General features: G+C 44.4%; 2 protein-coding genes across 8 annotated transcripts; both read right to left on the bottom strand.

Moving 5' to 3' along the window:
* Positions 1-8,579: 8,579 nt before the first annotated feature.
* LOC115188693 (immunoglobulin-like domain-containing receptor 2) lies at positions 8,580-47,648 on the bottom strand. Of its 7 annotated transcripts, XM_029747415.1 has the most exons (11): positions 47,261-47,646; positions 40,196-40,528; positions 32,768-32,887; positions 23,057-23,119; positions 18,037-18,183; positions 16,567-16,740; positions 16,180-16,308; positions 14,192-14,429; positions 13,111-13,975; positions 12,599-12,636; positions 8,580-10,404 (listed from the first exon to the last, which is right to left on the bottom strand). In XM_029747415.1, the coding sequence occupies exons 1-10, from the start codon at positions 47,373-47,375 to the stop codon at positions 12,604-12,606; spliced, it is 2,217 nt and encodes a 738-aa protein (XP_029603275.1). In that variant the 5' UTR covers positions 47,376-47,646; the 3' UTR covers positions 8,580-10,404; positions 12,599-12,603. The 7 variants fall into 7 exon arrangements, with proteins under 7 accessions (XP_029603275.1, XP_029603273.1, XP_029603278.1 ...); XM_029747413.1 differs by lacking the exon at positions 12,599-12,636 and having other exon boundaries at positions 47,261-47,645; XM_029747414.1 differs by lacking the exon at positions 8,580-10,404 and having other exon boundaries at positions 12,515-12,636.
* Positions 47,649-51,701: 4,053 nt separating this feature from the next.
* LOC115188783 (cell surface A33 antigen-like) lies at positions 51,702-59,652 on the bottom strand. The gene is made up of 7 exons (XM_029747634.1): positions 59,431-59,652; positions 56,336-56,502; positions 54,703-54,916; positions 54,382-54,546; positions 54,180-54,296; positions 53,843-53,975; positions 51,702-53,739 (listed from the first exon to the last, which is right to left on the bottom strand). Exons 1-7 carry the CDS (start codon positions 59,477-59,479, stop codon positions 53,286-53,288), a joined length of 1,299 nt encoding a protein of 432 aa, XP_029603494.1. The 5' UTR covers positions 59,480-59,652; the 3' UTR covers positions 51,702-53,285.
* Between the last annotated feature and the right edge of the window lie 5,790 nt (positions 59,653-65,442).

Raw genomic sequence — 65,442 nt, 5'->3', positions numbered from 1 at the left:
GGACCGACAGGCTGCTTGTTCAACTCTGAGGAGACAACAAGTCTCAGGGCTGAGCCAGCGGCTCCCTGGTCCCCCCAGCTGGGGACCGACAGGCTGCTTGTTCAACTCTGAGGTGACAACAAGTCTCAGGGCTGAGCCAGCGGCTCCCTGGTTCCCCCCAGCTGGCGACCGACAGGCTGCTTGTTCAACTCTGAGGAGACAACAAGTCTCAGGGCTGAGCCAGCGGCCGCCTGGTCCCCCCAGCTGGGGACCGACAGGCTGCTTGTTCAACTCTGAGGAGACAACAAGTCTCAGGGCTGAGCCAGCGGCTCCCTGGTCCCCCCAGCTGGGGACCGACAGGCTGCTTGTTCAACTCTGAGGAGACAACAAGTCTCAGAGCAGAGCCAGCGGCTCCCTGGTTCCCCCCAGCTGGCGACCGACAGGCTGCTTGTTCAACTCTGAGGAGACAACAAGTCTCAGGGCTGAGCCAGCGGCTCCCTGGTCCCCCCAGCTGGGGACCGACAGGCTGCTTGTTCAACTCTGAGGAGACAACAAGTCTCAGGGCTGAGCCAGCGGCCGCCTGGTCCCCCCAGCTGGGGACCGACAGGCTGCTTGTTCAACTCTGAGGAGACAACAAGTCTCAGAGCAGAGCCAGCGGCCCCCTGGTTCCCCCCAGCTGGCGACCGACAGGCTGCTTGTTCAACTCTGAGGAGACAACAAGTCTCAGGGCTGAGCCAGCGGCTCCCTGGTCCCCCCAGCTGGGGACCGACAGGCTGCTTGTTCAACTCTGAGGAGACAACAAGTCTCAGGGCTGAGCCAGCGGCCGCCTGGTCCCCCCAGCTGGGGACCGACAGGCTGCTTGTTCAACTCTGAGGAGACAACAAGTCTCAGAGCAGAGCCAGCGGCCCCCTGGTTCCCCCCAGCTGGGGACCGACAGGCTGCTTCTTCAACTCTGAGGAGACAACAAGTCTCAGGGCTGAGCCAGGTTGGCCCAAAATGCACTACTTTTTGGTCTCTGGTCAAAAATAGTTTACTATGTAGGGAATAGGGTGCCATTTGCCCCAGTAAAAAGTAATGCACTATATATGAAATAGAGTACAGTTTGCCCTGGTCAAAAGTAGTGCACTATATATGAAATAGAGTACAGTTTGCCCTGGTCAAAAGTAGTGCACTATATATGAAATAGAGTACAGTTTGCCCTGGTCAAAAGTAGTACACTGTATATGAAATAGAGTGCAATTTGCCCCAGTAAAAAGTAGTGCACTATATAGGAAGTAGGGTGCCATTTGAGACGCACCCCCTGTCTCTCACCCAGGCCAACCAACCACTCTCACTACACCACTTGGTAGTACTCATAGACAATGTCCACAAATGGAAGTGTGTGTGTGTGTGTGTGTGTGTGTGTGTGTGTGTGTGTGTGTGTGTGTGTGTGTGTGTTTGTGCATGCTTGCAAACGTCTGTGTCTCTGTCTGTGTAGGTAAGGTATGTGGATCTAGGAATTCCTTAACAGATTGTTTCACTCCCATGAGCACACCCACACTACTCTGCACCTGCCCAGCTTTACCACGAGTGGTTTCCTGCTATTGTATTCTCATCCACAGAGGATGACAACAGCAACTCTATCTTTCCTACTCAGTCCTCAGTTGTATCCTGTCCCTGGGTTTCCAATATGGACCAGATGTTATTATTTGCATGCTGCTACTGTGTCCGGGAACCAGACCCCTTGTGTGCTCCGGGTGTAACTGACAGAGTTGTTATTATCAATCTGACATAGTTGTTATTATCTGTCTGACATAGTTGTTGTTATCTATCTGACAGAGTTGTTGTTATCTAGCTGACATAGTTGTTGTTATCTATCTGACATAGTTGTTGTTATCTATCTGACATAGTTGTTGTTATCTATCTGACATAGTTGTTATTATCTATCGGACATAGTTGTTGTTAGCTGACATAGTTGTTGTTATCTATCTGACATAGTTGTTGTTATCTATCTGACATAGTTGTTGTTATCTATCTGACATAATTGTTGTTATCTAGCTGACATAGTTGTTGTTATCTATCTGACATAGTTGTTGTTATCTAGCTGACATAGTTGTTATCTAGCTGACGTAGTTGTTGTTATCGATCTGACATAGTTGTTGTTATCTATCTGACATAGTTGTTATTATCTATCGGACATAGTTGTTGTTATCTGACATAGTTGTTGTTATCTATCTGACATAGTTGTTGTTATCTAGCTGACAGAGTTGTTGTTATCTATCTGACATAGTTGATGTTATCTATCTGACATAGTTGTTATTATCTATCTGACATAGTTGTTGTTATCTATCTGACAGAGTAGTTATCTATCTGACATAGTTGTTGTTATCTGACATAGTTGTTATTATCTATCTGACATAGTTGTTGTTATCTACCTAACATAGTTGTTGTTATCTATCTGACATAGTTGTTGTTATCTGACATAGTTGTTGTTATCTATCTGACATAGTTGTTGTTATCTACCTAACATAGTTGTTGTTATCTATCTGACATAGTTGTTGTTATCTATCTGACAGAGTTGTTGTTATCTATCTGACATAGTTGTTATTATCTATCTGATATAGTTGTTATCTATCTGACCTAGTTGTTGTTATCTATCTGACATAGTTGTTATTATCTATCTGACCTAGTTGTTGTTATCTATCTGACCTAGTTGTTGTTATCTATCTGACCTAGTTGTTGTTATCTATCTGACCTAGTTGTTGTTATCGATCTGACATAGTTGTTGTTATCGATCTGACAGAGTTGTTATTATCTATCTGACATAGTTGTTGTTATCTATCTGACATAGTTGTTATTATCTATCTGACATAGTTGTTATTATCTATCTGACCTAGTTGTTGTTATCTATCTGACCTAGTTGTTGTTATCTATCTGACATTGTTGTTATTATCTATCTGACAGAGTAGTTATCTATCTGACATAGTTGTTGTTATCTATCTGAGTATCACGTCCTGACCAGCAGAGGGTGTAGTTGTGTAGTATTTTGGTCAGGACGTGGCAGAAGATGTCTGTGTATGTTTGTTCTGGGTTGTATGTTTCTATGTTGGTCTGTGTGGCTCCCGATCAGGGACAGCTGGTTATCGTTGTTCCTGATTGGGAGTCATATACTAGGTGTGTGTTTTTCACTTGGGTTTGTGGGTTGTTGCGCTAGCACTGCTATTATTTTGTATGTATAGCCTGTTAGCCTGTCGTGAGTCGTTCTTGTTTATTGTGTTCCGTGTTTGCGTTATTCTTTATCATTAAAGATGAGTATCCACATCCCGCTTGCATTTTGGTCATCCATTCCCAACGACAGCCGTTACAGAACAACCCACCAAAACAAGACCAAGCAGCGGAAGAAGGAGAAGAGGAACGCTGAGTATATGGACTATGCTGAGAAAATTGATTTTGACATGGACAATCGCGAGAAGTGGACTTGGGAACAGATTCTGGCCGGAGAGGGCCCGTGGAGGAAGGCTGGTGAGGACCGGGGTACACGACTGGCAAGGAAGCCGGAGAGGCACCCCCAAGAATTTATTTTGGGGGGGCACACGGGTAGTTTGGCTAGGCCAAGGAAGAGCCATAAGCCAGCTACCCATGAGTATATGGAGGAGCGTATGGAGTGGAGGGTGCCGTGTTTCGCTGAGGTGCGCACTATCTCGCCCATACGCACGCACAGTCTGGTGCGCCCTATTCCAGTCCCTCGCAGATGCTGTGCTAGAGTGGGCATCCAGCCTGGTAGGAGGATGCCTGCACAGCGCGTCTGGTCGCCGGTACGCCTCCTAGGACCAGGCTACCCTACTCCCGCTCTACGCACGGCAACCATCAGGCCCCTGCACAGCCCAGTTTGCCCTGTACCAGCATCCCGCTCGTACAGGGCTGCTAGTTCCATCCAGCCAGGACGGGTTGTGCAGGCGGTGCGGTCAAGGCCACCTGTGCGCCTCCATGGCCCAGTCTTTCCGGTTCCCGCCTCTCGTGCTAACCCGGAAGTGAGTACCTCCAGTCTAGCACGACCAGTACCAGCAACCCGGACCAAGCTTCCCATTAGTCAGCCTAGTCCTATTCAGCCTGTTCCCACTCCTCGCACTAGTCCTGGGGTGCGTGTATCCAGCCTGGTACCTCCTCTACCAGCCCCACGCATCAGGCGACCAGTGTGCAGTCCAGAGTATCCGGCACCAGTGTGCAGTCCAGAGTATCCGGCACCAGTGTGCAGTCCAGAGTATCCGGCACCAGTGTGCAGTCCAGAGTATCCGGCACCAATGTGCAGTCCAGAGTATCCGACAACAGTGTGCAGTTCAGAGTATTCGGCAACAGTGTCTAGTCCAGAACCAAGGGAGACTGCCTGCGACCCGGAACCGAGGGAGTCTGCCTGTGACCCGGAACCGAGGGAGTCTGCCTGCGACCCGGAATCGAGGGAATCTGCCTATGATCCGGAACCGGGTGAGTCTGCTTACGATCCGGACCTGAATATAATTAACTATGAACTAAATGAGTCTGCCTACAGCATTGACTGGAAGGAGTATGCCTACGACCTGGAACTGAAAGTCTGCCCACGATCCACAACGGAGTAAGTCTGTTTACGATCCAGAACTGAATATAATTAACTATGAACTAAATGAGTCTGCCTACAGCGTTGACTGGAAGGAGTATGCCTACGACCTGGAACTGAAAGAGTCTGCCCACGATCCACAACGGAGTGAGTCTGTCTACGACCCGGAACCCAATGAGTCTGCCTACAGTCTGGAGGGCAGTAGGCCGGAACCAGAGCCACCTCCAGGATAGGTGGGTTGGGGAGGGGGGGTGTAGCACAGTGCCGTCGTTGACGGGAGCCACCCTCCCTTCCCTCCCTTATTGTTTAGGGGGTATTTCTTTTTGTTTTGTTGTGGTATTGGGGATTTTTGTTGTTTCTTTTTAGGTGCATTCGGGGTATGCACCTTGAGGGGGGGGGGTACTGTCACGTCCTGACCAGCAGAGGGTATAGTTGTGTAGTATTTTGGTCAGGACGTGGCAGAAGATGTCTGTGTATGTTTGTTCTGGGTTGTATGTTTCTATGTTGGTCTGTGTGGCTCCCGATCAGGGACAGCTGGTTATCGTTGTTCCTGATTGGGAGTCATATATTAGGTGTGTGTTTTTCACTTGGGTTTGTGGGTTGTTGCGCTAGCACTGCTATTATTTTGTATGTATAGCCTGTTAGCCTGTCGTGAGTCGTTCTTGTTGATTGTTTTCCGTGTTTGCGTTATTCTTTATCATTAAAGATGAGTATCCACATCCCGCTTGCATTTTGGTCATCCATTCCCAACGACAGCCGTTACACTGACATAGTTGGTGTTATCTATCTGACATAGTTGTTGTTATCTATCTGACATAGTTGTTGTTATCTATCTGACATAGTTGTTGTTATCTAGCTGACATAGTTGTTGTTATCTATCTGACAGAGTTGTTGTTATCTATCTGACATAGTTGTTATTATCTATCTGACATAGTTGTTGTTATCTAGCTGACATAGTTGTTATTATCTATCTGACATAGTTGTTGTCATCTATCTGACATAGTTGTTGTTATCTATTTGACATAGTTGTTGTTATCTATCTGACAGAGTTGTTGTTATCTGACAGAGTTGTTGTTATTTGTCTGACATAGTTGTTGTTATCTGTCTGACATAGTTGTTGTTATCTATTTGACATAGTTGTTGTTATCTATTTGACATAGTTGTTGTTATCTATCTGACATAGACAACAACAACTCTGTCAGATAGTTGTTGTCTATCTGACAGAGTTGTTATCTGACAGAGTTGTTATCTGACAGAGTTGTTATCTGACAGAGTTGTTATCTGACATAGTTGTTGTTATCTATCTGACATAGTTGTTGTTATCTATCTGACATAGTTGTTGTTATCTATCTGACATAGTTGTTGTTATCTATCTGACATAGTTGTTGTTATCTATCTGACATAGTTGTTGTTATCTAGCTGACATAGTTGTTGTTATCTATCTGACATAGTTGTTGTTATCTATCTGACATAGTTGTTATTATCTATCTGACATAGTTGTTGTTATCTAGCTGACATAGTTGTTGTTATCTATCTGACATAGTTGTTGTCATCTATCTGACATAGTTGTTGTTATCTATTTGACATAGTTGTTGTTATCTATCTGACAGAGTTGTTGTTATCTGACAGAGTTGTTGTTATTTGTCTGACATAGTTGTTGTTATCTGTCTGACATAGTTGTTGTTATCTATCTGACATAGTTGTTGTTATCTATTTGACATAGTTGTTGTTATCTATCTGACATAGACAACAACAACTCTGTCAGATAGTTGTTGTCTATCTGACAGAGTTGTTATCTGACAGAGTTGTTATCTGACAGAGTTGTTATCTGACAGAGTATGGAAGTTGTTGTTATATCTGACATAGTTGTTGTTATCTATCTGACATAGTTGTTGTTATCTATCTGACATAGTTGTTGTTATCTATCTGACATAGTTGTTGTTATCTATCTGACATAGTTGTTGTTATCTATCTGACATAGTTGTTGTTATCTATCTGACATAGTTGTTGTTATCTATCTGACATAGTTGTTGTTATCTAGCTGACATAGTTGTTGTTATCTATCTGACAGAGTTGTTGTTATCTATCTGACAGAGTTGTTGTTATCTATCTGACATAGTTGTTGTTATCTAGCTGACATAGTTGTTATTATCTATCTGACATAGTTGTTGTCATCTATCTGACATAGTTGTTGTTATCTATTTGACATAGTTGTTGTTATCTATCTGACAGAGTTGTTGTTATCTGACAGAGTTGTTGTTATTTGTCTGACATAGTTGTTGTTATCTGTCTGACATAGTTGTTGTTATCTATCTGACATAGTTGTTGTTATCTATTTGACATAGTTGTTGTTATCTATCTGACATAGACAACAACAACTCTGTCAGATAGTTGTTGTCTATCTGACAGAGTTGTTATCTGACAGAGTTGTTATCTGACATAGTTGTTGTTATCTATCTGACATAGTTGTTGTTATCTATCTGACATAGTTGTTGTTATCTATCTGACATAGTTGTTGTTATCTATTTGACATAGTTGTTATCTATTTGACATAGTTGTTGTTATCTATTTGACATAGTTGTTATTATCTATTTGACATAGTTGATGTTATCTATTTGACATAGTTGATGTTATCTATTTGACATAGTTGTTATTATCTATTTGACATAGTTGTTGTTATCTATTTGACATAGTTGTTGTTATCTATCTGACATAGTTGTTGTTATCTATTTGACATAGTTGATGTTATCTATTTGACATAGTTGTTATTATCTATCTGACAGAGTTGTTGTTATCTATCTGACATAGTTGTTGTTATCTATCTGACATAGTTGTTGTTATCTGACAGAGTTGTTGTTATCTATCTGACAGAGTTGTTGTTATCTATCTGACATAGTTGTTGTTATCTATCTGACAGAGTTGTTGTTATCTATTTGACATAGTTGTTATTATCTATCTGACAGAGTTGTTATCTATCTGACAGAGTTGTTGTTATCTATCTGACATAGTTGTTATCTATCTGACATAGTTGTTGTTATCTATCTGACAGAGTTGTTGTTATCTATCTGACAGAGTTGTTGTTATCTATCTGACATAGTTGTTGTTATCTATCTGACATAGTTGTTGTTATCTATCTGACATAGTTGTTGTTATCTATCTGACATAGTTGTTATCTATCTGACATAGTTGTTGTTATCTGTCTGACATAGTTGTTGTTATCCTCTCAGAGAAGTGATGTCATCACTCCCCTCAGGCTAGCGTGTGTGTAAGCTCTGAGGCTCTCAGGCCTAGGAAGGAGTTGCTCAACCACATTCCTCACATACAACCCTGAGCTGAGTGGTCAGCCCCTCCCCAACCTCCCAACCCCAAGCCACATCATGAGTCGCCGGGCGGAAAACAGCCAGCGCCTCAGACACAACAGAAGACGTGTGTCAGAAAACAGAACAATTAACTGACCCACGTATATTAAGACTTTATAGAGCATTCATATAGTCTTCATAAGAACTACATTGTTGATTCACAAATAGTTTATAAGACATACTTTACTACAATGATTTACAAGACATACTTTACTACCATAAAGACATAACACTTAAAGGGTGACAAAAGGTCCTTATAAACTGAATGAAGGACAGTGGAGAAGATGTGTAGATTAAGCAGACTTTATTGAATGAGATTGAAGCTGTCTGGTCAACAGTGTTTGAGGTAAATGCTGTGGTTAAACTGCATCTCTGGAGTTAAATAATAAATACTTTATTAGGCATTGGTTTGTAATGGATGGTAAGTGTTATTGCAAAAAAAAACAGTTATGGTACAAGTTATTATAACAAAGTAACCTAAAGGAGAAATACAGCTAAAGTGCTTGTGTGTGTTTAGTGTTCACCAACATGCACTTTCCAAGATACTGTCTGTTTTCAGACTGTGTGTGTGTGTATGTGTGTGTGTGTGTATGTATGTGTGTGTGTGTGTGTGTGTATGTGTGTGTGTGTGTGTGTGTGTGTGTGTGTGTGTATGTGTGTGTGTGTGTATGTGTGTGTGTGTGTGTGTGTGTGTGTGTGAATACCAGATCTCTTAGAGTAACAGTCAGGACGTGATGATCATAAATAGACAAAGCCATTGTTGCCTGTCGCCTATGACTTAAACTCAATGAAACAACGTCTCATTGATAGACAGATAAATGGAACACAGGAACACAATGACAGAGAACAAGCATAGAAAGAAAATAACATAGAAAATCACAAAAGCAATGAACAATAAATACACTGAAAGAAGTGGAAAAAACAACACTAAACATGAAAAATTGTAACGAATCCTTCTACAAGTTTTGCAGGCATAAGAAAGAGAAAGCTGTGGTAAGTTGACAGCCAGTATGTTTGCATGAAGGTCAGTAAATGTGTGTGTGTGTGTGTGTGTGTGTGTGTGTGTGTGTGTGTGTGTGTGTGTGTGTGTGTGTGTGTAAGTGCTAATGAGTGGAGATAAAGTTGTGTGTTTAGCGGTTTACACAACATTGATAAGAAAAGATAACCAAGGTGTGTTTAGTTATCTTAAACACACACAGACATACACAAGCGCTTTCAGTTACACTTGCACAATCATTTACTGCATTGTAATCACAACATGACTTAACACAGAGACAGGCAGAGTTGATAAACTATGTATAAAACTATTACATACCAAATACAGTCTTCAAAGGATAGATGGCACATAATCACAACCCAGTACATTTAGCAGACGCTCTTATCCAGAGCGACTTACAGGAGCAATCAAGGGCAGATCAACAGATTTCTTTTCACCTAGTCCGCTCGAGGATTCGAACCACCGACCTTTCGGTTATTGGCCCAACGCTCTTAACCACTAGGCTACCTGCCGTCCCTAAAGTTCCAGTTTCTCTCACTGGCTCTGTTAGTAGTACCCTCTAGTCCAAACGTACTGGGTATAACCCACATTGTGTCATTATTAAACACGATGATTAAGAAACACTGTGTCCTCTATCCACAGAGTCAAGGCCAAGCAAGGCCAATAGGTGCTTTACAATGGCACTGAAAGACACAATGGTATGGGGGATCCACACCATTCACACAACAGAATCCAAACGTTGTCTCAACGCCGGCCTTCGACCGTGACTGGGCAGTGGTGGTGGTGGTGGTGGTGCAGGCAGTGGCAGAAACTCCCGAGTGACATCATCATTCAGCGACTTCACAGAGAGAGCGTGCACTGTGTAGAGGTGGCAGTGACAGAAACTCTGGGATGACATCGTCATTCAGTGTGTGTTGTTAGTGAGAGAGAAGAATAGAATGGAGAAGACAGAGAGATGGAGAAACTATTCACTCTCACACACAAAAGAGCAGACAGGAATAAGCACCATACTTTGTCTCACACACCCACCAATACACACACACACCAATACACACATCCACCAATACACACACACACAGTGCTATTTGTCCTGTGCATCCAGAGGTCTTTGTCCCAGCTCTGAACATTACTCTTCTTCTGAGGTCATGGTGATCGATGTGTATCTGAAGCCTGATCAGACTATCCTAAGTCCTGTGCCATGGTCAGTCCAGTGGATATACTGCCTGTCACTCAGAGGTAGCCATTCCCTCTGCTGCTGGATGCAAGGTCACGGACCTCTCCAAGATGTTCTCTGCTTGCCCAGTGTGCTCTGAGAACCTCTCTCCTCCCCAGTGTGGGGTGATGGGGGGGTAGAGGATGATCCCTAGTGTGGGGTGATGGGGGGGGTAGAGGATGATCCCCAGTGTGGGGTGATGGGGGGGTAGAGGATGATTCCCAGTGTCTGTATGTGTCCTCTTCAGGCATCAAACTATGAGAGAGTCTCTGCTAAGAAGAGTGCTCTGTTAAAAGAAAACAGCAAGAGAGCTTCACGTTAGTCACGTGTGTGCAGAGTGATGGAAGCTGTGCTTTGTGCTCATGTAGCCCAGTGTAACAGTGAAAAGACCCCACTCATCTCAGCCAAGCTCTGTCAGTTAGTTGGCTGAGGGGCAGCAAGCCAAGCTCTGTCAGTTAGTTGGCTGAGGGGCAGCAAGCCAAGCTCTGTCAGTTAGTTGGGAGAGGGGCAGCAAGCCAAGCTGTCAGTTAGTTGGGAGAGGGGCAGCAAGCCAAGCTGTCAGTTAGTTGGGAGAGGGGCAGCAAGCCAAGCTGTCAGTTAGTTGGGAGAGGGGCAGCAAGCCAAGCTGTCAGTTAGTTGGGAGAGGGGCAGCAAGCCAAGCTCTGTCAGTTAGTTGGCTGAGGGGCAGCAAGCCAAGCTGTCAGTTAGTTGGGAGAGGGGCAGCAAGCTCTGTCAGTTAGTTGGCTGAGGGGCAGCAAGCCAAGCTCTGTCAGTTAGTTGGCTGAGGGGCAGCAAGCCAAGCTCTGTCAGTTAGTTGGGAGAGGGGCAGCAAGCCAAGCTCTGTCAGTTAGTTGGGAGAGGGGCAGCAAGCCAAGCTGTCAGTTAGTTGGGAGAGGGGCAGCAAGCCAAGCTGTCAGTTAGTTGGGAGAGGGGCAGCAAGCCAAGCTGTCAGTTAGTTGGGAGAGGGGTAGCAAGCTCTGTCAGTTAGTTGGGAGAGGGGCAGCAAGCCAAGCTGTCAGTTAGTTGGGAGAGGGGCAGCAAGCCAAGCTGTCAGTTAGTTGGGAGAGGGGCAGCAAGCCAAGCTGTCAGTTAGTTGGGAGAGGGGTAGCAAGCTCTGTCAGTTAGTTGGCTGAGGGGCAGCAAGCCAAGTTCTGTCAGTTAGTTGGTAGAGGGGCAGCAAGCCAAGCTGTCAGTTAGTTGGCTGAGGGGCATCAAGCTCTGTCAGTTAGTTGGGAGAGGGGCAGCAAGCCAAGCTCTGTCAGTTAGTTGGCTGAGGGGCAGCAAGCCAAGCTCTGTCAGTTAGTTGGGAGAGGGGCAGCAAGCCAAGCTCTGTCAGTTAGTTGGCTGAGGGGCAGCAAGCCAAGCTGTCAGTTAGTTGGCTGAGGGGCAGCAAGCCAAGCTCTGTCAGTTAGTTGGCTGAGGGGCAGCAAGCCAAGCTGTCAGTTAGTTGGGAGAGGGGCAGCAAGCCAAGCTGTCAGTTAGTTGGCTGAGGGGCAGCAAGCCAAGCTCTGTCAGTTAGTTGGGAGAGGGGCAGCAAGCCAAGCTGTCAGTTAGTTGGCTGAGGGGCAGCAAGCCAAGCTCTGTCAGTTAGTTGGCTGAGGGGCAGCAAGCCAAGCTCTGTCAGTTAGTTGGTAGAGGGGCAGCAAGCCAAGCTCTGTCAGTTAGTTGGCTGAGGGGCAGCAAGCCAAGTTCTGTCAGTTAGTTGGCTGAGGGGCAGCAAGCTCTGTCAGTTAGTTGGGAGAGGGGCAGCAAGCCAAGCTCTGTCAGTTAGTTGGCTGAGGGGCAGCAAGCCAAGCTGTCAGTTAGTTGGGAGAGGGGCAGCAAGCCAAGCTGTCAGTTAGTTGGCTGAGGGGCAGCAAGCCAAGCTGTCAGTTAGTTGGCTGAGGGGCAGCAAGCCAAGCTCTGTCAGTTAGTTGGCTGAGGGGCAGCAAGCCAAGCTGTCAGTTAGTTGGCTGAGGGGCAGCAAGCCAAGCTGTCAGTTAGTTGGCTGAGGGGCAGCAAGCAGTCAGAATTAGAAGGATAAGTGAGGTCAGGTTCTGGGGTCACATTGGGGTCACAAAGGTTACAAAGAGATTTCACCTGGCTCTGCCATTTCAACTGAGGTAAAAATAAATCTGTTAGAAGGCCGAACACAACGCTGGCATTAGCCAAGTAGTAGTAGTGGTAGTCAAGATGTTAAGTTGAACAAATGTGATATCTAATCACCTGTGCCTTTAAATTGTAACTGATTACAGACAAATGGAGTTAGATCCATAAAAGTCCATATAAACACAGTTGTAAATCATTAGATTAGAAAAACAAGCACAGGGCATAAGAAAAAAGAAATTGGCAGAATGGAACGATAAAAAAGGTAAGCAAAGTGGTTCAGGTTCAGATCTTGACGATAGTTTTCCAGCTTTTCTTATTACGGTATGATTCTGCTTATCTCTCTGGCTAAGAGGCACAGGTGCAATAACTTCTAAAACGGATTCCTTTCTCACCTGAGTCACAGTATATCTGTAAAGGTGAGCCTCCATACCTAAGAAAGATGGGCATAAGCTTATCTCTTGTCTTACCTTAAAGGGATACTTTGGGATTTTGGCAATGAAGCCCTTTATCTACTTCCCCAGTCAGATTAACTCATGGATACCAATTTTATGTCTCTGCATTCAGTAGTTTTGCAAACCAATGCTAAGTAGCGTTGCTAGCAGTTACCATAGACGTCCAGTCATTGCGCTAACACTAGTTAGCAATTGCGCTAACACCAGTTAGCAACTTCCTTCAAACTGCACGCAGAGACATAAAAATGATATCCACAAGGGGAAGTAGATAAAGGGCTTCATTGACAAAATCCTGAAGTATCCCTTTAAGCAGTCTTAGCTACAGTACTGTATGAGCATAGGGATATCTTTGCCCTAAATAAGTAGTCTCAACTATAGTACAGTATCTCTTCAGTATATTTCTACTGTGGATGAAGTGAACCCATACTGGCTGTGCCCTAAATGTAGCTCACCACTTTCCGGGGCTTATCCCGCTCCTCTCCGCTCTCCTGCTGTAGGGTATGGGTGTGGCTATGGGTGGAGCCTCCATTGGAGGGGCGAGGGGAGGGGGAGGGGCGCTCAGCGGCTCTGAACCGCTCTAACGCAGTCTGGCAGTACGGGGGTAGAGAGTCTTCTCCCCGTGAGTCTAATACCAACTCCACCCCCCTGTTGCTAGGCCAACGGCTATGGTGACGCTCGCCGCCACTGCCGCTGCTCTTCTTAGAGCCCTTAGAGCCCTTAGAGGGTGTGTCTGAGGGCGTGTCCTCTTCGCCGCGCCCCCCTCCCCTGCCCCTATCACCCCCACTGTCACTGGCCCCAGCCCGTCTGGTCTTGCGCTCCAAAAGAGTGCTCAGGAGTTCGTCATCATAGTCCCGGCCCCGGGGGCTCTGGCGAGGAGGGGGAGGAGGGGCGGGGGGTTTAGGGGGGCGCTGCTCCAGCTCGTTGTCCCACGTGCCCCGTCTCTTCCTGGGCGAGGGTGGCGAACTGCGTTGTCGGTCTCCCTGACGATCTCCATGACAATCCTCTTGGCGATCACGTTCTCCCCAAGTCTCTGCGCGGTCATCGCGATCCCTGTTGTCACTGTAACCACGTTTCGTCGTCTTGTCCCGGTAAGAAGGCGGATAGTATTCCCGATCCCTATCCCGGTCACCTTCTCGTTCACGCAGCTCCAGTCTCTCGTACTCCTGGTCGGTGTCTCTGATGTCCCTGACAGTGAGCTCCTCCCTGGGGCCTCTCTGTCTGTAGCACTGGGCAAACTCCTCCAGCTCATCCAGAGAGCCTGACTTCCCACCCAGGAGGAAGGCCTTACGCTGCAGGTGCTCCGAACGAGGGTTCCACCTGGACATAACATCACATTAGGAACTTAGAACATGCAGAACACACACACACACACACACGCACAACCCCTATGAAGACACACACACACACACAACCCCTATGAAGACACACACACACACACACACACACACACACACACACAACCCCTATGAAGACACACACACACACAACCCCCATTCCCCTCCACACACACAGTCTAAAGGCGTTTCTGGCGACCTGCTGTTATTATTATGATGATGGTCCTCCTCAATGCTGCGGTTGCGGCGGTGCTGGTAGCGTGTGGAGCGACGGGTCTGAGAGGAGGACGAGGGATGATGGAGGTCAGGGATGTCTTCAAGGTCACGGTCGTGGTCAGGGATGGCTGGCAGGGCCTTCTTCTGTACCTGTCGGTAAGACTGACGGAACCCCCCTGTATCCACCTCATGGAGAGAACTGAGCTCTGACATACTGCAGGCTGAGGAAGAGGAGAGGGAAGGGGGAGGAGGAGGAGAGAGGAGGTGGAGACATAACTACGTTTTTGTATTTATGATACTATGAATCACAGTGTTAGTATCACAGTAACTAGGCCTAAGATAAGATGCCAGTTGAATGAAGCATCCAGTGGACATGCACAGAACATAGAGAGAGAGAGGAAGTCCTAGATGAAAAACCTCTAAAACAAACAGACACATTACAATAGGTCTTCTTCTACAGACTGTCTTTGACACACAAGGCCAACACATCCAATCTGAGAAAGAAAACAATCTGCCAGCAGTTGATGAGGATTGGAGGAATTCAAGGAATGAATCATTAGATGAGGATCAACAAGGTGGTGATGTACGAATAGTGTGAGACTGGCTCCCAAAACGAGGATGAATCAGCTGGGTTGTCTTTATGAAGTAGGAATAATCAGATGTGTTGTCTTTATGAAGTAGGAATAATCAGCTGGGTTGTCTTTATGAAGTAGGAATAATCAGGTGTGTTGTCTTTATGAAGTAGGATGAATCAGATGTGTTGTCTTTATGAAGTAGGAATAATCAGGTGTGTTGTCTTTATGAAGTAGGATGAATCAGCTGGGTTGTCTTTATGAAGTAGGAATAATCAGGTGTGTTGTCTTTATGAAGTAGGAATAATCAGGTGTGTTGTCTTTATGAAGTAGGATGAATCAGGTGTGTTGTCTTTATGAAGTAGGAATAATCAGGTGTGTTGTCTTTATGAAGTAGGAATAATCAGGTGTGTTGTCTTTATGAAGTAGGATGAATCAGGTGTGTTGTCTTTATGAAGTAGGAATAATCAGATGTGTTGTCTTTATGAAGTAGGAATAATCAGGTGTGTTGTCTTTATGAAGTAGGATGAATCAGGTGTGTTGTCTTTATGAAGTAGGATGAATCAGGTGTGTTGTCTTTATGAAGTAGGAATAATCAGGTGTATTGTCTTTATGAAGTAGGAATAATCAGGTGTGTTGTTTTTATGAAGTAGGAATAATCAGGTGTGTTGTCTTTATGAAGTAGGATGAATCAGGTGTGTTGTGTTTATGAAGTAGGAAGAATCAGGTGTGTTGTCTTTATGATTTCAAATCAAATACATTGTTATTGGTCACATATTTAGCAGATGTTATTGCGGGTGTAGTGAAATGCTTGTGCAGTTGCAGGAGAAGAGAGAAGAGGAGCACTGTTGAAGCTAGGATTTCAGAGAGTAGTGTGTAGGCAGAGGTTATTTCAGAATGGATTTCATGCAGATTATAGCTAGAGTATATAAAGCATGTTGACTCTGTCCTACACAGGGGTTGTCTGTCTGTAGGGCTTACAGTCATGAGTCAGGTTGATTTCACAGAGGATGTCAGAGTGTAGTAGATTATAAATCCTGCTGAGTCTACACAGGGTAGGGTAACTATCTGTCTGTCTGTAGGGTTTACAGTCATGAGTCAGGTTGATTTCACAGAGGATGTCAGAGTGTAGTAGATTATAAGTCCTGCTGAGTCTACACAGGGTAGGGTAACTATCTGTCTGTCTGTAGGGCTTACAGCCATGACACATGCAGAAGTGGATTTCAGACAGAGTAGAGTATAGGGTGTATAGAGTCTACTGTCTGTCTGTCTGTCTGTCTGTCTGTCTGTCTGTCTGTCTGTCTGTCTGTCTGTCTGTCTGTCTGTCTGTCTGTCTGTCTGTCTGTCTGTCTGTCTGTCTGTCTGTCTGTCTGTCTGTCTGTCTGTCTGTCGGGCTTACAGTCGTGGCTCTGGGGCTTGGCCGGATGGAAATGAGCCAGCTGTTTTTCTACGTGCTGCAACACCTTCAGAGAGTCCTGATCCAGAGAGGACTGATCCAGAGTGGACTGCAGCCGGTACACAGGCCGCACTGAGACATATATGAGACAACAAACACTTGTCAGGCAGGAGAGGAGAGACAGGCCTTACTACTACAAACTGTCGAGCTCTGTATGAGCTTTCCACACACGTTCAACAAGGTGAAGAAATGGCTGTTCAACTATATGAGTATGTTTCTTATATTGCTGCCTTAAATGAAGAAATGATGTTAAAAATCCAAATGCAGTTTGTTTTATAACGTTTAAAACATCAGAACATCAATACACACCAGACCAGACCCAGTACCCACCTCCAGCTGCACTGTTCTCTGACACAGAGGGGGGAGCGGACATCATCCTGGTGTCCACCAGGGAGGGGGGGGCGATGGGGACCATGGCCGGGACCCCGGGTACGTAGTAGGGTGGATAGACAGCGATCTGGGGGGACGAAGCCGTGCTCCTCAACCCCTTTCCTGCCTCGTACACTACACGGAGAGAGAACAGAGAGGTACTGGAGGAGGAACATTCATCACTTCAGGTATTCCAGACTCCACAGGTAATACTGGAGGAGGAACATTCATCACTTCAGGTATTCCAGACTCCACAGGTAATACTGGAGGAGGAACATTCATCACTACAGGTATTCCAGACTCCACAGGTAATACTGGAGGAGGAACATTCATCACTTCAGGTATTCCAGACTCCACAGGTAATACTGGAGGAGGAACATTCATCACTTCAGGTATTCCAGACTCCACAGGTAATACTGGAGGAGGAACATTCATCACTTCAGGTATTCCAGACTCCACAGGTAATACTGGAGGAGGAACATTCATCACTTCAGGTATTCCAGACTCCACAGGTAATACTGGAGGAGGAACATTCATCACTTCAGGTATTCCAGACTCCACAGGTAATACTGAAGGAGGAACATTCATCACTTCAGGTATTCCAGACTCCACAGGTAATACTGGAGGAGGAACATTCATCACTTCAGGTATTCCAGACTCCACAGGTAATACTGGAGGAGGAACATTCATCACTTCAGGTATTCCAGACTCCACAGGTAATACTGGAGGAGGAACATTCATCACTTCAGGTATTCCAGACTCCACAGGTAATACTGGAAGAGGAACATTCATCACTTCAGGTATTCCAGACTCCACAGGTAATACTGGAGGAGGAACATTCATCACTTCAGGTATCTAATTCTGGAGGTGTCTTCGTATTCCCCGTCATAAATTAGCCAAGGCGCAGTGTGCCGGTAGTTCCACATATTTTATATGTGAACTTGAACAAAAACAATAAGCAGGTGAAACTGAAACAAACGTGATGTTCTGGGGCTGCTTCAACACAGCTGCACAAAAAACAAGATCCCACGAAAACCACAGGGAAAAACAGGCTGCCTAAGTATGGCTTCCAATCAGAGACAATGATAGACAGCTGCTTCTGATTAGAAACCATACCCAGCCAAAACATAGAAAACAAAACATAGAATGCCCACCCACCTATCACACCCTGACCTAACTAAACAGAGAAAACACAGCTCTCCTAGGTCAGAGCGTGACAGGAGGTGGAACATTCATCAGACACTTCAGGTATTCCTGATTCCACAGGTGCTCTGGGAATAGAGGGGCCGTACAGTAGTAGAAATGATATCCACTAAAAAGGTGGTCGTGGATTGGTAGAATGAGTGACATGCTACAATATGCTACTATATTAGTTTACTACAACAGTTGATCTTACGTGGTATGATCTCTAGTGGAAGCAGCAGGACTTACAGTGTCGTGGGCAGCAGCAGGTCTCAGGACAGCACCAACAGGATACATAACAACAGCAGGAGTGAGGACAGCACTGGCACCAACACACACCAAACAGCAAGATGAACAGGATGATACCCAGGGCTACCGAGCCCACAAAGGCCCATTCTGGAAGAGAGAGATAAGAGAGAGAGAGAGATGAAAGTTACATTTCTATGTGCAACATTCTAGAGTAGGAAGTGGTATTTGTTTTTGCTTGGAAGAGTATTCCCTCGCACTCTCCACACACACACACACATTCTCTCAACTTTTCAGGAAGTCTGGTCAGGGGACTAGGCTACAGGCAGAAAAGGGAAAGAGTGTTTCCTGTTACAGTATGTCATGCAGAGAGTACATGGCTGATACTGACCTAATCGACTATCATCATTATGACAGAATGATGACTACACACAAAGACATATTTATATTATATATACTACACACAGAGACATATTTATATTATATATACTACACACAGAGACATATTTATATTATATATACTACACACAGAGACATATTTATATTATATATACTACACACAAAGACATATTTATATTATATATACTACACACAGAGACATATATTTATATTCTATATACTACACACAAAGACATTTATATTATATATACTACACACAGAGACATATATTTATATTCTATATACTACACACAAAGACATTTATATTATATATACTACACACAAAGACATTTATTTTTTACATTACAGCCTTATTCTAAAATCGATTAAATAATGTTGTTCCTCATCAATCTACACACAATACCCAATTATGACAAAGCGAAAACAGGTTTTCCGAAATTTTAGCAAATGTATTCAAATTAAAAAACAGAAATACCTTATTCACATAAGTATTCAGACCCTTTGCTATGAGACTCAAAATTGAGCTCAGGTGCATCCTGTTTCCATTGATCATCCTTTAGATGTCTCTACATGTCACACCCTGATCTGTTTTACCTGTCTTGTGCTTGTCTCCACCCCCCTCCAGGTGTCGCCCATTTTCCTCATTATCCCCTGTGTATTTATACCTGTGTTCTCTGTTTGTCTGTTGCCAGTTCATCTTGTTCGTCAAGCCTGCCAGCGGTTTTCCCATACTCCTGTTTTTCTCTATAGTCCCTGTTTTATAGTTTTCCCGGTTTTGACCGTTCTGCCTGCCCTGACCCTGAGCCTGCCTGCTGTTCTGTACCTTGTGACACGGTCCTGGATTACTGACCTCTGCCTGACCCAGACCCTGATCCTGCCTGCCGTTCTGTACCTTTCAGACTCTGCTCTGGATTACTGACCTCTGCCTGCCCTTGACCTGTCGTTTGCCTGCCCCCGTTGTTGTAATACACTTTTGTTATTTCGAACTGTCTGCATCTGGGTCTTATCCTGAGGTCTGATACGACAACTTGATTGGAGTCCACCTGTGGTAAATTCAATTGATTGGACATGATTTGGAAAGGCACACAACTGTCTATATAAGGTCCCACAGTTGACAGTGCATGTCAGAGCAAAAACCAAGCCAACAGGTCGAAGGAATTGTCCGTAGAGCTCAGAGACAAGATTGTGTGGAGGCACAGATCTGGGGAAGGGTACCAAAAATGTCTGCAGTATTGAAGGTCCCCAAGAACACAGTGGCCTCCATCATTCTTAAATGGAAGAAGTTTGGAACTACCAAGACTCTTCCTAGAGCTGACCGCCCGGCCAAACTGAGTAATTGGAGGATAAGGGCCTTGGTCAGGGAGGTGACCAAGAACCTGATGGTCACTCTGACAGAGCCCCAGAGTTCCTCTGTGGAGATGGGAGAACCTTCCAAAAGGACAATCATCTCTGCAGCACTCCACCAATCAGGCCTTTATGGTCGAGTGGCCAGATGGAAGCCACTCCTCACTAAAAGGCACATGACAGCCCGCTTGGAGTTTGCCAAAAGGCACCTAAAACACTCTCAGACCATGAGAAACAAGATTCTCTGGTCTGATGAAACCAAGATCGAAATCTTTGGCATGAATGCCAAGCGTCACGTCCGGAAGAAACATGGCACCATCCCTATAGTGAAGCATGGTGGTGGCGGCATCATTCTGTGGGGATGTTTTTCAGCGGCAGGGACTGGGAGACTAGTCAGGATCGAGGGAAATATGAACAGAGCAAAGTACAGAGAGATCCTTGATGAAAACCTACTCCAGAGTGCTCAGGAGTTGAACCCGATTGAACATCTCTGGAGAGACCTGAAAATAGCTTTGCAGCGACGCTCCCCATCAAACCTGACAGAGCTTGAGAGGATCTGCAGAGAAAAATGGGAGAAACTCCCCAAATACAGGTGTGCCAAGCTTTCAGCGTCATACCCAAGAAGACTTGAGGCTGTAATCGCTGCCAAAGGTGCTTAAACAAAGTACTGAGTAAAGGGTCTGAATACTTGTGTAAATGTGATATTTCAGATTTTTTTAAATAAAATTCTAAAAAATTCTACAAACCTGTTTTTGCTTTGTGTGTAGATTGATGAGGGAAAAAAACTATTTAATCAATTTTAAAATAAGGCTGTAACATAACAAAATGTGGAAAAAGTCAAGGGTTCTGAATACTATTCAAACGCACTGTATATTTATATATTACATACTACAAACACAAACACTGACTATGAAACATTACAGTACGAAGTGGGAGCTGATAAACACAAACACTGACTATGAAACATTACAGTACGATGTGGGAGCTGCTAAACACAAACACTGACTATGAAACATTACAGTACGATGTGGGAGCTGCTAAACACAAACACTGACTATGAAACATTACAGTACGATGTGGGAGCTGCTAAACACAAACACTGACTATGAAACATTACAGTACGATGTGGGAGCTGATAAACACAAACACTGACTATGAAACATTACAGTACGATGTGGGAGCTGCTAAACACAAACACTGACTATGAAACATTACAGTACGATGTGGGAGCTGCTAAACACAAACACTGACTATGAAACATTACAGTACGATGTGGGAGCTGCTAAACACAAACACTGACTATGAAACATTACAGTACGATGTGGGAGCTGCTAAACACAAACACTGACTATGAAACATTACAGTACGATGTGGGAGCTGCTAAACACAAACACTGACTATGAAACATTACAGTACGATGTGGGAGCTGCTAAACACAAACACTGACTATGAAACATTACAGTACGATGTGGGAGCTGATAAACACAAACACTGACTATGAAACATTACAGTACGATGTGGGAGCTGCTAAACACAAACACTGACTATGAAACATTACAGTACGATGTGGGAGCTGCTAAACACAAACACTGACTATGAAACATTACAGTACGATGTGGGAGCTGCTGTTGAGAAGAACATGTACTAATGCAACATCAACATTTGAAATGAGAGTGAATGAGACATCACTGAATAAGCCATTTCCATCTCACCATACCCAAATCTGTCAACAACCTCCAAGACGAGGAAACATCTGAATTTGGGGAATGTGATAGAAGACAATATCAACTCCCTTCTCTCTGACTCCCATAATGTCCACGTCACCCATCCTGTAAACTCTCTCAATATCATTACTCCATAATGTCCAGGTCAACCATCCTGTAAACATCATTACTCCATAATGTCCAGGTCAACCATCCTGTAAACATCATTACTCCATAATGTCCAGTTCAACCATCCTGTAAACATCATTACTCCATAATGTCCAGTTCAACCATCCTGTAAACATCATTACTCCATAATGTCCAGGTCAACCATCCTGTAAACATCATTACTCCATAATGTCCAGTTCAACCATCCTGTAAACATCATTACTCCATAATGTCCAGTTCAACCATCCTGTAAACATAATTACTCCATAATGTCCAGTTCAACCATCCTGTAAACATCATTACTCTATAATGTCCAGTTCAACCATCCTGTAAACATCATTACTCCATAATGTCCAGTTCAACCATCCTGTAAACATCATTACTCCATAATGTCCAGTTCAACCATCCTGTAAACATCATTACTCCATAATGTCCAGTTCAACCATCCTGTAAACATCATTACTCCATAATGTCCAGGTCAACCATCCTGTAAACATCATTACTCCATAATGTCCAGTTCAACCATCCTCTAAACTCTCTCACTATCATTATGTTACTCACAATAACAATCCCTAATGATGGACTTCCTTTGGGCTGGGCCAGAAACCACAAGTCTCTCTCTCTCTCTTTCTTCCTATCTCTCTGGTCTCTCTCTCTCTGATCTGTCTCTCTTTCTGTCTCTGGTCTGTCTCTCTCTCTCTCTCTCTCTCTCTCTGGTCTCTCTCTCTCTGATCTGTCTCTCTCTTTCTGTCTCTGGTCTGTCTCTCTCTCTCTCTCTCTCTCTGGTCTGTCTCTCTCTGTTCTCCCTCTCTCTCTGGTCTGTCTCTCTCTCACTCTCTCTGGTCTGTCTCTCTCTCTGGTCTCTCTCTCTTTCTGTCTCTGGTCTGTCTCTCTCTGTCTCTGGTATGTCTCTCTCTCTCTGGTCTGTCTCTCTCTCTCTGGTCTGTCTCTCTCTTTCTGTCTCTGGTCTGTCTCTCTCTCTCTGGTCTGTCTCTCTCTTTCTGTCTCTGGTCTGTCTCTCTCTCTGTCTCTGGTCTGTCTCTATCTGTCTCTCGCTCTCTCTCTCTGGTCTGTCTCTCTCTCTCTGTCTGTCTCTCTCTTTCTGTCTCTGGTCTGTCTCTCTCTCTCTGGTCTGTCTCTCTCTGTCTCTGGTCTGTCTCTCTGTCTCTCGCTCTCTCTCTCTGGTCTGTCTCTCTATCTGTCTCTCGCTCTCTCTCTCTGGTCTGTCTCTCTCTCTGTTCAACAGTAAACTGACTACAATCATTTGTTTGATTTGTAATAAGATAACTGATTGGATTACTAAAGAACAACATGAAGCTGATTGGGCAGTGAAGAAGCAATAGTTTTGTGTTAATGAGTGAAAAGAAGAGACAGACAGACACAGGTGAGGAGGACACGCCCCTACCTACCTGGCATAATCTTCACATCAAAGTCAGGCAGGAGATCATCTGACAGACCTGTACCTGTCTTACCTGGAGAGAGGAGAAGAGCAGAGGTGAAGGACAGGATAGGACAGGGCAGGGCAAGACAGGACAGAGGGCAGGAAAGGTCAGAAGACAGGGGAGTAGCAGGGTTGGGGTCAATTCCATTTCAATTCAGGATCTAAACCAAAATTCGAATTCCATTTTTTTTTTTAAGTGTTGAGGGAAATTGGATTTGGAATTTCAGTTTACTTCTTGAATCGACTGAATTAAGAAAGGAATTGTAAGGGGTCATGGGAAAGTTCTGGGAGAATGAAGTACAGGTAGCAGCAGCATGCAGAGATTTGGACAATAGAAGAGCCAGGAAGGTGGACATGCCAGCATGCAGATGCCACTTTTAGTCTAAATGTGGTTGTCATTGATATGGTTTTGTTGAAAAGCAATGATGCAGAGAAATATGACTGTGTTTCCTTCACCCCACATGAAATACATCCTGACTCACTCTGATAGGGCTTTTCCATCACAGCCCCACTGAATATGTACCTGTTTAGGGAACTGTGTTTCATTTTCTCACATTTACATTTTAGTCCTTTAGCAGACGCTTTTATCCAGAGTTCATACATTTTCATACTTCAAAAAACCAACACAACCCTAGCATTACAAGCACCATGCTCTACCAACTGAACCACACAGGATCACATGGTTTCCATAGCTATGGCTGGCCATGAGGACCTGTGAAGAGCACAGTCAGCAACCTCTGCTTTATGAAGACAGTTGAAGATACTTCAGTCATCTGGCTTTAACTTTAATGTGCTTGTCATTGATAAGGTTTAAGTTGAAAAGCAATGCTTTGAGTCACCACACCTGTCCTTGAAATACAGCCTGACTCAAACAGACTGACTGAACCTGGTGCTGCTTCCCTTTATCTGTAGTGGATTGAATTGGGGAGCTTCCAGTCAGTCTGTAGACAAATGAGTTGATGATATTACCAGTACCATCACAGTGATGTCACAAATACATAGGCAGTGAATTCACTGCCAGCAGCTCTGTGTTACAATAACACGTTCTCTCTATCTCTTACTGTTTCCCTCTCTGGGGATATGAGTCACTAATGTTAGTTCATATTTCAACTTCATATACAACTCCGCAAAAAAAGGTTAGCCACGCTCACACAAATGTGTTATAATGTGGCACAGGCTGGTACGAGAGAGAGAGAGGGGTGGGGGGGGAGAAGAGAAGAGAGAGAGAGGGAGAGGTATAGCGAGAAAGAGAGAGAGAGAAGGATAGAGAGAGAGAGGGAAAAAGGAATAGAGAGAAATGGGTGATGGAGAGAGAGGGTGAGAGAGGGAGAGAGAGAAAGGGGGATGAGAGTGAGGGAGAGAGTGGGAGAGAGGAATAGAGAGAAAGGGGGATGAGAGTGAGGGAGAGAGTGGGAGAGAGGAATAGAGAGAAATGGGGGATGGAGAGAGAGAGGGAGAGGAATAGAGAGAAAGGGGGATGAGAGTGAGGGAGAGAGGAATAGAGAGAAAGGGGGGATAGAGAGAGAGAGATAGAGGACATTAGGGAAGACCATTTACTTCCCCCCATAATGTGGTTGTTTGATCTTGGCTGTGTGCTGGAATGTTGTACAGTAGCCATAGAGATACACATCTAAAATACATGTAGGGAGTATACTGTATCCTGGCTGCTACCATGCTGACCATACAAACACCACAGTCCGTGTCACACTACAAGACTAGAAATGTAGCAGGTGAAGCAATACTTCACCTGCTACAGGTGAAGCAATACTCAAAGAAGGATATGAACCTGGAGTGTTGTAGAAAGGACTTAAATCCACTCATATTGATATGAACCTGGAGTGTTGTAGAAAGGACTTAAATCCACTCATATTGATATGAACCTGGAGTGTTGTAGAAAGGACTTAAATCCACTCATATTGATATGAACCTGGAGTGTTGTAGAAAGGACTTAAATCCACTCATATTGATATGAACCTGGAGTGTTGTAGAAAGGACTTAAATCCACTCATATTGATATGAACCTGGAGTGTTGTAGAAAGGACTTAAATCCACTCATATTGATATGAACCTGGAGTGTTGTAGAAAGGACTTAAATCCACTCATATTGATATGAACCTGGAGTGTTGTAGAAAGGACTTAAATCCACTCATATTGATATGAACCTGGAGTGTCGTAGAAAGGACTTAAATCCACTCATATTGATGTCAGACACAGAAGGTATTCAGAAGGTTATTAGTACTGTGATGTTGTAAGTGTGCTCAGCCTCCTATGAGAGCCTGTATTAACCTGATCTATACATCTTGACATGCTCCTACTATAGCTGCCTAGGTTGGGCCCTGCCTGAGGGAATACAAAGACCTGTTTTTCTATTACCCCAAAGGAGCACAATGTTTCTCCTGTGGCCTCCAGTGGTTTGAAGCAGGGATCCTGATACCGACCTTGGCAATATGCTGCCCATATCTGTCTATTGTTCAGGCTGGTACAGGACAGACTGTCCAGTGTTGTCCTGGCCTCCAGTGGTTTGAAGCAGAGATCCTGATACAGACCATGACCCATGTCAGTACATTGTTCCTGTTCAGGCAAAACAACTTTATCAGAGCGAGTTGTAAGTATCAGACAGACAGGAAGAGGGTTTAATGGTGTAGGAGCTCCCAGGCCCTCCTGGACGGCCCTACTCTCTTTGCCCACATCAAGAGCAGCTTAGATGGAACTTACTCCTGGAATTCCTCCCCTCGCTGCTGGGTACTGGGCTAATGCACCGCTGCCTGACTGGCTGGCAGTCATTATGAAACAGAGAGGAGTTTAGAGGTTTTCTGTTTCACTCACTCTGGACATTTGTTCTTTCTATGACCTCTGACCCATGTGTTGACTAATAAAGTGGAGAAAACTGTTCCTGCCCCCTTCACAACCAGAGAACCTGACCTTACAAGCATATAATACAACACACTAACAAGCCTACAATACAACACACACTAACAAGCCTACAATACAACACACACTAACAAGCCTACAATACAACACACACTAACAAGCCTACATTACAACACACACTAACAAGTCTACAATACAACAGACACTAACAAACCTACATTAAAACACACACTAACAAGCCTACAATACAACACACACTAACAAGCCTACAATACAACACACTAACAAGCCTATAATACAACACACTAACAAGCCTACAATACAACACACACTAACAAGCCTACAATACAACACACACTGACAAGCCTACAATACAACACACACTAACAAGCCTACAATACAACACACACTAACAAGCCTATAATACAACACACTAACAAGCCTACAATACAACACACACTAACAAGCCTACAATACAACACACACTAACAAGCCTATAATACAACACACTAACAAGCCTACAATACAACACACTAACAAGCCTACAATACAACACACACTAACAAGCCTACAATACAACACACACTAACAAGCCTACAATACAACACACTAACAAGCCTATAATACAACACACTAACAAGCCTACAATACAACACACACTAACAAGCCTACAATACAACACACACTGACAAGCCTACAATACAACACACACTAACAAGCCTACAATACAACACACACTAACAAGCCTATAATACAACACACTAACAAGCCTACAATACAACACACACTAACAAGCCTACAATACAACACACACTAACAAGCCTATAATACAACACACTAACAAGCCTACAATACAACACACTAACAAGCCTACAATACAACACACACTAACAAGCCTACAATACAACAAACACTAACAAGCATATAATACAACACACACTAACAAACCTACAATACAACACACACTAACAAGCCTACAATACAACACACACTAACAAGCCTACAATACAACACACACTAACAAACCTACAATACAACACACACTGACAAGCCTACAATACAACACACACTAACAAGCCTACAATACAACACACACTAACAAGCCTACAATACAACACACACTAACAAGCCTACAATACAACACACTAACAAGCCTACAATACAACACACACTAACAAGCCTACAATACAACACACACTAACAAGCCTACAATACAACAGACAAACGACTCTCACCCCTGATCTATATATTTGACCACCTAGTCTTTCTCTCTCCCCGTGTCACGCCATTCATTCCCCTGGCCCCCTGACGACAGTAAAACCTAGTTGTTGCCGTGGGAATCCCGACAAGTGGCTTCTACTATACTAGGTCAATATCTGGGGTAACCCAATTTCTACTCAATGTAGTTCTGTGAGAGCTACTACACATCACAGAGGACATGGTCCACTGACAGACCACTGTGGTTTAAAGGGATGGTGTAGTTCTGTGAGAGCTACTACACATCACAGAGGACATGGTCCACTGACAGACCACTGTGGTTTAAAGGGATGGTGTAGTTCTGTGAGAGCTACTACACATCACAGAGGACATGGTCCACTGACAGACCACTGTGGTTTAAAGGGATGGTGTAGTTCTGTGAGAGCTACTACACATCACAGAGGACATAGTCCACTGACAGACCACTGTGGTTTAAAGGGATGGTGTAGTTCTGTGAGAGCTACTACACATCACAGAGGACATGGTCCACTGACAGACCACTGTGGTTTAAAGGGATGGTGTAGTTCTGTGAGAGCTACTACACATCACAGAGGACATGGTCCACTGACAGACCACTGTGGTTTAAAGGGATGGTGTAGTTCTGTGAGAGCTACTACACATCACAGAGGACATGGTCCACTGACAGACCACTGTGGTTTAAAGGGATGGTGTAGTTCTGTGAGAGCTACTACACATCACAGAGGACATGGTCCACTGACAGACCACTGTGGTTTAAAGGGATGGTGTAGTTCTGTGAGAGCTACTACACATCACAGAGGACATGGTCCACTGACAGACCACTGTGGTTTAAAGGGATGGTGTAGTTCTGTGAGAGCTACTACACATCACAGAGGACATGGTCCACTGACAGACCACTGTGGTTTAAAGGGATGGTGTAGTTCTGTGAGAGCTACTACACATCACAGAGGACATGGTCCACTGACAGACCACTGTGGTTTAAAGGGATGGGTGTAGTTCTGTGAGAGCTACTACACATCACAGAGGACATGGTCCACTGACAGACCACTGTGGTTTAAAGGGATGGTGTAGTTCTGTGAGAGCTACTACACATCACAGAGGACATGGTCCACTGACAGACCACTGTGGTTTAAAGGGATGGTGTAGTTCTGTGAGAGCTACTACACATCACAGAGGACATGGTCCACTGACAGACCACTGTGGTTTAAAGGGATGGTGTAGTTCTGTGAGAGCTACTACTCATCACAGAGGACATGGTCCACTGACAGACCACTGTGGTTTAAAGGGATGGTGTAGTTCTGTGAGAGCTACTACACATCACAGAGGACATGGTCCACTGACAGACCACTGTGGTTTAAAGGGATGGTGTAGTTCTGTGAGAGCTACTACACATCACAGAGGACATGGTCCACTGACAGACCACTGTGGTTTAAAGGGATGGTGTGACAGCATGCTAACTGTTCCTGTAGCCCTCCAGTCATTGCGTTAACACTAGTTAGCAACGGCTCCAGAAACGACCTTCAATGACCTTCAACTTCCTGCAGGCAGAGACATCTAAATGGTAAGTAGAAGAAAAGGCTCAGTGGCCAGAATGTGTCTCTGTCTCTTTAACACTGGGATGTGATGAGGACCATCTATCTATGTGGTATAACTGGGCTGTAGTGTGTTATAGAGACTCTGGACTTAGTGCTGAGTGGGTGGTTCTACTGGACTGGTTTATAGAGAGACAGCCAGCCAAATAAAAGGTCTCTCTCTCTCTCTCTCTCTCTCTCTCTCTCTCTCTCTCTCTCTCTCTCTCTCTCTCTCTCTCTCTCTCTCTCTCTCTCTCTCTCTCTCTCTCTCAAAAGCAGTATGGCCACGCAGAGCGTCACCATAGCGACGCTAGTTACCGCACTCAGGGATGTGGGGCCGCCATTGTTAAGCAATAACACATAAATATACGTTAAAACACAGGATTCACTCAAACAGACACTTTCTTTTCATGCTAAGGAAACAAGTTGTACCTTCCCAGCTAACAGACAGTATATCACACTACACTGAGTGGGCACAGACAGACCTATCCCACTAGCCAACAGGCAGGATGTCAAGAAGACACCTCCCTAACAGTACTCAGTCCTGTACATCTCTACACTAGATGATGGGCTACTATTGTCCTAACAGTACTCAGTCCTGTACATCTCTACACTAGATGATGGGCTACTATTGTCCTAACAGTACTCAGTCCTGTACATCTCTACACTAGATGATGGGCTACTATTGTCCTAACAGTACTCAGTCCTGTACATCTCTACACTAGATGATGGGCTACTATTTTCCTAACAGTACTCAGTCCTGTACATCTCTACACTAGATGATGGGCTACTATTGTCCTAACAGTACTCAGTCCTGTACATCTCTACACTAGATGATGGGCTACTATTGTCCTAACAGTACTCAGTCCTGTACATCTCTACACTAGATGATGGGCTACTATTGTCCTAACAGTACTCAGTCCTGTACATCTCCACACTAGATGATGGGCTACTATTGTCCTAACAGTACTCAGTCCTGTACATCTCTACACTAGATGATGGGCTACTATTGTCCTAACAGTACTCAGTCCTGTACATCTCTACACTAGATGATGGGCTACTATTGTCCTAACAGTACTCAGTCCTGTACATCTCCACACTAGATGATGGGCTACTATTGTCCTAACAGTACTCAGTCCTGTACATCTCTACACTAGATGATGGCTACTATTGTCCTAACAGTACTCAGTCCTGTACATCTCTACACTAGATGATGGGCTACTATTGTCCTAACAGTACTCAGTCCTGTACATCTCTACACTAGATGATGGGCTACTATTGTCCTAACAGTACTCAGTCCTGTACATCTCTACACTAGATGATGGGCTACTATTGTCCTAACAGTACTCAGTCCTGTACATCTCTACACTAGATGATGGGCTACTATTGTCCTAACAGTACTCAGTCCTGTACATCTCTACACTAGATGATGGGCTACTATTGTCCTAACAGTACTCAGTCCTGTACATCTCTACACTAGATGATGGGCTACTATTGTCCTAACAGTACTCAGTCCTGTACATCTCTACACTAGATGATGTTCTACTATTGTCCTAACAGTACTCAGTCCTGTACATCTCTACACTAGATGATGGGCTACTATTGTCCACATGATAGCTGCATTGTTTCCATTGATAGATGTTCCTTAGCTAACAACTAACGCCGCCTGGTTACATAACAGGAGTGACTACTGCCTAGCAACCTGACAGTAGGTCAGAGGCAGGGTGGTAGATGACTGGGAGAGATCAACCTGACAGTAGGTCAGAGGCAGGGTGGTAGATGACTGGGAGAGATCAACCTGACAGTAGGACAGAGGCAGGGTGGTAGATGACTGGGAGAGAACAACCTGACAGTAGGTCAGAGGCAGGGTGGTAGATGACTGGGAGAGAATAACCTGACAGTAGGACAGAGGCAGGGTGGTAGATGACTGGGAGAGAACAACCTGACAGTAGGTCAGAGGCAGGGTGGTAGATGTCAGACTGGGAGAGATCAACCTGACAGTAGGACAGAGGCAGGGTGGTAGATGTCAGACTGGGAGAGATCAACCTGACAGTAGGTCAGAGGCAGGGTGGTAGATGACTGGGAGAGATCAACCTGACAGTAGGTCAGAGGCAGGGTGGTAGATGTCAGACTGGGAGAGATCAACCTGACAGTAGGACAGAGGCAGGGTGGTAGATGTCAGACTGGGAGAGATCAACCTGACAGTAGGTCAGAGGCAGGGTGGTAGATGACTGGGAGAGAACAACCTGACAGTAGGTCAGAGGCAGGGTGGTAGATGTCAGACTGGGAGAGATCAACCTGACAGTAGGACAGAGGCAGGGTGGTAGATGACTGGGAGAGAACAACCTGACAGTAGGTCAGAGGCAGGGTGGTAGATGACTGGGAGAGAACAACCTGACAGTAGGTCAGAGGCAGGGTGGTAGATGTCAGACTGGGAGAGATCAACCTGACAGTAGGACAGAGGCAGGGTGGTAGATGTCAGACTGGGAGAGATCAACCTGACAGTAGGTCAGAGGCAGGGTGGTAGATGACTGGGAGAGATCAACCTGACAGTAGGACAGAGGCAGGGTGGTAGATGTCAGACTAGGAGAGATCAACCTGACAGTAGGTCAGAGGCAGGGTGGTAGATGTCAGACTGGGAGAGAACAACCTGACAGTAGGACAGAGGCAGGGTGGTAGATGACTGGGAGAGAACAACCTGACAGTAGGTCAGAGGCAGGGTGGTAGATGACTGGGAGAGAACAACCTGACAGTAGGTCAGAGGCAGGGTGGTAGATGACTGGGAGAGAACAACCTGACAGTAGGTCAGAGGCAGGGTGGTAGATGACTGGGAGAGAACAACCTGACAGTAGGTCAGAGGCAGGGTGGTAGATGACTGGGAGAGATCAACCTGACAGTAGGTCAGAGGCAGGGTGGTAGATGACTGGGAGAGATCAACCTGACAGTAGGTCAGAGGCAGGGTGGTAGATGACTGGGAGAGAACATAAGAAATACTCCAGAAAAATGGACGCTTTGTGGGGTTAGGTGCCAGTGACAAGACAGAGATATACTGTAGATGGTTGGTTGCTTCTATATGAGGGGGTTTATATAACGTCTCTATGAGGGGGTTTATATAACGTCTATATGAGAGGGGTTTATATAACGTCTATATGAGGGGGTTTATATAACGTCTATATGAGGGGGTTTATTTAACGTCTATATGAGGGGGTTTATATAACGTCTATATGAGGGGGTTTATATAACGTCTATATGAGGGGGTTTATATAACGTCTATATGAGGGGGTTTATATAACGTCTATATGAGGGGGTTTATATAACGTCTCTATGAGGGGGTTTATATAACGTCTATATGAGGGGGTTTATATAACGTCTATATGAGGGGGTTTATATAACGTCTATATGAGGGGGTTTATATAACGTCTATATGAGGTGGTTTATTTAACGTCTATATGAGGGGGTTTATATAACGTCTATATGAGGGGGTTTATATAACGTCTATATGAGGGGGTACTCCATGGAAATGGATCAACTTGCATGTCAACTTGAATCATGTCGCCTGAGAGTAAATTAGAGAAATCATATTTAAATGGACTTGTATTTGCATATCCTTAATGTCATAAATGGGAAGTATTGCATGAAGTGTTTTCCCTTCCTGTCTGGGTTGGCTTCACTTCCTGTGTAATGGTGGTTGTCTTCCTGAGGAGTGGGGCAGGGGGGAGAGGTAGGGAGGAGGGGGGTGAGGAGGGATGAGGGTAGGGGTGAGGAGGGGGATGGAGGAATGGAGGGTAGGGTGAGGAGGGGGATGGAGAAATGGAGGGTAGGGGTGAGGAGGGGGGATGGAGGAATGGAGGGTAGGGGTGAGGAGGGGGGATGGAGGAATGGAGGGTAGGGGTGAGGAGGGGGGATGGAGGAATGGAGGGTAGGGGTGAGGAGGGGGGATGGAGGAATGGAGGGTTGGAGGGAGGAGAGGGGAGGGCTGAGAAGGGTAGTTGAGGACTCACCCAACACCAGAAGCTCCACAGGGGCCTCATTCCTGCCCTCGAGGTCGTCAGAGATGACCACCTTACAGAGGTACACCCCACTGTCTCCCCACTGGAGCTCCCCGATACGCAGGTCAGCCTCTGGAGAGAGGGAGGGGGAGGAAAACAGAAGATATTAAAAGAAAATAAGTATCACATCTAACATATCACTCTGTCAACATCACTCTGTCAAACATCACTCTGTCAAACATCACTCTGTCAAACATCACTCTGTTAAACATCACTCTGTCAAACATCACTCTGTTAAACATCACTCTGTTAAACATCACTCTGTCAAACATCACTCTGTTAATCACTCTGTCAAACATCACTCTGTCAAACATCACTCTGTCAAACATCACTCTGTTAATCACTCTGTCAAACATCACTCTGTTAAACATCACTCTGTCAAACATCACTCTGTCAAACATCACTCTGTTAAACATCACTCTGTCAAACATCACTCTGTCAAACATCACTCTGTTAAACATCACTCTGTCAAACAGCACTCTGTTAATCACTCTGTCAAACATCACTCTGTCAAACATCACTCTGTTAAACATCACTCTGTCAAACATCACTCTGTCAAACATCACTCTGTCAAACATCACTCTGTTAATCACTCTGTCAAACATCACTCTGTCAAACATCACTCTGTTAAACATCACTCTGTCAAACATCACTCTGTCAAACATCACTCTGTCAAACATCACTCTGTTAATCACTCTGTCAAACATCACTCTGTCAAACATCACTCTGTCAACCATCACTCTGTCAAACATCACTCTGTCAAACATCACATTGTCAAACATCACTCTGTTAAACATCACTCTGTCAAACATCACTCTGTCAAACATCACTCTGTCAAACATCACTCTGTTAAACATCACTCTGTCAAACATCACTCTGTTAAACATCACTCTGTTAAACATCACTCTGTCAAACATCACTCTGTCAAACATCACTCTGTTAATAACTCTGTCAAACATCACTCTGTTAAACATCACTCTGTCAAACATCACTCTGTCAAACATCACTGTGTCAAACATCACTCTGTTAATCACTCTGTCAAACATCACTCTGTGTCACGTCCTGGCCAGTATAAGGGTTATTTGTTATTGTAGTTTGGTCAGGACGTGGCAGAGGGTATTTTGTTTGTGGTTTGGGGTGGTGTTTTATGTAGTAGGGTGTTTGATTTATTATTTCCGGGTTTTTGGGGTTATGTTCTAGGTTTGTATTTTCTATGTGGTCTCTAGTCTTTTGTATTTCTATGTCTAGTTTATTGGGGTTGGACTCTCAATTAGAGGCAGGTGTTTTCTAGTTGCCTCTGATTGAGAGTCCTATATATGGGTATGTGTTTGGTTAAGTGTTTGTGGGAGATTGTTTCTTGTTTTGCCTGTGTGAGCTTGACAAGACTGTTTTGTTGTTTGTGAGTTCTTCGCTTTTGTTATTTTGGTGTTCTCTTTATTTTAAAATAAATACAAGATGAGCATCCACATTCCTGCTGCGTTTTAGTCCTCCATTCCCGACGACAACCATTACACTCTGTTAAACATCACCGTGTCAAACAGCACTCTGTAAAACTACCTTACAACATTCCTTAACTTCCCATGTGAAGTCTCAAATACATCACCTCAGGTTTCAACTGAGAATATAAATATCAAGATCGTCAAGGACAAGGAGGAACAGAGAAACAGGTTTGTTTTGGCCAGTTAGGGGGACGAGGAGAGAACATTGTGTCTGTCACAGTCCACGGAGGAGTTGTGTTGAGTCATAAACAGTAAAGAGTAAAGGAGGCGAGAGGTTGGGTGGACTCTGTGGAGGGAGACTCAGCAGACCAGTCAGTCCATTGTGAGGCGGACATGTAAACAGGCCTATTTAAGGGACAGGAAGAGACAAGCATAATGAACAGCCTTTCCTGTTGGGGATAGGGCTGGAGGTGGGGCTGTGGGTTAGGAGACTGCAAGTCTCAAATCCTATGGACAACCAGAAAATAGTTTTTGGGATATCTATTAACATGCCACTGTATTGAACCCATTTGGTGCAGTTTATAATATTGCACTGTGCTTTATTATGGACAATAGGTTCAGTACATGTCACTGCATTCTGTATCAGAAAGAAGTTTGGGCCTCTTTGAAGTCTCGTAGATCGACGCACTGCACTCTTTATGTTTATAAGTCCCTTCTGCATAAACCTCTGTACCTTACCTCCTTAACTTAAAGACGTATGAAATACCAAACAGGATCTCAGGGAGGATCACTCTGGAGGTCACTTAGCAAATCTGCTTTTAGTTGTTTTGCACCTTACTTCCGGAATAATCTCCAAGGCTCTCTAAACGTGGATGAAATGGTTCCTCAAGGACACTTCAAAAGGCTGATTAAATACCTTTTTACTGAAGAATGTGTTTGTTTTCTATGATGAATGTGTTTAACTTTTTGTGTATTGATGTGAACATGATGTGTATAGTGCATATTGATGTGTATAGTGTATATTGACGTGTATAGTGTATATTTATGTGTATAGTGTATATTGATGTGTATAGTGTATATTGATGTATGTAGTGTATATTGATGTGTATATTGATGTGTATAGTGTATATTGATGTGTATATTGATGTGTATAGTGATGTGTGTAGTGTATATTGATGTGTATAATGTATATTGATGTGTATAGTGTATATTGATGTGTATATTGACGTGTATAGTGTATATTTATGTGTATAGTGTGTATTGATGTGTATAGTGCATATTGATATTGTAGTGTATATTGATGTGTATATTGATGTGTATAGTGTATATTGATGTGTATAGTGTATATTGATGTGCATAGTGTATATTGATGTGTGTAGTGTATATTGATGTGTTTATTGATGTGTGTCGTGTATATTGATGTGTATATTGATGTGTATAGTGTATATCGATGTGTATATTGATGTGTATATCGATGTGTATATTGATGTGTATATTGATGTGCATAGTGTATATTGATGTGTATAGTGTGTATTGATGTGTATAGTGCATATTGATATGTGTAGTGTATATTGATGTGTGTATTGATGTGTATAGTGTATATTGATGTGTATAGTGTATATTGATGTGTATAGTGTATATTGATGTGTATATTGACGTGTATAGTGTATATTTATGTGTATAGTGTGTATTGATGTGTATAGTGCATATTGATATGTGTAGTGTATATTGATGTGTATATTGATGTGTATAGTATATATTGATGTGTATAGTGTATATTGATGTGCATAGTGTATATTGATGTGTGTAGTGTATATTGATGTGTATATTGATGTGCATAGTGTATATTGATGTGTATAGTGTATATTGATGTGTGTCGTGTATATTGATGTGTATATTGATGTGTATAGTGTATATCGATGTGTATATTGATGTGCATAGTGTATATTGATGTGTATATTGATGTGTATATCGATGTGTATATTGATGTGTATATTGATGTGCATAGTGTATATTGATGTGTATAGTGTGTATTGATGTGTATAGTGCATATCGATATGTGTTGTGTATATTGATGTGTATATTGATGTGTATAGTGTATATTGATGTGTATAGTGTATATTGATGTGCATAGTGTATATTGATGTGTATAGTGTATATTGATGTGCATAGTGTATATTGATGTGTATAGTGTATATTGATGTGTGTAGTGTATATTGATGTGTATAGTGTATATTGATGTGTGTAGTGTATATTGATGTGTATATTGATGTGTGTTGTGTATATTGATGTGTATATTGATGTGTGTATTGATGTGTATATTGATGTGTATATTGATGTGTATAGTGTAAATTGATGTGCATAGTGTATATTGATGTGTATAGTGTATATTGATGTGTGTAGTGTATATTGATGTGCATAGTGTATATTTTTATTTATTTATTTATTTCACCTTTATTTAACCAGGTAGGCAAGTTGAGAACAAGTTCTCATTTACAATTGCGACCTGGCCAATATAAAGCAAAGCAGTTCGACAACATACAACAACACAGAGTTACACATGGAGTAAACAACATACAGTCAATAATACAGTAGAAAAAAATATGACTATATACAATGTGAGCAAATGATGTGAGATAAGGGAGGTAAAGGCAAAAAAATGCCATGGTGGCAAAGTAAATAAAGTATAGCAAGAAAAACACTGGAATGGTAGATTTGTAGTTCAAATATAAATAATATGGTGCAAAGGAGCAAAATAAATAAAATAAATAAATACAGTAGGGGAAGAGGTAGTAGTTTGGGCTAAATTATAGATGTGTATAGTGTATATTGATGTGTGTAGTGTATATTGATGTGTATATTGATGTGTATATTGATGTGCATAGTGTATATTGATGTGTATAGTGTATATTGATGTGTGTAGTGTATATTGATGTGTATATTGATGTGTGTCGTGTATATTGATGTGTATAGTGTATATCGATGTGTATATTGATGTGCATAGTGTATATTGATGTGTATATTGATGTGTGTCGTGTATATTGATGTGTATAGTGTATATTGATGTGTATAGTGTATATTGATGTGCATAGTGTATATTGATGTGTATAGTGTATATTGATGTGTGTAGTGTATATTGATGTGCATAGTGTATATTGATGTGCATAGTGTATATTGATGTGTATAGTGTATATTGATGTGTGTCGTGTATATTGATGTGTATAGTGTATATTGATGTGTATATTGATGTGTATATCGATGTGTATATTGATGTGTATATTGATGTGTATAGTGTATATTGATGTGTATATTGATGTGTGTAGTGTATATTGATGTGTATATTGATGTGTACAGTGTATATTGATGTGTATATTGATGTGTATAGTGTATATTGATGCGTATATCGATGTGTATATTGATGTGTGTAGTGTAAATTGATGTGTATAGTGTATATTGATGTGCATATTGATGTGTGAAGTGTATATTGATGTGTGTAGTGTATATTGATGTGTGTAGTGTATATTGATGTGCATATTGATGTGTATAGTGTATATTGATGCGTATATCGATGTGTATATTGATGTGTGTAGTGTAAATTGATGTGTATAGTGTATATTGATGTGCATAGTGTATATTGATGTGTATATTGATGTGCATAGTGTATATTGATGTGCATATTGATGTGTGTAGTGTATATTGATGTGTATAGTGTATATTGATGTGTGTAGTGTATATTGATGTGTATAGTGTATATTGATGTGTGTAGTGTATATTGATGTGCATAGTGTATATTGATGTGCGTAGTGTATATTGATGTGTATAGTGTATATTGATGTGCGTAGTGTATATTGATGTGCGTAGTGTATATTGATGTGTATAGTGTATATTGATGTGTGTAGTGTATATTGATGTGCATAGTGTATATTGATGTGTGTAGTGTATATTGATGTGCATAGTGTATATTGATGTGCGTAGTGTATATTGATGTGTATAGTGTATATTGATGTGCGTAGTGTATATTGATGTGCGTAGTGTATATTGATGTGTATAGTGTATATTGATGTGTGTACTTGCCATGTCTGATACTTTATTTATCAACCCTCCACCTTACTCTCTCTCTCTCTCCCTCCATCCCCCCATGCCCTCCTCCATCCTTACTCCACAGATTCTTGGAACATGTTTGTGCCCACCAGGGTTCACCAGAGGAGCCAAACCATTAAGGCTGACTTCACAGTGAACAGACAGAGAGAGAGAGCTCCTTTTGAAGAGCCCCATATCAGAGACAGAGGGAGAGAAAGAAGAACAGAGAGAGAGCTCCTTTAAAGAGCCTCACATCAGAGAGAGAGGGAAAGAGAGGGAAAGATGGAGAGAGAGAGAGAGAGAGATGGAGAGAGAGAGAGAACAAGGGGCGAGGGAGAGGACAACATTAAAGCACAGCAATGTGGGAAAAAAAATCTCTTTTGTCCATCTGGTCACAGGAGAAGAGAGGGTTGATTCTTATCCCTGATTTACAGCTCAATAAATCTGGGGTCCACTTGCAGGTCCATTCCTTTTCCTCTTTGCCCCCCTCTCTCTCTCTCTGTCTCCCTCTCTCTCTGTCTCCCTGTCTCCCTCTCCGCCCCTCTCTCTCTCTCTCTGTCTGTCTCCCTGTCTCCCTCTCCGCCTCTCTCTCTCTCTCTCTCTCTCTCTGTCTCCCTCTCAGCCCCTCTCTCTCTCTCTGCAGCTCTCTCTCTCTGTCTCCCTCTCCGCCCCTCTCTCTCTCTGCAGCTCTCTCTCTCTGTCTCCCTCTCCGCCCCTCTCTCTCTCTCTCTCTCTCTCTCTCTCTCTCTCTCTCTGTCTTCCTCTCTGCCCCTCTCTCTCTCCCTCTTTCCCTCTCTCTCTCTGCAGCTATCTCTCTCTCTGTCTCCCTCTCAGCCCTCTCTCTCTCTGTCTCCATCTTTCCCTCTCTCTCTCTGCAGCTATCTCTCTCTCTGTCTCCCTCTCAGCCCTCTCTCTCTCTGTCTCCATCTTTCCCTCTCTCTCTCTGCAGCTATCTCTCTCTCTGTCTCCCTCTCAGCCCTCTCTCTCTCTGTCTTCCTCTCTGCCCCCCTCTCTCTCCCTCTTTCCCTCTCTCTCTCTGCAGCTATCTCTCTCTCTGTCTCCCTCTCAGCCCTCTCTCTCTCTGTCTCCATCTTTCCCTCTCTCTCTCCTCTCCATCTCCCTCTTACTCTTTCTCTCTCGCTCTCTTTCCCTGTCTGCTCACCGATGCCTCTGAGTCTAAAGCGGCTATCAGAGTCCAAAATGTGTATGTGTACACACAGCAGTGTTCTACAATGTTGGACCACTGACTTTCATACTTTGAATTCTTAGCGTGGCTCAAGCAATTTCTCCAACTATCAACACATTAAAACGCATAGAAGACGAGAACGTTGAGCCGCGTTGGCTGGGGATTGTGGGGAGGAGCGTGTTCGGACTGTGCGTCCCCCACGCACAATGGGACGCCAGACTATCACGTCTCTTCCTCTTCATCACCCTGCCTGTCCTCCACAACAACCTCTCAGTGTCTCTTCAGAGGACCTCACAGCACACATGTGGGTGGGTGCATGTCAATGTGTGTGTTATAGAACTGAGAAGAGAGGCAGCCTTGTGACCTGCCTGTGACCTCAACCACCTGTGATCTTCATCTATATGGTCTTTATTTTGATCTGCTGGACCTGACCAGCCTCCCTGGACATCTAGTCCCCCTGATGTAATACCATCATCACCAACACTAGTGACATGTCTTTTATCTAGAGGACCTGACCAGCCTCCCTGGACATCTAGTCCCCCTGATGTAATACCATCATCACCAACACTAGTGACATGTCTTTTATCTAGAGGACCTGACCAGCCTCCCTGGACATCTAGTCCTCCTGATGTAATACCATCATCAACAACAGTAGTATTGAGTGCCATGTCTTACTGTTGATGATAGTAATATCTCTGCCCTTGTAGTGCTCGGCCAGGGTAATGGAGGATCCGGTGACGGAGGCCACCACGCGGACGGTGCGGCTAGAATCGGAGCAGTCTAGATGGGACGAGGAGCCCAGCTCGGACCCCCTTACCCCCAGGCTCTCTGGGAAGCTGAAGGCGTCGCGGGTGCGGTCGCGGCAGTAAGACTTGTACCACCATTGGACCACAGGCGTCTGGGTGGACATGCTGGAGTATTGACACGGCAGAACCACCGACTGGAACAGCATGGCATACTTCCTGTCTTCACGAGCGGAGACCTGGATGGCTGAGCTTGATGGGAGATCTGGGGGAGAGAGACAGAGAGAGAGAGAGAGAGAGACAGAGACAGAGACAGAGACAGAGAGAGAGAGAGAGAGAGAGAGAGAGAGAGACAGAGACAGAGACAGAGAGAGAGAGAGAAAGAGAGAAAGAGAGACAGACAGACAGACAGACAGACAGACAGACAGACAGACAGACAGACAGACAGACAGACAGACAGACGGTCACTAATTGCCATGTCAAGGAGATGACATGACAGCACAAACAGATCTGGGACCTGGCTAGCTGGCAGTGTCACTGTGAACAGACATATAGAGAGAAATCCCCAGATCTGCAGCGTTGCCTGTCCTCCCTCCTACATTCACCACGGGACCAGCACTTCAGACCAACCGGTAATTACATAATCTAGTGAATGTTCACCTCCAGCCTCACAAAGCTCCTAAAACCCAGTTAAATACAGCCTGTTACAATCCAGGTGAAATAGAGCACGAGCAGGCTAGTCTGACTGAGTGTAGTGGAGGTGAGTTGGACTGATGCTCTCATGATGAGGTAGCCCTGCGTATGTACACTGTACGCGCCATAACCAGTGTCACCCTCAGGAGGTTTCCCACCTGTGACATGCGGTTCTGAGGCTGGAACTGGGTTAGTTAGAAGAAGAGCCTCCATTTCTCCTAGACCTAGACTGTGTTAACTATGTCTGCTTGGATAAGGGACTTGACGGGACCGCTGAAATGTACTTGTCTCCTTGTTTGGGAAAGAGGAGAAGAGGTGGTTTCATCCTTAACAGGTGTCTATACGGTTAGTGTCAGCCCCAGGCTGGGGCAGAGGCTACTAAAAGGTTTTCCTCAACCTCAGAAAGACAAATCAGAGTTTCTCAGGATCTGTTCCAGTTCAATTCCTGTCTGTACAATTGAACACGGTATGTGTCCCAAATGGCACCCTATTTAGTGCCCTACTTTTGACCAGGGTCCATAGGTCTCAAAAGTAGTGCACTATGTAGGGAATAGGGTGCCATTTGGGACGAACAAACAGAATTTCTGCAGTGGAGGAGACTGTAATTTTAATAGGCAATCTGACTCAACAAAATGAACAGAATGATATGTTGCTGGTGTGGTAATATTTCATTTTAAATACCAGTTACCCAGGTTTACCAGTGTGGTGATTGAGTAAATCCCCCCACACTTAACACAAGTGGTCACTATAACCACAGTCTCAAAGCCTAAAAACATAAAAACAGCTGATTCACTCTGTCTGTATCTGACTCACTGAGTTCAGTTGATATGATTCTGAACAGAACGTAGCAGAGGTGGTTCAGTGGTTCATGATGAGGAACCTGATTCACTCTGTCTGTATCTGACTCACTGAGTTCAGTTGATATGATTCTGAACAGAATGTAGCAGAGGTGGTTCAGTGGTTGATGATGAGGAACCTGATTCACTCTGTCTGTATCTGACTCACTGAGTTCAGTTGATATGATTCTGAACAGAATGTAGCAGAGGTGGTTCAGTGGGTCATGATGAGGAACCTGATTCACTCTGTCTGTATCTGACTCACTGAGTTCAGTTGATATGATTCTGAACAGAACGTAGCAGAGGTGGTTCAGTGGTTGATGATGAGGAACCTGATTCACTCTGTCTGTATCTGACTCACTGAGTTCAGTTGATATGATTCTGAACAGAATGTAGCAGAGGTGGTTCAGTGGTTGATGATGAGGAACCTGAAGACGAGCGTTAGCTCTCAGAGTTCATGCCTAGGATCAAGCTCAGGGAACAAACAGTGTTGTGGTGAGTAGACAGGTTGAAACCCAGATGGTTAATAAGCTCTGAGCCCGACAGATCTCATGAGCAGGAGCTTGACAACACAGCTGGACAGTCCAGTCAATCAGCAGGTGATGAACTGAAAACACACACGCCTAAAAACATCTGTGTCTGCTAAGTATGTGTGTGTGTGTGTGTGTGTGTGTGTGTGTGTGTGTGTGTGTGTGTGTGTGTGTGTGTGTGTGTGTGTGTGTGTGTGTGTGTGTGTGTGTGTGGTGTTTCTCTGAATAGGCAGTGGGAGGTGAGGTCAGTGAACAATGTGGTCTGAAATGGAACAGTGAGCAGAGAGGGAGAGATGGGGGATGGGTAGCTTCATTTAATCATGTCCTGTGTGTGTGTGGTGTGTGTGTGTGTGTGTGTGTGTGTGTGTGTGTGTGTGTGTGTGTGTGTGTGTGTGTGTGTGTGTGTGTGTGTGTGTGTGTGTGTGTGTGTGTGTGTGTGTGTGTGTGTGTGAAACAGGGAACTTCTGGAGGAGCCAGCATTAAAACAGTACCAGCTTCCATAACATTACTAGAACATTCCCAGCAGCAGAAAGGGAAACAACAGGAAAGTCAGCAGGGTCTTTCAGAGGATTGAGAGCTACTAGGAACACAGGCTTTATTCGTTTCCAGGGAAACCACCTCAGCAGAGGAGCAGGGACAGGGCTGGTTTATTTGATGAGTTCCTCTACAGAAGAGCCCTACGGAGTCTACAGAAGAGCCCTACGGAGTCTACAGAAGAGCCCTACGGAGTCTACAGAAGAGCCCTACGGAGTCTACAGGAGGGGTCTACAGAGTCTACAGGAGGGGTCTACAGGAGGGTTTAGAGGGGAGAGGAGCTGAGCCTAGCTGTTTCAGACACAGAGCGAGAGAGAGATTAAACGACAGAGAGAGAGATGGTAGAGAGGGAAACAGTGTAAAGAGAAGAGAGAGAGAGAGAGAGAGAGAGAGAGAGAGAGAGAGAGAGAGAGAGACACAGAGAGAGAGAGAGAGAGAGAGAGAGAGAGAGAGAGAGAGAAAGAGAGAGAGAGAGAGACACAGAGAGAGAGAGAGAGACAACAGAGAGAGAGACAGAGAGAGAGAGACAGAGAGGAGAAAGAGAGAGAGAGAGAGAGAGACAGAGAGAGAGACACAGAGAGACACAGAGAGAGAGAGAGAGAGAGAGAGAGAGAGAGAGAGAGAGAGACACAGAGAGACACAGAGAGAGAGAGAGAGAGAGAGAGAGAGAGAGAGAGAGAGAGGCACAGGGGAAATCGGTTGGTGTATAGTAGGCTACATTCCTCACACCACAGGCCACAGCACTTCAGGAGAGCAGGGAACGAAAGGATGAGGAGGGAAAGGGGGGAGAGGAGAGGCAGGGAGCAGAAGTCCACTTCTGACCTGTTCCTTACGCTGTTTATAGTTTGAAAGTTGCACATAGAGCGTTAGAAAAGAAGGCCCTTTTCCCTGTGGTGTCCCTCAAACACCTGCTGCCAGTCTAAGGACCTGTGGTGTCCCTCAAACACCTGCTACCAGTCTAAGGACCTGTGGTGTCCCTCAAACACCCGCTGCCAGTCTAAGAACCTGTGGTGTCCCTCAAACACCCGCTGCCAGTCTAAGGACCTGTGGTGTCCCTCAAACACCCGCTGCCAGTCTAAGGACCTGTGGTGTCCCTCAAACACCTGCTGCCAGTCTAAGGACCTGTGGTGTCCCTCAAACACCTGCTGCCAGTCTAAGGACCTGTGGTGTCCCTCAAACACCGCTGCTAGTCTAAGGACCTGTGGTGTCCCTCAAACACCTGCTGCCAGTCTAAGGACCTGTGGTGTCCCTCAAACACCTGCTACCAGTCTAAGGACCTGTGGTGTCCCTCAAACACCCGCTGCCAGTCTAAGGACCTGTGGTTTCCCTCAAACACCCATTGCCAGTCTAAGGACCTATGGTGTCCCTCAAACACCTGCTGCCAGTCTAAGGACCTGTGGTGTCCCTCAAACACCGACTGCTAGTCTAAGGACCTATGGTGTCCCTCAAACACCTGCTGCCAGTCTAAGGACCTGTGGTGTCCCTCAAACACCTACTGCTAGTCTAAGGACCTGTGTCCCTCAAACACCGACTGCTAGTCTAAGGACCTATGGTGTCCCTCAAACACCTGCTGCCAGTCTAAGGACCTGTGGTGTCCCTCAAACACCTACTGCTAGTCTAAGGACCTGTGTCCCTCAAACACCGACTGCTAGTCTAAGGACCTATGGTGTCCCTCACAAACACCTGCTGCTAGTCTAAGGACCTGTGGTGTCCCTCAAACACCTACTGCTAGTCTAAGGACCTATGGTGTCCCTCACAAACACCTGCTGCTAGTCTAAGGACCTATGGTGTCCCTCACAAACACCTGCTGCTAGTCTAAGGACCTATGGTGTCCCTCACAAACACCTGCTGCTAGTCTAAGGACCTGTGGTGTCCCTCAAACACCTGCTGCTAGTCTTAGGACCTGTGGTGTCCCTCAAACACCTACTGCTAGTCTAAGGACCTGTGGTGTCCCTTACAAACACCTGCTGCTAGTCTAAGGACCTGTGGTGTCCCTCACAAACACCTGTTGCTAGTCTAAGGACCTATGGTGTCCCTCACAAACACCTGCTGCTAGTCTAAGGACCTATGGTGTCCCTCACAAACACCTGCTGCTAGTCTAAGGACCTGTGGTGTCCCTCAAACACCTACTGCTAGTCTTAGGACCTGTGGTGTCCCTCAAACACCCGCTGCCAGTCTAAGGACCTGTGGTGTCCCTCAAACACCTGCTGCCAGTCTAAGGACCTGTGGTGTCCCTCAAACACCTGCTGCCAGTCTAAGGACCTGTGGTGTCCCTCAAACACCGCTGCTAGTCTAAGGACCTGTGGTGTCCCTCAAACACCTGCTGCCAGTCTAAGGACCTGTGGTGTCCCTCAAACACCTGCTACCAGTCTAAGGACCTGTGGTGTCCCTCAAACACCCGCTGCCAGTCTAAGGACCTGTGGTGTCCCTCAAACACCCATTGCCAGTCTAAGGACCTATGGTGTCCCTCAAACACCTGCTGCCAGTCTAAGGACCTGTGGTGTCCCTCAAACACCGACTGCTAGTCTAAGGACCTATGGTGTCCCTCAAACACCTGCTGCCAGTCTAAGGACCTGTGGTGTCCCTCAAACACCTACTGCTAGTCTAAGGACCTGTGTCCCTCAAACACCGACTGCTAGTCTAAGGACCTATGGTGTCCCTCAAACACCTGCTGCCAGTCTAAGGACCTGTGGTGTCCCTCAAACACCTACTGCTAGTCTAAGGACCTGTGTCCCTCAAACACCGACTGCTAGTCTAAGGACCTATGGTGTCCCTCACAAACACCTGCTGCTAGTCTAAGGACCTGTGGTGTCCCTCAAACACCTACTGCTAGTCTAAGGACCTATGGTGTCCCTCACAAACACCTGCTGCTAGTCTAAGGACCTATGGTGTCCCTCACAAACACCTGCTGCTAGTCTAAGGACCTATGGTGTCCCTCACAAACACCTGCTGCTAGTCTAAGGACCTGTGGTGTCCCTCAAACACCTGCTGCTAGTCTTAGGACCTGTGGTGTCCCTCAAACACCTACTGCTAGTCTAAGGACCTGTGGTGTCCCTTACAAACACCTGCTGCTAGTCTAAGGACCTGTGGTGTCCCTCACAAACACCTGTTGCTAGTCTAAGGACCTATGGTGTCCCTCACAAACACCTGCTGCTAGTCTAAGGACCTATGGTGTCCCTCACAAACACCTGCTGCTAGTCTAAGGACCTGTGGTGTCCCTCAAACACCTGCTGCTAGTCTTAGGACCTGTGGTGTCCCTCAAACACCTACTGCTAGTCTAAGGACCTGTGGTGTCCCTTACAAACACCTGCTGCTAGTCTAAGGACCTGTGGTGTCCCTCACAAACACCTGTTGCTAGTCTAAGGACCTGTGGTGTCCCTCAAACACCTACTGCTAGTCTAAGGACCTATGGTGTCCCTCAAACACCTGCTGCTAGACTAAGGACCTATGGTGTCCCTCAAACACCTGCTGCTAGACTAAGGACCTATGGTGTCCCTCACAAACACCTGCTGCTAGACTAAGGACCTATAGTGTCCCTCAAACAGCTGCTGCTAGACTAAGGACCTGTGGTGTCCCTCAAACACCTGCTGCTAGACTAAGGACATATGGTGTCCTTCAAACAGCTCCTGCTACCTAAGAGGACATTTTAAACACAGAGCTGGAGAAATCTACAAATCTACACTTCTCTATATAACTACATAATCCAAAAGGAGTACTGTAGCCTACATTAGACAACTTGAACTCTATAGGTTTATCATTTCAAAACAATATTCCCTATCTGTAATACACCATTTTTCATACTTTACTGTAATTATTGTATTAATTTATTAATGGATATTACAACTCCAATGTACACTATTGTACACTGATTGAAGTCAGCCCTTCACATTATTCACACGTGGCTGAGTACCATGGAACAAACAGAAGACTGTCTACAGCCGCCAGACCTGTGCTACCTTCATTGCGCTGCACCAAGTCACACAACAAAGCTCATGCTTCTATCCCTCGTGATGTTGAAATCAAACGGCAGGATAGTCTACATTCCAAATCCGTCACTTTGTATCGTTTACGGGCTACACACGTCTTGTACTATAGGCCTACGTGACTGTAACTTGAAAGTAAATTACGTTTTTTTCTTTGAAGGCTACAATGCATCGTTCTTTCCTGAAATGTTTTCCCTTTGTAAATCCTGAGAAAAAAAAATTCTGTGCAAAAAACATGGAAAAAACATCAACCGATTTTTTTTTCTGTTCGAAATCAAAACGAGGGCAGGTTCGAGACGAGAACAATAACATCTCAAAAGTAGAGGTGAGGAGAAAACTCAACATAATAAAGTTGTTAACCTGTTCCACTGCTAGGTTGGCTAGTTAGTCAGTAAAAGTTATATACATCTTCATCACCTACCTGTCAGGAATAATACAGGAATCCACCATCTCAGCAACAAACACATCTTCCATATCAAAGCATTTGAGTTTAGAGAAGTGCTGTGTACATGTTCTCCTCGCCTTTTCCGCCTCATTCCTCAAACCGCTATTCGGTGCGCCTCGCTCTACCCGAGTATAACGGGATTGTAACGCTCCTAGCTCTAACCGAATATAACGGGACTGTACAGGTCCTGGCTCTTCCCGAGTATAACGGGACTGTACAGGTCCTGGCTCTTCCCGAGTATAACGGGACTATACCGTTTGAGAAATGGGTGGTGCATGCGCGGTTTGGTCCTTTTGAGGACAAGGGGGGCGTTCATTTAAAAGTGACTCAAGCATCTTTACATGTTGTGGTCAATGGTGACTGTGTCTATTTGGGTCATTCTTGAATTGCGGTGATAAATTCTGATCCTTGACTTTGGCATCATGTAAAAGCACATTAAAATGAAAAAAACATGACAAGTAATACATTTGTAAAAATGACAAAGGTTGTTTGCACACATCAATCTTTAGGAAGCCTACAGATGGGAATACCATTCTGAGGGCAGACAGCTTTCACCCCAAAAGGCTAAAAGAGAATATTCCATATGGCCAATTCCAAAGAGTCCGCAGAATTTGCGATCAGGAAACAGACTATAGTGTCAAATCTGCTGAATTGGAGAATCGTTTCTTGAATCGGGGCTACAGCGTTCAGGTCCTGAAAGATGCAGGTATAAGGGCTGGATTACTTGACAGAGAGAACTTGTTGCGAAGGGGAGTGCCTCGTGATGCATCAGAGAGAGTGTATTTTGTTACAAAATACAGCACTGAAGCAGAGAACATTAAAAGAATCATTAAAAATAATTGGGGAATCATCCAAAGTGATACGCTACTACGCCAAGTTTTCCTGAGCCACCAGTCAGAAGCTTTAAGAGATGTCCTACCCTAAAGGACAAATTAGTCCACAGTTATCTTCCGGGTGACTCTCAAAAAACTTGGCTTGGCCACAAACCCAAGGGCTCTTTTAAATGTAACCAGTGCAACCATTGCAGAAATATTGCACAGAAAAAGTATTTTGTTGATACAGCTTCCAAAATGGAGTATTACGTCAAGCATTTCATTAACTGCAAAACCACTCATGTCATCTATAGATTGGAATGTCCACAGTGCAAGGTGTTCTACATTGGACGGACAAAGAGACGCCTTCAAGATCGCCTAGCGGAACACAAGTACGCCATACGGGTAGGCAATGAAGACTACCCCATGGCAAGGCACTACAAGTCCTTACACCATGGCAACCCTGCCTCCCTACAAGCTATGGGTATTGATCATATCCCGGCCTCTATTAGAAAAGGGGACCGTCTTAAACAGTTAAACCAAATGGAAAGTTTTGGGATTTACAAACTACAGGCCACTAAATACCCGGGTTTAAATGAAGATATGGATTTCTCACCCTTCCTGTAGGGTTGTGATGGGTACATTTGCTGTCATCTAGTGGATATTTTGCTCAATTGCCCTCAGCTATGTTTAGACTCTTGTTGTTCATGTTTTGCTGTTTTCTAGTGTACTATGGAATGTATTGATTTCTTATTCTTGACACTTCGCCCAGACATATTTAAGGTTAGAACTACCTTTCTAAGTGTTCTGATACTTCTAGTTTGGAGTTAAATTTTTATGATAACATAGCTACAGCATTTCACTTTAAAGTGTGTATACTATTGCTTACTAGGTGTGTCCAATCAATTTTAACCACTCCCCCTTCTAATTAGGGTTAATTGGAAAAGCTGTTAAACAGAGAACATTGTATTATTTCTTTGTACACCCTGATGAAGGCCATGCAGCCGAAACGCGTCGGTTTTTTAAAAACATTGTTTCTATTGAACATGCCATACTAATAAAGGCATTTTAATCAATTATATGAAGATGCCTTGGTCCTCCTTTCTTTTTGAAGTAATACATTTGTCTTTTGTTTTTACAGTTATTTAATAAGAAAACATATATAAGTCATTTATACTACAAAACATATTTTTGTATGCATTGTAGAATCTACTGGGGGATAGCAGGTTGGCTTGTCCTACTGGTGATGTGTAGCGGTGTAGTGCCATGTTTTGGCGATTTAGAGATATTTATCTATCATTTTGAATGCTAGACATTGAAACAAAATTATGTAATATATTGCCTACATCAATAAAAACAAATGACATTATTACTAGTATAATGTGTGTCCCTCAATTATATGTCATTGGTGTTAGCGCCTTGAAAATCACTGATTACAAAGATATGCAAGGACCTTGAGCGCCAGTGGCAAACTGTTATCAGGGGAGGAGTCTGTTATCGGGGGAGGGGTCTGTTATCGGGGGAGGGGTCTGTTATCGGGGGAGGAGTCTGTTATCGGGGAAGGGGTCTATATTATCGGGGGAGGGGTCTATATTATCAGGGGAGGAGTCTGTTATCGGGGGAGAGGTCTATATTATCGGGGGAGGAGTCTGTTATCGGGGGAGGGGTCTATATTATCGGGGGAGGGGTCTATATTATCAGGGGAGGAGTCTGTTATCGGGGGAGGGGTCTATATTATCATGGGAGGAGTCTGTTAAGGGGGAGGGATCTATATTATCAGGGGAGGAGTCTGTTATCGGGGGAGGGGTCTGTTATTGGGGGAGGGGTCTATATTATCGGGGGAGGAGTCTGTATTATCAGGGGAGGAGTCTGTTTTCGGGGGAGGGGTCTATATTATCTGGGGAGGAGTCTGTTATCGGGGGAGGGGTCTATATTATCGAGGGAGGAGTCTGTTATCTGGGGAGGAGGCTGTTATCGGGGGAGGAGTCTGTTATCTGGGGAGGAGGCTGTTATCGGGGGAGGAGTCTGTATTATCAGGGGAGGAGTCTGTTATCTGGGGAGGAGGCTGTTATCGGGGGAGGGGTCTATATTAATGAAAAGATGAGCTAAACGTCCTTTTATTATGTCATAGATTTGAGGATTCCATTGATCTTGTGTTGTGACTGAATCCAGTGTTACTTGGTGTTAGTCAATTTCAATGACGCTAAGTAACATTGTGAGCTTAATGAATAATCATATCACTTCAGTAAATCATTTTTTAAAGGCTTGATGACCATAGATTTCAGCATTTGTGGCCTCCATTGCAGAAAATGCTAATTTACCTAAAATGTCTCATTGTTTACATCATTGGTGTAGCTGCTCCTACTGGTGGAACAATGTCATCATACTGGTAAAAAAATATGAAAACACATTAAACTACCATTAGCTGATTTAGAATAGATGTACCCAAATACATTTAAATAAAAACACATCTAGAAAAATACAGCTACATTTTTCCAAAATGCCATGCCCAAATGACACCTAAATTCAAGAACGGCACCTAGTATCTTAGTGCGGTGGACAGAACATTTGATTTCTAATAAAACACATTGAATATTATATTTCCATTTAACAATGCCTCTTAGACGATGGGGGAAAAACAGGGAATGGAGAATAAAGGCAGCCCACTGGGCACAAACTGGTTGAATCAACTGTGTTTAAATGTAATCCAGTCACCTGAGTATTTCTTCATAGGACTGGACAAGCCCTTAGCCTGGTTGTAGGCTCACTAGGCTGAATACCAACACTTGTTCAAGATGGCATGCAAAGGACACAGGAGATCTTTGGAGAGATCTTCACAATTGCTATAATAATCTGTGCTGAATCTCAAACAGTACTGATCACTTGCATTATGTGCTTTTGATGTAATCTCAACTGTAATCCAGGTCTTTCGGTTGTGTTATTAGATGAAGCACAGTGATAACAAATTAAATTGTTTTAATTTGAACTTTGTTGTGCTTTTAAAATGGTTGAAAGCACAGTGATAACACATGTACATGACAACTATACCAAAAACCAGACATTGTTTTTCCATTGGAATTTTGTTGTGCTTTTAGATGGTTGAACGCATACTGATAAACACATTGGGAATTCAACAATGAGTAGTTCGTTCCACCACTTTTATAAACTAATCAACGGTACCACAGTAGGCTAATCAACGGTACCACAGTAGGCTAATCAACGGCACCACAGTAGGCTAATCAACGGCACCACAGTAGGCTAATCAACGGTACCACAGTAGGCTAATCAACGGTACCACAGTAGGCTAATCAACGGCCCCACAGTAGGCTAATCAACGGCACCACAGTAGGCTAATCAACGGTACCACAGTAGGCTAATCAACGGTACCACAGTAGACTAATTTGTGAGACAGAGAGAAACTAGGCAATAGTGAACAGTCCCACAACGAAGACACATTAGTCAAGGTGCATCACTGCCCCCTGTCGTTTCTTCAAGTTCTGTACATTCATTTTTCCAGACAGACAGAGACAGACAGAGACAGCGGGAGAGAATTTTGTCTGCACTGAAACCACACACATTGTGGCCTTGTAATAGATACATCTGGCTTTAATATGAATTCACTTTAATCCCAATGAAAACATTTCTACACAGATTAGAAACATGATACATTTTATTTACAGTTATTAATTGTACCATCACATTAACCAAAACATTTGATGTTTTAACTAGTTAAATTGTGTCCCTGTACATTTCAAATGCATAAAAACAAAACAAAGGTTAGACATTTTTGGCAAAGATTAAAGACAAGATTATCTTCCTTAGATAAAAACTCCTCACTCAGACAGACCCATGTAATAGGTCTGAACCCAATAAAGCCACTTCTAGTTTAGTGTTGTCTGGCCTCAGGCTATAATGAAGAAGTGAAACGACAGGCACATGCCACAGACTGAAATTAGTTTCTCTCTGTTCTTAAAGTGGGTTCTCTTTCCAAAGGCCTGATTGAGTCACTCACTCCAAAAACAAGTCATGGTTTGAATATGTTAATGAAGACACGCTACACTGCTAACAGCTGAAACACTGGATTAACAAGCATCATGACGCTAAACACATGTACCAAACACAACACTTCTAAGTAATGAAAACAACTATTAAAAAGGTTAACAACTTTATTCATTTATTAGAGGGGATTAGCATTAATATTAAATGTAACTCCAACATTTTATATTAGAGGGTATTAGCAATCTACAGTTGATAAAAACAAATAAACCGTCACCAAAGAGCATGTGGTTCTCAAACTGCCAAGACGGGCATGAAAAGCTCTTCTGTCACACCAACAGTAGACAGTAAGGCAGGAGGAAAAATGCATTATCCAATAAACTGCACTGAGAATTCATACAGTCTTATTCCGGCAATGGCAGCTTATAACAGAACGCAAATTTAAATTCAGATTCAAGAATAAAAATGTTAAAAAAATCCTCATTGAAAATACTAGATGGCACTTTTCAAATCGTGAATCAGCATTCCAATTCGCTTCCTGACTACTGAACTGAATTGAGGCCACCCTTCCTTCAATCATAGGCTGTACTCCACATAGAAGGCCTTTACATAGATAACAGTGACACAATGCCACTCCACCTCTAGTCGTCATGGTCTCTAGCAGGGTTCCCCAACTGACAGACCCTTTTCTTTGGTCCCCCAAGTTTTCTGAACCAAAAAAATATTTTTTTGTTTGTAGAATTGCTATTGTTGAACATAAGACTGTACAAACACCAGGAAATCCCCTCCAAGTGATTTTCATTTTGGAAATCTGTTCAAATATTCCCACACACAAGAGCGATATCTATGTGATGGTATACAAATGTAAGCAAGGTTCTAAATTATTATATATTTGTCAAATATTACATCCGTTTCAGCTTCTTGTAGTCAATTTGCCGTCTACAAATGATATACAATTATGTTCCGAACCCCTGAACTTCTGCTAAAGGAAAAACACCATCTGGCGGCTGAATCTGTTTGATGATCCCTGATCTATAGGCTTTAACTTAGTTGAGTATCTGTCGTCCTGTTATTTATGTAACCAGGTTCAGTCTAGTAGCGAGGCACTTTGTGAAGCCTGACCTAGCTACTATTTTATAATAGTTGTATTTTCAACCACTCCAAAAACAAGTTGCGGGAAACATGAAGTGGTTCTAATCTATTCTATTTTTAGAAGGCTTAGCAGGTTTATTGGCGGGTACACTGGGAGGTCTGTCACGGTCATCATAACGATCACTGTACCGTCCGCCGTCGCTGCGTTCATCGTAAACACGATCACGGTCGTACCGGTCATGGCGGTCAGAGTAGCGGTCGTCCTGGTCCCTGCGGTCATCGTAGTCGCTGCGGCGGTCACCGTAGTCGCTGCGGCGGTCACCGTAGTCGCTGCGGCGGTCATCATAGCCATCGCGGCGGTCATCATAGCCATCGCGGCGGTCATCGTAGTCGCTGCGGCGGTCATCGTAGTCCTTCTCGCTGCGTTCCTTGTACTGGTCGTGGCGGTCCACGATCTTTGGTGGGTGGTCATCGTCGTCTTCCTTGCTGCGCGTCTGGCGAACCTCGCCGTTCACCACAGGTTTGTCGTCGTGGAACTCCTCCCCCTCTGGAACCCTGAGGACATATCAGTGGACAGGAGACTCAGCACGCTGTCTGTTCTCACCATCTCAGCTCTCATGGTGTGTGTGTGTGTGTGTGTGTGTCAGACCATACGTACCCCATAGCGTACTCCTCTGCCTTGTCCTTCTTCTTTCTGCAGCAGCAGCAGTAGAGGAGGATGATGAGCAGCACCAGAACACCAACCACAACGCCGCCAATGATACCTGCTGTTGAACCCATGGCCATAGACGCTACAGGAGAGAGAGGAGAGGAGAGGAGGATGAGGAGAGGAATTGACATTTCTATTGATAAAATGTGTCTGTATGTATCCTGTAACAGGACCATCCTCATGTGATGGTTACGTTGCCTCAGATCTCAACATTTGTGTTAGCTCCCAGAGATAATGCCTAAGCTGTAGCTCAGCAGGCTAACACAGTCTCGTGTTGCACACTCACGTGGCATGACGGACAGCGTCAGGTTGCATTTGGCACTGCGGATCTTATTAGTGGAGGTACAGATGTAGTATCCTGAGGATTCCATGGTGAGGTTGAAGAGAGACAGGACACCATCCTCTGGAAGAGACGGAGACAACCTGTTAGGTCAAGAGTCAAGGTCATATCAACTGAAACTGAACAAGCACACACAGACACTACATACTGTCGGTTGTCTTGGGTGCAGGTGCTCGGGGCATGTTTTTGACGTCGTAGCCTTGCCACTTGTAGGTAGGGAGAGGAGAGCCCTCTTCAGACAGACAGGTGAGACTGATGTTCTGGAAGTACTCTGCCCTCCCATCAATCTTACAGATAGGCACAGAGGGAGCCACTGTGTACACAATATTTGCAATGTTAAGTTAAACAGTAATCATCGACACTTTACGGATTTCTAAGGTTTATTATGGAATAAAGCGGAATGAAGCTAAATTCTACGGTTTATTATGTAATATTCTACTTAATTCTATGGGAGTCATTGTTTTTTTACCCAGGACCACCAGACGGGTGGTGTCAGCCAGCTGACCCTTGTCATCCTTGGGGATGGAGACCCGACACTCGAATAGTCGGTTGTCCAGGAGACTGATGGAGGACAGCTTCAGGTTGGCTACTCCTTTAGCTATGTCCTGCTCCAGGGAAACTCTTCCTTCATACCGGTCAGTGATGTCCAGTTCACCAGTAGAGTAGGAGGTGAGGATGGTCACCTGGAAACAACAATTTCAACAACACCTGTAAACACCAATGCTAACCCCCTTGGGTTGTGCCGTGGCGGAGATCATTGTGGGCTATACTATACTTTGTGGGCTGTGCTTTGGCAAAGTGGGTGGGGTTATATCCTGCCTGTTTGGCCCTGTCCGGGGGTATCATCGGATGGGGCCACAGTGTCTCCTGACCCCTCTTGTCTCAGCCTCCATTATTTATGCTGCAGTAGTTTGTGTGTCGGGGGGCTAGGGTCAGTCTGTTATATCTGGAGTATTTCTCCTGTCATCTCCGGTGTCCTGTGTGAATTTAAGTATGCTCTCTCTAATATTCTCTTTCTTTCTCTCTCTCTCGGAGGATCTGAACCCTAGGACCATGCATCAGGACTACCTGGCATGATGACTCCTTGCTGCCCCCAGTCCACCTGGCCATGCTGCTGCTCCAGTTTCAACTGTTCTGCCTGCGGCTATGGAACCCTGACCCGTTCACCGGACGTGCTACCTGTCCCAGACCTGCTGTTTTCAACTCTCTAGAGACAGCAGGAGCAGTAGAGATACTCTCAATGATCGGCTATGAAAAGCCAACTCGACAACTACTGTGATTATTATTATTTGACCATGCTGGTCATTTATGAACATTTGAACATCTTGGCCATGTTCTGTTATAATCTCCACCCGGCACAGCCAGAAGAGGACTGGCCACCCCTCATAGCCTGGTTCATCTCTAGGTTTTTTCCTAATGAATCGTGAATATTGATGAGTGAGAAAGTTAGAGGATCAAAGATCAAACCCTCAAGACATACTAAACTCCCACCATTACCAATAACAGGGGAGGTTAAATCAAATCAAAAGCAAATGTATTTATATAGCCCTTCTTACATCAGCTGATATCTCAAAGTGCTGTACAGAAACCCAGCCTAAAACACCAAACACCAAGCAATGCAGGTGTAGAAGCACAGTGGCTAGGAAAAACTCCCTAGAAAGGCCAAGTATTATCCGTAACCATGGTAGCATCCACATTAATGTACAAGTGTTCAGAAATATTTTCTATTCTTATTTACAATAGAAGTGACTCCAAAATGACACAATACATTATTTACCATTAATTTTAATTGGGCACAAAATAACCTGAAAAACAAACTGCAAATGCATCCAACAAACTTGATGTAGTCATTATGTCCGTACGGAATATGGAACCCAAAAACACGTTTTACTACTATATTTATAACAATCTTTAGGGGTGTCAATTTTGAGCCCTAACTTCTTGAGAAAAAAAAGGCTTGTTAAATCAAATCACTTTCTGTACACAACTGTAGTATAAACATGTCCCAATTATTGCTCCTGTTTATCAAGGGGATCAATAGTTTAAACCCACTGAATGTAATAGTCAGGGCTGATCAGAGGGGTTTCTGGTTGGTTTATTACCTCTGGCTCTCCGGGTTTGTCTGCTTCAGCCAACCAGGATATGATGACCAGATTGTTGATTGGGTTCTTGGGTTTGAAGGTGCATGGTATAGTGATGTTGTCTCCCCTGGCGAACTCATAGGACTGCTCAGGGATGGACACCTGTAAAGCTACAGTCATGGACACGACTGGGACAGAGAGAAACAAACAGGGGGACAGGAAGACAGGTTTTACAGACACTGACGTATAGAGCTGTAGGAGGTGAACACTTAAAATGAAGTGCTTTGTAACACTGAAACTAATGGCAAATGAGCTGCCACCAACTTGAAGGAGAGAAAACCTTAAAGTACCACAAGAGCGGAATTCTTTTTTTCAACTGAAAGACGATGCCCGTGATGTTTCACAACAATTCAAGAAGTCATTGTTTTAGTCAAAGTATGATATATTTTGGCTTGAAGTGGGAAATCTGAAGTGGGGACTTTCCATGTGTTTCCCCACAACTACACAGACAGCTCGCAGTTCCCATTTGTTTCACCACAACCTTCTTTACAACCCCCAATTCACAAATATGTATAAATAGCCTGCGTCATTCTTCGGAGGTGGAACCTAAACAAGCATTTCCGCTCTAGGGCAGGAATTACGTCGAATAGCATTGCCTTCTGGTGGGCGCATTTAACTTTGCTAGAGTATTAAAACACATGGGTGTAAGGTTTATGAGATAGATTTAATGTGTACTGCGTAGCGTGTACTATGTACTGCGTAGCGTGTACTATAACAGTGAAGTAGGTGAGACATTGCACTGGAATTGCAGCCAGGGTATGTGGATTAATGGAATTCTGGAATCTAGGCTTAACAGTCATCTTAGATACGGGTGTGCTGGAGCACAGAGGAAAGCCTCCAACTGCAGCAATAAAAACCCACACAGGTAATGTCATAGCACCGTGAGTCTTATTATGTTGTCCTCCATTATGACAGGGCTTTAGAAACTAAAGGACGGGTTACACCCACTTACAGTAAGGGAGTGAGAAGCCTTGCACAAAACCTTGGCTTGTGCAAGACAGAACTGTTTCCCCAATCACCTCAATGCTCCCATTACAGTCTTTAGGACGACTCAGCCAGATATCAAACTCCCAATCTTCCAATCTCAGGGCGGAGATTCTAACCACACAGACGTACACTGTGTGTACATGTATAAATATTATAGCAAGATTTATGTGACTTGAAAAATAAAAAGCATTTGTTTTCACATTGATACGTACGGACGCTTATAGGCCCGTTGTCCTCCAGTGGGAATGCAAAGTGTTTAGGGTTGGGCACCTCTCCTGCCTGTGTCATCCAGCACTCTCTAACTACCAGCTCTCACAGTCTCACATCAGAATTAGAGCTTCAGCCATGTTTCTCAAACATCAAATTTCTAAGTGTTTAAAGTTAAGTTTAGGCATTAACTCTGAATTTAAGGTTAGGGTTCAGTTCAGGAATTAACTCCAAATTGTTAAGGTTAGGCATTAACACCAAATGGTTAAGGGTTAGGGTTATCTACTTGGGTTAGGGTTAGCTACTAGGGTTAGGGTTAGCTACTAGGGTTAGCTACTAGGGTTAGGGTTCGCTACTAGGGTTAGCTACTAGGGTTAGGGTTCGCTACTAGGGTTAGGGTTAGCTACTAGGGTTAGGGTTAGCTACTAGGGTTAGGGTTAGCTACTAGGGTTAGGGTTAGCTACTAGGGTTAGGGTTAGCTACTAGGGTTAGGGTTAGCTACTAGGGTTAGGGTTAGCTACTAGGGTTAGCTACTAGGGTTAGCTACTAGGGTTAGGGTTAGCTACTAGGGTTAGGGTTAGCTACTAGGGTTAGCTACTAGGGTTAGGGTTAGCTACTAGGGTTAGCTACTAGGGTTAGGGTTAGCTACTAGGGTTAGCTACTAGGGTTAGGGTTAGCTACTAGGGTTAGGGTTAGCTACTAGGGTTAGGGTTAGCTACTAGGGTTAGGGTTAGCTACTAGGGTTAGGGTTAGCTACTAGGGTTAGGGTTAGCTACTAGGGTTAGCTACTAGGGTTAGGGTTAGCTACTAGGGTTAGCTACTAGGGTTAGGGTTGGCTACTAGGGTTAGGGTTAGCTACTAGGGTTAGGGTTAGCTACTAGGGTACTAAGTTAACATATGGAATTGTTTTAAGATTGTCACACCATGGATCATTTAGCTATTGGATTTAGAAGTTTAGGACCCCTAAAATAAAATACATATATTTGCTAAAATATTGAATTTGGCCTTTACTACTATAGCCCGTAGAAACGCATTGAATAACATTCATAAATGGCAAAAAAGACAGTCAAAAAATGAATGATCAAGGAATAAGGTTTTGAAGTGTCTGTCCTCTACCTAGGAGATTAGAAAGCTCAGGAAATATTGGAGCTTTTTTTGTGAATATATTTGTTGGAGCAAAACTACCTCCATTGGTTTGTATGGGTTATCTTGAGACTAGTCCGGCGGTCTAGAGGCGTCACTACAGACCCGGGTTCGATCCCGGGCTGTATCACAACCGGCTGTGATGGGGAGTCCCATAGGGCAGCACAATTGGTCCAGCGTTGTCCAGGTTAGGGGAGGGTTTGGCCAGGGTAGGCCATCATTGTAAATAATCATTTGTTCTTAACTGACTTGCCTAGTTAAATAAAGGTAAAATAAATAGTCCAAACCAGAGAATACCATCGTGTTCATGAGAGTCTCCCCTTCTCATAGTGGTCGTTCATTGCAAGAAAAGTGATGTCTCTAGTTTAAATGGATGGATTTTAATGGGGATTGTTTTATTATGTTACTTAGATTGACGCACAGGTGCATCAACAGACTCAAGGTTTTTTAAATGATGTTGCTCTCTGTTTCTTCTCTCTGGACGCCAGGCAGTAAATACAAAATCTATTGCATTCTTTTACTTTCTGCTATATGTAACTGCATCCGATTCTACCAATTTGTACAAAACAAGATGAGCTGAACACGTGAGGTGACGCCACATCGATACCATATAGATGTCTATAAAGGTGAGACATTTCCCTCCCAAAAAACACATGGGTGTGGCTCTTGTTGTATAACATAGAGACATTTATGAAATGATATAAGACCAGTAAACTCACCGAGACAAAGTAAAACGCCAGTAAACATCCCTTTCTGCGAGGCCATCATAGTTCAGTAACAGTTACGACCTCGCCGGTCTCCGGCGTTGTTTTTTGTAGGCTATGGACCGCGGACAAGACCTTGGCCAGGTAGAAGGCTCACTAGGCTGAGTACCAAAACTTATGCTCAGTGCGTTCCTGGTTGCGAAGAGAACTTCAAAATGAGTGACGTTGTCACCTGCCAATCAGAACGTTGATATTTTGCAGGTAGCATTCTCTGCCCGCCCTCTTATCTTGTCGGTACATGCCCTGTTATTTTGTTTCTCTCACAAGACTAACCTTTTGCCACTTTGACTCTACGCTTTGTCAAGAGAAAGTTGTATGCACTTGCAGTGACTAAGTCTTACCAACAGCCATAAGACACAAATGCATTTTTGAACGCAAATAGATTCTCTTCTGTAATTTGAATGTGCAGAGTTGAGAGAGGACAGTAGAGACAGATGGTATTTTCACCAGTGGTGCCAGGATCCCTGAGAGAGAAACACCTTCATTATGATTCTATATTTAGTTATTTCTTCAAGCTTAAAGGTGAGGGAGGTGCGTGTGTGTGGAAAAGACTGGTCAGGTTTCAGTCAGGAACAGGAAGGGTGTGGGTCAGAATTGGGGAAGCGTTATATCTGGTCAGACTGGTTTGAAAAGGGGTGTGTCATCTCCACAGCACAGAGTCCCTCACATACAGGTAGCTTCCCCCCCTCCCCCCTCCCCCCTGCCAAACTGACACAGACACACCTACACACTCTTCTTTTCTCTCTCTGTTTCTCTCTCTGTTATTTTTCTTGTCCCATTATGGCAAGGTATTCCCTTTATAGTGACCAGAGCAATAGACCCTGGTCAAAGTAATGCACTATGAAAGGAATAGAGGGCCATTTTCCATGCATGGGTTTTCTAGTAGGTTTCTAGTGGTGTGTTCTGGACTGATCACATGGAGGGTTTCTAGTACTGTGTTCTGGACTGATCACATGGAGGGTTTCTAGTAGTGTGTTCTGGCCTGATCACATGGAGGGTTTCTAGTACTGTGTTCTGGACTGATCACATGGAGGGTTTCTAGTAGTGTGTTCTGGCCTGATCACATGGAGGGTTTCTAGTAGGTTTCTAGTAGTGTGTTCTGGCCCATTCACATGGAGGGTTTCTAGTAGTGTGTTCTGGACTGATCACATGGAGGGTTTCTAGTAGTGTGTTCTGGACTGATCACATGGAGGGTTTCTAGTAGTGTGTTCTGGCCTGATCACATGGAGGGTTTCTAGTAGGTTTCTAGTAGTGTGTTCTGGCCCATTCACATGGAGGGTTTCTAGTAGTGAGGTAGAGGTGTTCTGGCCTGATCACATGGAGGGTTTCTAGTACTGTGTTCTGGACTGATCACAGGGAGGGTTTCTAGTAGTGAGGTAGAGGTGTTCTGGACTGATCACATGGAGGGTTTCTAGTACTGTGTTCTGGACTGATCACATGGAGGGTTTCTAGTAGGTTTCTAGTACTGTGTTCTGGACTGATCACATGGAGGGTTTCTAGTAGTGTGTTCTGGACTGATCACATGGAGGGTTTCTAGTAGTGTGTTCTGGACTGATCACATGGAAGGTTTCTAGTAGTGTGTTCTGGACTGATCACATGGAGGGTTTCTAGTAGTGTGTTCTGGCCTGATCACATGGAGGGTTTCTAGTAGGTTTCTAGTAGTGTGTTCTGGCCCATTCACATGGAGGGTTTCTAGTAGTGTGTTCTGGACTGATCACATGGAGGGTTTCTAGTAGTGTGTTCTGGCCCATTCACATGGAGGGTTTCTAGTAGTGTGTTCTGGACTGATCACATGGAGGGTTTCTAGTAGGTTTCTAGTAGTGTGTTCTGGACTGATCACATGGAGGGTTTCTAGTAGTGAGGTAGAGGTGTTCTGGACTGATCACATGGAGGGTTTCTAGTAGTGTGTTCTGGACTGATCACATGGAGGGTTTCTAGTACTGTGTTCTGGACTGATCACATGGAGGGTTTCTAGTAGTGAGGTAGAGGTGTTCTGGACTGATCACATGGAGGGTTTCTAGTACTGTGTTCTGGACTGATCACATGGAGGGTTTCTAGTAGTGAGGTAGAGGTGTTCTGGACTGATCACATGGAGGGTTTCTAGTAGTGAGGTAGAGGTGTTCTGGACTGATCACATGGAGGGTTTCTAGTAGTGAGGTAGAGGTGTTCTGGACTGATCACATGGAGGGAGAGAGAGACAGTGAGAGAGAGAGAGATGTGGATATGGCTGAGCCTTATGCTATATAGCAGCACCCTCAGTTCATCCATACGTAGGTTATAAACTAGAGCTGAATCTCTCTCCCCCCTGTTTACTGTTGTCTCTGCAGTATATCAATGTTTTCATCTGGAGATGGACATTCTAGATGTGTCTTGATATCGGCCATGCTCTAATGACAACATGAGACTGAAAGGATTAAATCCACCGCAGAGCAATTTCAGAGTTGATTGTGATTATACCTTCGTTCCAAATAACACCCTATTCCCTACATAGTGCACTACTTTTGACTAGAGCCCTAGGGAATAGGGTGCCATTGGGGACATGTCCGATGTGATTGTGATGGCAGACTGTTGTTTCCCTCTCCAATGGTGGTGAGTCATCAGAGATCAGGGAACAGCTGTGTGTGTGTGTGTGTGTGTGTGTGTATCCTCCTAAAGCCATTGTCAGTCTGAGAGCTGAGAGGGGGATAAGGCTTGATATAAAGATTAATACACCTCCTCACACTTCCTCCTGCCTCCTCACACCTCCTCCTGCCTCCTCATACCTCCTGCTGCCTCCTCACACCTCCTCCTGCCTCCTCACACCTCCTGCTGCCTCCTCACACCTCCTGCTGCCTCCTCACACCTCCTCCTGCCTCCTCACACCTCCTCACACCTCCTGCTGCCTCCTCACACCTCCTCCTGCCTCCTCACACCTCCTCCTGCCTCCTCACACATCCTCCTCACACTGCCTCCTGCCTCCTCACACCTCCTCCTGCCTCCTCACACCTCCTGCTGCCTCCTCACACCTCCTCCTCTCCTGACTCCTCACACATCCTCCTGCCATCTCACTCCTCCTCTCATCCCGCCTCCCTACACTTCCTCCTGCCTCCTCACACGTCCCCCGTGCTCCTCACACCTCCTCCTGCCTCATCACACCTCATCACACCTTCTCACACTTTTGACCATTGGGCAGCCTCCGTCTTTTGGCTCCTAACTCTAGGAAACCAGAGTAATTACTCATGTTTGTCCTTCAGTCATGTTTCTGGGAATTGTAGCCATTGATGTCTTGGCTTGATAATGAAGCCCTCTGCATTCAGCCAGCCAGTCAGTCAGTCTCCCAGCTATCCAGTTAGTCAGTCACTCAGCCAGTCAGTCACCCAGCCAGCCAGTCAGTCACCCAGCCGGCCAGCCAGCCAGTCAGTCAGTCAGTCACTCAGCCAGCCAGTCAGTCACCCAGCCACTCAATCACTCAGCCCACCAGTCAGTCAGTCACATAGCCAGCCAGCCAGTCCGTCACCCAGCCGGCCAGCCAGCCAGTCAGTCAGTCAGTCACTCAGCCAGCCACTCAGTCACCCAGCCACTCAATCACTCAGCCCGCCAGTCAGTCAGTCAGTCAGTCAGTCAGTCAGTCACCTAGCCAGCCAGTCAGTCACCCAGCCGGCCAGCCAGCCAGTCAGTCAATCACTCAGACAGCCAGTCAATCACCCAGCCACTCAATCACTCAGCCCGCCAGTCAGTCACATAGCCAGCCAGCCAGTCAGTCACCCAGCCAGCCAGTCCGTCACCCAGCCGGCTAGCCAGCCACTCAGTCACCCAGCCACTCAATCACTCAGCCCGCCAGTCAGTCAGTCAGTCAGTCAGTCACCCAGCCAGCCAGCCAGTCAGTCACCCAGCCGGCCAGCCAGCCAGTCAGTCAATCACTCAGCCAGCCAGTCAATCACCCAGCCACTCAATCACTCAGCCCGCCAGTCAGTTTGTCAGTCAGTCACATAGCCAGCCAGCCACTCAGTTACTCAGCCAGTCAGTCACCCAGACACTCAATCACTCAGCCCGCCAGTCAGTTGGTCAGTTAGTCCCATAACCAGCCAGTCAGTCAGTCTCCCAGCCAGTTAGTCAGTCACTCAGCCAGTCAGTCAGTCACCTAGCCAGCCAGTCAGTCAGTCTCCCAGCCAGCCAGTCAGTCAGTCTCCCAGCCAGCCAGTTAGTCAGTCACTCAGCCAGTCAGTGTCACCTAGCCAGCCAGTCAGTCAGTCTCCCAGCCAGCCAGCCAGTTAGTCAGTCACCTAGCCAGTCAGTCACACAGCCAGTCAGTCAGTTAGTCAGTCAGATAGCTAGCTAGCCAGCCAGGAAGCCAGCAAGTCACCATTAAAACACTGTGGGGTAAAAAAAATACAAATAATGATGCATAATAACCCAGTTTTCTTGTCTTCATTGATTAGCTTCCTTCAGTACTGAGCGTTTGTGTAGGAACGTTCTTCCTGAATTGACAACACAGTTGACATTTAATCAACATGTTGCAGCTATTTGGAAAGGCTGGCTAGAAGATGGGTGGGGATAATTGGGGTAAAGTTGAATTGTGACTTACACTTTCAAACTCCTACCATTAGTTCTGGTGCTAGAGGAAGGAACCTTCCAGAATGCAGGATGGCTGACATTTGGAGGACATTTAGATTCCTCAATGAAAAACACAGTCAATGAATGAAAGAATAATAGCTTTCCAAGTGTTCATCTGTCTCTCTGTCTATTTGCATATGACTAAATAATGAATAGTCCATTTATAAAAAAATATTTATATAATGAATAGTCCATTAATTAAAGTTGATTTAAACAACGAATAGTCCATTTATTAAAGTTTATTTCTCTAATTTGAAATGCCAGTTTTCAAGATGCCATTTGTTACAGACTATAAGCAACATTTTTGGACAGTCTCAGTCTGGTAAAAATGTCATCTTTAAAAGTGCTCTCTTCCCTTTCTTACAGACAATAAGCAACATTTTTGTACAGCTCTCCCTATCTCAGTTGGAAATGGAGGTTTTGAGAATGGATGACATTTTGTTCTCCCCAGTCCTCAGCATAAACTGTATCTAACCATCAATCTTGACCCCAAAACTAAATCCAACCAAAGTCTATGGTGATCAATCTCTATATTTATCCCAGGACGATGAATGCAAGGACAAATACTCACCGAGCTTTACAGCAATTACTCTTTAATGGTGGGCAGAGGAAAGGATCTTTCTCACTCTCTTCCTTAAAGGCACAGTCTGGGATATGTTCAGCTGTTCAATGGTCATTTCATTTAATGATATACACTAACGGTCAAAAGTTTTAGAACACTTACTCATTCAAGGGTTTTTCTTTATTTTTACTATTTTCTTCATTATAGAATAATAGTGAAGACATCAAAACTATGAAACAACACATATGGAATCATGTAGTAACCAAAAAAGTGTTAAACAAATCAAAATATATTTTATATTTGAGATTCTTCAAATAGCCACCCTTTGCCTTGATGACAGCTTTGCACATTCTTGGCATTCTCTCAACCAGCTTCATGAGGTAGTCACCTGAAACGCATTTCAATTATTAACAGGTGTTCATTCTTAAAAGTACATTTGTGGAATTTCTTTCCTTCTTAAAGCGTTTGAGCCAATCAGTTGTGTTGTGACAAGGTAGGGGTGGTATACAGAAGATAGCCCCATTTGGTAAAAGACCAAGCCCATATTATGGCAAGAACAGCTCAAATAAGCCAAGAGAAACGACAGTCCATCATTACTTTAAGACATGAAGGTCAGTCAATCAGGAACATTTCAAGTGCTTTCGCAAAAACCATCAAGTACTATGATGAAATTGGCTCTCATGAGGACCGCCACAGGAAAGGAAGACCCAGAGTTACCTCTGCAGTAGAGGATAAGTTCATTAGAGTTACCAGCCTCAGAAATTGCAGCCCAAATAAACGCTTCACAGAGTTCAAGTAACAGACACATCTCA

Source organism: Salmo trutta, unplaced genomic scaffold (genome assembly GCF_901001165.1).
Source record: "Salmo trutta unplaced genomic scaffold, fSalTru1.1, whole genome shotgun sequence".
Classification (NCBI taxonomy): domain Eukaryota; kingdom Metazoa; phylum Chordata; class Actinopteri; order Salmoniformes; family Salmonidae; genus Salmo; species Salmo trutta.
This window is presented reverse-complemented; position numbering and strand designations above follow the sequence as displayed.

Excerpts from the sequence above, each read along its gene's own strand:
- LOC115188783 (XM_029747634.1), bottom strand. The coding sequence starts at position 59,479 with ATGATGGCCTCGCAGAAAGGGATGTTTACTGGCGTTTTACTTTGTCTC. Across the intron at positions 56,503-59,430 it reads TGGCGTTTTACTTTGTCTCG|TCGTGTCCATGACTGTAGCT; the intron begins GTGAGTTTACTG and ends TCTCTGTCCCAG. Across the intron at positions 53,740-53,842 it reads GCAGAGGAGTACGCTATGGG|GGTTCCAGAGGGGGAGGAGT; the intron begins GTACGTATGGTC and ends ATATGTCCTCAG.
- LOC115188693 (XM_029747413.1), bottom strand. The coding sequence starts at position 47,375 with ATGAGGCGGAAAAGGCGAGGAGAACATGTACACAGCACTTCTCTAAAC. Across the intron at positions 40,529-47,260 it reads TCCTGTATTATTCCTGACAG|ATCTCCCATCAAGCTCAGCC; the intron begins GTAGGTGATGAA and ends TCTCTCCCCCAG. Across the intron at positions 10,405-13,110 it reads GGGATAAGCCCCGGAAAGTG|AGCACTCTTCTTAGCAGAGA; the intron begins GTGAGCTACATT and ends TTCTTTTAACAG.